At 34.7% G+C, this 72,089-nt stretch overlaps 3 protein-coding genes across 3 annotated transcripts; all 3 read right to left on the bottom strand.

Moving 5' to 3' along the window:
- Nucleotides 1-31,681: 31,681 nt before the first annotated feature.
- On the bottom strand, nt 31,682-36,974 carry LOC131620692 (uncharacterized). The gene is made up of 9 exons (XM_058891836.1): nt 36,758-36,974; nt 35,852-36,663; nt 35,027-35,103; nt 34,737-34,902; nt 33,734-33,822; nt 33,485-33,649; nt 33,309-33,386; nt 32,266-32,369; nt 31,682-32,182 (listed from the first exon to the last, which is right to left on the bottom strand). Exons 2-9 carry the CDS (start codon nt 36,525-36,527, stop codon nt 32,077-32,079), a joined length of 1,461 nt encoding a protein of 486 aa, XP_058747819.1. The 5' UTR covers nt 36,528-36,663; nt 36,758-36,974; the 3' UTR covers nt 31,682-32,076.
- Nucleotides 36,975-40,719: 3,745 nt separating this feature from the next.
- Nucleotides 40,720-45,892, bottom strand: LOC131620691 (hydroxyacylglutathione hydrolase cytoplasmic). Its single transcript, XM_058891834.1, has 7 exons — nt 45,734-45,892; nt 45,523-45,645; nt 44,372-44,533; nt 43,426-43,504; nt 43,083-43,196; nt 41,178-41,354; nt 40,720-40,999 (listed from the first exon to the last, which is right to left on the bottom strand). Exons 1-7 carry the CDS (start codon nt 45,778-45,780, stop codon nt 40,925-40,927), a joined length of 777 nt encoding a protein of 258 aa, XP_058747817.1. The 5' UTR covers nt 45,781-45,892; the 3' UTR covers nt 40,720-40,924.
- Nucleotides 45,893-46,748: 856 nt separating this feature from the next.
- Nucleotides 46,749-48,847, bottom strand: LOC131619268 (uncharacterized). The gene is made up of 2 exons (XM_058890381.1): nt 47,677-48,847; nt 46,749-47,569 (listed from the first exon to the last, which is right to left on the bottom strand). Exons 1-2 carry the CDS (start codon nt 48,845-48,847, stop codon nt 46,749-46,751), a joined length of 1,992 nt encoding a protein of 663 aa, XP_058746364.1.
- Nucleotides 48,848-72,089: the final 23,242 nt, after the last annotated feature.

The raw sequence follows: 72,089 nt of genomic DNA, 5'->3' as shown, positions 1-72,089 counted from the left end.
GGGTAATTTTTGAATATCAAAATGCGTGGGGGTGGCATGTATAAAAAAATGGGTGGCATGTAGATTCCTCTAGATAGTCTTATGTTTAATCGGATCTCATGATTAAGTCACATTTAACATTTCATTAATGGACTAGCTATTCTAGGGACTTTATTATTTTGAAAAAACAAACATAATAAAGAAATGTCTTTATTATTAATAAATAATTCGATACAAGTACCACAAACATTGGCCTCTAGGATTTACACCAACAATATCCTACTAGCGCTAGAGCCAATCAGAAATATCTCTAATACCCATACATCGAGTATGGCCATCATACTTCTGCTGCGCAAGAGGCTTTGTTAGTGGGTCAACAACATTGTCAAGTATGTATAAAATATTTGTTGGGATCAAAATATGTCATGTTTTAAAAGAGACTAAAAAAAATTGAGATATTTCTAAGGACCACAAACATATTTAACTCTTATATTAAATCACGTATTTAACATAATAAATAGTGAACGGTATATAGCAACACATCACTTCTAACCAAGCACAAAAATGTCATGTGATATGACAAAACCTTTTATGTGATAATACTTGTGTGTACAATTATCCTTTTGTCCTTATGCCTATATTGAACACATGGCATAGACTGTGTCACCCTTTTCCAATTTAATATTGGGCCCGTAGACATTTATCCTCTTACGTATGATGGACAAACTCCATCTAGGTCACTCATGACCCTCAACATGCTTTGTGGAGTACCCATCGACTGTCTTTATGGTCATCTAGTTACGAACAACATTTGATCAACAATAAAGTACTCAAATCTACATCTAGGGTCCATAGTGGTTTTAGGTCGAAGGGTGGTATACACCACTATCACCATGAGAATAACTTATGACACTTTGCATAACATTCTATGTAGTACTCTCATAGCGGATCAATCCAGTATAAATTTTACTCATAATATACATACTTATGTTAAGACTTGATAACTCCTTATCCTTGATCCATGAGATGTAATCACCAGTCTATCTACATAATAGTCTTAATGCTTTAATGTTATCCCGCTTCACAATAAAGCTCGACTACAGATACTTTAAGAATAATGTCCTTCTGTTTAATTGGATCTCATGATTAAGCCACACTTAACATTTCATTAAACGGGCTTGCTATTATAGGAACTTTATTATTTTGGAAAAACAAACATAATAAAGAAATGCCTTTTATTATTAATAAATAATTCGATATAAGTACCAAAAGTATTGGCCTCTAGGACTTATACCAATAATAACATAAACACGTAGTCAGTTGGGGTTTTAATATCCTTAGCATCACTACACCATCTCGAGTCGGTGTAAACCACTAACTTGCATTTTTTCTTTCATCAACTGTAGAAATTAAAATTCCATAGTCGAGAGTTCCTTTGAGATACCTTAGTATCCCCTTTGTCGCTGCTAGATGCAATACATTTGGCTTCTGCATGAATCTACTCACCGTACCTACACTGTATGCTAGATCAGACGTTGTGTGACAAAGGTGTCTTAATGACCCAATAAGTATTATGTATTGTGTTGGATCGACATCATCTTCATCTCATTCTTTTGAAAGTTGCAATCTTGGTTTAATAGGTGTCGAAGTCGCATTGCAATCTTCCATCTCAAATCTCTTGAGTATTTCCTTTGCATATCTTCTTCGATGCATCATTAAGCCTCTACTAATCTTGTAGAATTCAATACCAAGGAAATATGAAAAATTTCCCAGATCTGACATATCAAATTCCTTGCTAAAATCACCTTTGAAGTCTTTGATCTCTTTCTTGAAGCTATCTGTTATTAACAAGTCATCGACATAGAGACATAGTATAAGAAATTCACTCTTGTTTCTTCTTACATATACTCCATGTTCAATCGTGTACTTCACAAATTCCTTCTCCTTTAGGAAACTATCTATCTGCTTATTCCAAGCTCTTGGAGTTTGTTTGAGTCCATACATGGCATTATGCAGCCTGTATACCTTGCTTTCTTCACCTTTTTTAAAGAACCCAATAAATTGTGCAACATAAACTTCTTCATCTAAGGGGCCATCAAGAATGCACATTTCACATCCATTTGATACACATGCCAATTATTCATGTTTGCTAGACCAAAAACCAACCTGATTGTTTCAATCCTAGCAATTGTTGCAAAAACTTCATCGAATTCAATTCCTTCTTTCTAAATAAATCCTTTCGCCACAAGTCTTACCTTGTGTCGAGTTACTTCTACTTTGGGATTCAGCTTCATCTTGTATACCCAGTTCACATGAATTTCCTTCTTTCCTTGAGGCAAATTCAACAACAACATACATTTTGACTTTAATGGGCTTCAATTCCTCATTCATATCTTTCTTCCACTTCGAATCTTGTAATGCCTCAGCTGCATTGACGGGTACGACATCGACATAGAAAGCATAGTGTACTAGCTCACTTTCATCATCGACCATATCATCTGATGTAATCAAACACTCCTACAACCTTGCAGGAATGTGTCTTGTTCTTTGAGGTATGCTTGGGATTGCTTGACCTCTGACTTCTTCTTGTCGAACTTTTCTTTCCACTTCACTAGTTGATTTTTCACATAAAATTCTCGCTGAATCCTTCTTGATATTTTCACTCCAATGCCAATCCTTAAGCTCATCTATGATCATGTCCCTGCTGATCACAACTTGCTTGTTCACTGGGTTGAACAACTTGTATCAACCGGTTTAATGATATCATATTAGGATAATTTGACTTGACTTGTCATCAAGATTTCTTCTCAACTAATCAGACACATGTCTATGTGCTATAGATCCAAATACTTTTAGATGACTTAAGTTAGGCTTAACACCAGACCTATATTCTTCTGGCATGATTCCTTCTAGCTTCTTTGTTGGATATCTGTTCAAAATGTATGTTGCAGTCGACACAACTTATCCCCAAAACTCTTTAGGTAAGTGTTTGCGTTTCAACATACTTCTCACCATGTTCATGGTGGTTCTATTCTTTTTTTTTTCCAGCAATTACATTTTTTTGTGGAGTGTAGGGTGACACCACCTCATGCACAATCCCTTCCTTTTCACACAATACATCAAAATCTCAACACATATTCTCCACCACCATCATCAATCCTCAAAGTCTTGAGCTTTCGACCTTTTTGTCTTTTGACCATAGATTTAAACTTGGCAAATACCTCGACCACTTCACTTTTCTTCTAGATCAGAGAAATCCACAGTTTTCGACTAAAATCATCTATAAATGTGATAAAGTATCTATTACCTCCAATCGAATCCATATTTTCCTTCAAATTGCTTCTTGCATCCTTGCTAAAGTTATTCTTGTTTTGCTTTTCCTTCACACATTTCTCACACACTTCATTTGGAATGTCGATTTATGATAACACTGAACCATATTTCTCCTCTTCAGATCTCAAATGTCTTTAAAGTTGAGATGACCAAGTCTATAGTGCCATATCCATTTATCCCTGCTAGCTCTAGTTGCTAGACACTTATGCTCCATCACATTAAGCTCAATCTTGAAGGTTCTATTCTAAGACATAGGAGCCTTCAAGATTAACCTTCCACCTTAGTCGAGAACTCTCATCATATTGCCTTCAATTGACACTTTGTAGTTTTTTTTACCAATTTCCCTATGCTAAGCAAATTACTTTTCATGCCTGGTATATATATAATAGATTGGAAATTACTGACCTTTTTACATCTTTCCTCATAATCAAAACATCACCAATACCTTCAACTACTAGAGTATTGTCATTTACAAATTTTACCATATTCTTCATCGAGGGTTTTATGTTGACAAACAAATATTTCCTACCCGTCATGTATAATGAGAATCCTGAATCCAAGTATCATCAGTCCTTGAGGTTTTCTTCATCTCTTGTTGTGACCATCAACAATATCTCTTCTTCTTCATGATTTGCAAGCTTTGCATCATTTTCTTGATTCGTTTGTTTTTCAGGATAATCACTAGAGTAGTGACCATACTTCTGACAATTAAAACATTGAATGTGACTTTTGTCAAGTTTTCGACCAACACATGTTCCTCTACCTGCATCACCATCTCTTTGGCTGCTTTGATATGGAGATTTTCTTTGATTCGATGAATTTCCATCTTGCTGGTTTCTTCTACTAGTCAAATTGTTGTAGCCTCCTCTAATTTTGTTGTCGAACCATTTTCCTTTTCCTTTCTTTGCTATTGCTGATTGCGTATGCAGAGCCACATCAATATTTGAATTTCTTGCAGCATTTTCATCCATTATTTGTTCATGAGATTCAAGCGTGCTATTCCTTTGTAAATATGGACAAATCTTTCGGCTCTTCTATGGCTACTACCATGTGGTCGAACTTTGGAGCAAATGACTTTAAGATCTTTGCAACAATTGATCTTGATGTCAACACTTCTCCATATACCTTGATTTGATTCACCAATTTCGTAACCTTAATGAAGAAATCAATTATGCTTTCAATTTCTTCCCTATGAAGCAATTCATGGGTTATTTTGTGAGTTTGTAACCTCACTTATTTCACCTTCTCATCGCCTCCAAATGATTTTTCCATAATTTTCCATGCTTCTTTTACTGATTCAACATCACTCAGCTTCTCAAAAGTATCTGGATCAACCCATTGATGAATTATAAAGAGGGATTTATAATCTTTCTTCTTCAATTTATTACGTGCAGCCTTTTGTTCATCCGTCACGTTTTCTGCAAGCAACGTTACTCCTTCCTTCTCAAGGTCCCAAAGATCTTGATAACATAAAACAATCTTCATTTTCTTACACGAATTCTCACAAAATGCCTATTCGAATGATTTATCGGATGATTCACTGTGCTATTCTTCTCAAGAATCACTCATCTAGTGCTCTAGATACCAAATGTTGCAATTACACCAAAATCTATGGAGAATTCTGAATAAATCACTACTAAGGAAAATACCTTTTGCAAAACAATATTACAATGGCCTTCTTGTTAGCTGTGGTGGTATCTCATTTTGGACCTTTTTTTTTTGTTTTTACTAAAAGGTATTTCACTACAGTCATTGTTAAAATCCATTGTGAAATGTACCAGGAGTTACAGGGTTCGAAATCCAGCTTCCTCAATTTCCAATTTTAACGTCACAAAAAGGGAATGTCCTTGTATAACACAACGATTCATTTAGTCAACCGTGGTGTAAAGTCCAATCTTCATCACGGTTCTTCTTATCAACCGTGATGAAAAGTGATATTTATTTATATATAAGTGAAATTATCTTTCGCTCAGTACATAACAATTTTTTCTCTCAAAAAGAAAACCCTAAAATATTTCACTCTTCTCTTTCAAAACATAACCCTAACATCCATGTTACTCATCACCCATACGACAACCTTCAGATTCGTTTTCACCAATGACTACCTTTAGGTTCGTTCATTAAACTTATGCTCTGATTTCGTTTATATTTATGTTTTTCTATTATTGTTTAGTTTTCGTTTCTGCTTATGATTTTTGTTTCAAACCCTAAGATTTAATGTTCTGACTTATTTATTTTTCTGTGTATGTTTATGCTTATTCTTAATTGTAGGTATGGTTGGATGAATGAAAAACTTAACGAGGATGAAGCTAAAGTGAGCGCTGCAAACACATGTTTGCCGCTCTCACTTCAGATTCACCCTCATTTCATTTTAGGTTCCATTATAAGACATGTATATTTTATGTTGTTTAATAGCCTGTTGTTGATGCATGTCGTTACTATTTGTTTTAGATGAGTTTATTATATCTTATTTGGTTTGCTTGTTTTTCCAAAACCTTACCGAATATATAACTTTTCAGATTGCATTAGAAAATTATAATATGATAGGTAAAGTTCTATTTGAAAACAAGTTACACATTTAATTCTAGATAAGAATCCTTTAGTCCATTATCTGCAATTTGTTTTTTAATAATGAGAACTTGGTTTAATGCTTCTTATTTTTCAAACTCCCATTCCTTCGCCTCTAATTTAGTTTACATTGCAAGAATATGTTGCAAAAAGAACTTGAGGTGAAGGAAGGGGGTTGAAAAACTAGGAGCATCAAAACCAAGTTCTTACAATTAGAGAACAAAATGCAGAGAAGGAGCTGGAGAATTTTTGTCTAGCATTAAACGTGTAATTTGTTCTTCTAATATAACTTTATTTGTCATATTATAATGTTCTAGATCAGAATGAAAGACGATATATTTAGTGAGCATGACAGTTGTTTAGAAAATTCGTTGTTAAATATTTTTCTTTAAATTATATTGCAACGGTTCTTTGGAAACACCGTTGTGGCAGGTAGCGTGCTACTTGACATATCATTAGGGTCGCGCGCCCATGGGAAAAACATATCATACATACAATCACCCATTATCTTACAACAGTTGATAAACCGTTATGGTATTCCTTTTGCAACATTGATGGTAGCCTTTTTCATAGCAGTGAATCTTGAAGAACAAGAATCAATCAACCGATCAATTTCGCCTCTTGTTCTTCACTCTTCACTAGAGTGATTCAACCAACCTTGGCTACAAGATGATCCTACTGCACAATCGATAATGAAAGAAGAAAGAAATGGTGAATTGGAAAAGAAAGAGAATTAGGGTTTTTAGCGAAAGGGGAAGAAGAAGTGATTTCAAACTAAAGTTTTTTCGCAATTATATGCAAATGCATTATATTTACAACAATGGGGTAACTCTCTATTTATAGGTTGAGTTTGCTTGCTCCCTAAACAAACTCACAAATAACCTAATTTTGCTAACATTACAAAATAAGACTAAGTCAAAAATCTTTGTCATACCTCCTATTTCGGCAACTACACAACTTCGACACACTAAACTATTTCAACATACAACATAGTTTTTGACACAAACAATTCCATTCTCAATAAAAATGAGACCCTAAACACATATCAAAGTGTCTATATTTAACTATTCCCGATTTGGAAGAGAATCATCTAGGTGTAATATATAAATTTATTCATCTATAAAGTGTAATATATAAATTTCTTCATCTATAAAAAAAAAAAAAGTTTAGCCTAAACAAATTAGCATTTATGATAAGATACTTATAAGAAAAGTTATTATTTGAATACTTGAAAATCCTACAATTGTAAGAAAGTACTAAGTGGGGTCATGAAGCTATTAAATTCATAGTTATTTGAATACTTGAAAATCCAGCAATTGTAAGAAACTGTTGAGATATACGTTTCCTGAATCTAGGTAGCAATAGTAAAAGAGTTAGTACTTACAAGGAGCTAGAAGACGATATGTAACATCAGCTACAGTATACTTGTACCTTTTCATGCTAAAGCATATATAGATTAAGCTGAGACATGCATAAAGCTGTTTCAAACAATGATATACAATTGGAGGCAACAGAAAGAAAGAAGGAGCTCCCTTCAGTCCAACCAACCACCACAGTGAAAATGTTTAGCAACATTTTCTCATATAATATCCATGGTTGTGCTGTAGGAACCTCCTTCACTCTTTTTCCTTGCCATTATGATTAACTTGTGCTGAATCCAACCTCCATGCATATATGTCTGTGTACATTTCACTTTTCTGAAAATCAGACAAGAAAAGAAGTTGTGATTAATTCATACTGCGACAACTGCATAAGTATTCAAACATTTCTACCGACCGAAATTGCAAAAGTTTTATGCGAAATTGCGAAATCTTGCATCTAATAATAAGTTATAATAGCAAAAATAAAAGGTAATAGCCTGAAAAAGTAACCTGCCTTGGCTCAAACTTTCACAAGGTAAGCTTTAAACAAGAGAAATAAGAAGACATATATACTTGAAAGGGAAAAAAGTAATCACAGCAGCAGAATAGCATGCAAGTATATAAAGAGATCAATTACTAGTTTTTACTTGAAAAATTAAGGAACAAAACATCTTTAATGGAAACTGAAACCTATAGTTATAGGCTGATGATTCCTATTAAATAGCTTAACATATCACTAAGAAAAGGAAACCCTACTTTTAAAAACAAGAGGATAATGAAGAGAATTAGACAAATCCAACATCTTAAAATATCTTGAAAAAGAAAATATCTATGCATGATAGAAGAACTATTTTATCTTGGATGTATGATAGAAGAGAGAGAAAAGGAAGTTGAAGTTGAAGACCAACCTTAGCTTAGACCTAGCTAGTGCTCAAAAGTAGATGCTGCCAGAAAACCCTAAATCTGGTACTAGTATGTTTTTATTGATACATGAGCTTAACAGTAGCAAAGACAATGAGAGTTATAAAGAAATGAAAACTGTAAAGACTAAAAAGGACTTGTAGTTGGGCAAGAAAGACAGACAGAGAGTGTCAAGTAGTTTTTGATATATATATATATATATATATATATATATATATATATATATATATATATATATATATATATATATATATATATATATATATATATATATATATATATATATATATATATATATATATATATATATATAGATGATGGGTCATTGTTTTCATGAGTCACATATATAGAAAAGTGAATCCAATATTTGAAGATCAAAATATTCGACTGGAAAAATATTCATGCAAATGGGATAGTGTGATCATGAAGGTTACCAAATTTCACTTTATATACATGTTTGAATAGGAGTGAATCACTATATCTCAATGCACTAATTAAGTTACCTATACTACTATAAATAATAGTACTGTTTAACTTGCTTGTCTCTTAAAAATACATTTTAAATTATTTAATGTGAATATGTGTGCTTGAAGCAAGCAATTGTTAAATGATCTTATTTGTTTTCATGGTGACAACATCTTATGTTAAATAACATTTTGTGAATTCTTTATCAATGGTCAAATTTTTTTCTGTGGGATCATATGTCAAACCACCTTAATGATGACAACACCTAAGGTCAAACATGGTTCGGTAAAGTCTTTGTTAACAATTATTCAATAATCTCCCATAAAGACATATGATCAAAGAAATTATCTCATGCCCCATAATTAGAATAGTCAAGTTTTAGTGGAAGTGCTAAGTAATCAAGGAATATAACAAATGAATGTGAACTTCCAAATTTGTGAAAGATAGGAAGTGTAAAAGTTCATCAAGTCTTGTGCTTAGCGTGTGTTCGAGTGATCAGTTTAATATAAGGGTAGGAGTAATTCTCGAGATATAAGACAACTCATACACACACATCAAAGACTTTTATTTGTTAAAACACATTAGTATATTTTTATACGCATCCTTAACTGATTACTAACTTGTTTAATCAATTAGAAGGACTTTTTACACGGGTTTAGAACTAATCGATTAACAATTTTGTAACGCCTTCAATCGATTAAAGAAACCTTTAATAGATTAATGATGGCGTTATTTGGCTTGTCTAATCAATTAACATTAGGTTTAATTGATTAGAACATTAAAAATGTCCATGGAACACTTCTTTTTAAAGCTAAATCCTTTCTATTTAAAAATAGCTTCTCTTCATTTTATTTTATGACACAATTTGAATTTAAAATCTCTCTCAAACACTTTCTACTATTTTCTTCTACTTTTTCATTTTTTTTAATGATTTAAAATATCTATATATATATATATATATATATATATATATATATATATATATATATATATATATATATATATATATATATATAGAGAGTATATCTAGTGAGAATTTATAAGTTATATAAGAATGTGAGAATGAATAAGAACTATTATATTTAAAAGAAAAGGTTTAGATTAAGTCGTAGCTTTTACCGCATGTGTCAAAAATCCAAAAAAAGAAAATGGACGCTTTTAAGAGGAATGAAAAATCACTAATTAAAATTTAAAAATATGTTTTAATCACAACCTTTAATTTAAATCCAATGATTATTATTAAATTTTCAAATTCTCAAATAACTTACTTATTCTCATTTGATATATATATATATATATATATATATATATATATATATATATATATATATATATATATATATATATATATATATATATATATATATATATATATATATAATATTGTACGAGTGTTGTGCTAATATTATATTTTTACTCAAGAGAGTATTTTCCCTTGTGTATTATCGTTGTAAGAGTTGTTGTTTAGTAGTTGAGTTTAACTTATTAAAAGCTCAGTTTGGTTCTTGAGATTTGCCTGTCATATTGAGTTTAGCCTGTGAAAAATTTTGTTTGATTTTTGAGTTCAGCCTGGTAAAAGCCTTGTTTGGTTTGTGAGATTAACTCGTTAAAATCTATGATTGATTGTATAAAGGTATGTGAAGATATCTCGTGAAAAACTCAAAATCATTTTAGTGAAAACTCTTAAGAGGAAACTCTGGGGAACAGGAGTAGATCAAAATTTTGAACTTGTATAAACATCTCGTGAATTTCTCTCTTCCCTTATCTCTCTATCTTTCTGTTCTTTATTTGTTTCTGCTGCATTTCTTTCTCTCCACTTCTCAGATATTCTTATATTTAATTATTCTATTGCTTAATCTCTGCTTGTTTTATAAAATTAACTTAACATTTTATAATTGGACCTCAATTTTTAACAATCACAATCCATCCCCTCCTTGTGTTTGGAGTCACTTGGTTAAGAGTAGTAATGGATTAAACGTCTAGAGGATCTATAAGAGGTTTGGATATCACATCTTAATCCAATACTTTAAGACAATGAGGATATAAGTTACCTCTTATATATATATATATATATATATATATATATGTATATTGAATTCCAACAATTTATTCCTGAAGTGTGATCCACTCATATCATGAGAAACAATGAGAGTAGCAACGAGCTAACTGTTAAAATTCATATGACACTTTGAATCCACGTCTTATCTCAAAACTTTAATTATGTAAGTATATGGGTCAAATGAGAATGAGTAAGTTATATGAAAATGTGAGAATTTAATAAAAATCAGGGAATTTATATTTAATGATTGAGATTAAAATATATTTTTAAATTTTGATTAATGATTTTTCTTTCCTCTTAATGACACACGATTTAGTAAAAACAACAATCTAATCTCAACCTTTTCTATGATTGATTGTATAAAGGTATGTGAAGATATCTCGTGAAAAACTCAAAATCATTTTAGTGAAAACTCTTAAGAGGAAACTCTGGGGAACAGGAGTAGATCAAAATTTTGAACTTGTATAAACATCTCGTGAATTTCTCTCTTCCCTTATCTCTCTATCTTTCTGTTCTTTATTTGTTTCTGCTGCATTTCTTTCTCTCCACTTCTCAGATATTCTTATATTTAATTATTCTATTGCTTAATCTCTGCTTGTTTTATAAAATTAACTTAACATTTTATAATTGGACCTCAATTTTTAACAATCACAATCCATCCCCTCCTTGTGTTCACACACACAAGCAAAATTCATTTATTTCTAGTCAATATGGGATTAACTACTCACACTTAATTTCAACAATCTCCTCAAATGTGAGTCACCCGCATAACTATACTTGATTAAGATTTTGGGTGAATATGCAATGACAAGATTTATTAGGGGTCGGTGTTCAACTCATTGCTACTTTTGGCGCCCTCTAGACTCCTCATTAAGTAGTATTAGAGCCTTGGTTCATCTTTGTGGGGAACACAAGTGATATTCTATTGCGTATCAAGTCTTGTATTATTGGTGACTCACACTTGTGAAGGAGATTTTTGGAATTCAATTTTGAGTGGTTAGTTTTACATCGACTAAAAATAGAGGAAATATTAGATATGTAAGAGAGGTGACTCATATACTTAACTTTTTAAGATTTTGGATAGAGATGTTATGACAAGGTCTTTTACTGATTAATATTTAGTCAATTGCTACTTTCCACGCTTTCAGATTCTCCAACAAGTGGTATATGAGTCATAGTTTGATTTAGTGGGGGAGAAAAAGTGAGATTTTAGTATGAACCAAAACCTAATATACAATATAAGTGACTCGCACTTGAGAAGGATATTGTTGAAATTCAAGTGTCAGTTATTTACTCTCACACTTATTAAAAATGAAGAAAATATTTTATATATAAAAGAAGTGAATCATATACCTAACGCTTTAAGATTTTGTGAAGATATAATATACTCGGTTACAATATACTCTCACATTTATCCAAATATGTTACAAGACTTAGGGTTGAGTCTATTTCCTAACTTAAAGTTGAGCCGACTTTGTAAAACAATGATCTCGCCTACATGGCGAGCTCATACTAGTTATGCGAGATGTCTTCCTCTATCCTTTGTGCCCCATATGTGGTTATTTACCAAGTGGTTTGATTTATTCTATGTAATATGTACGTGGTACATTATGTTTATAGTAATACAATATCAAAATGGCCTTAGATTAAGTCATGATGACTCACAGTCTATGACGCATGTAAAGGAAAAATGGTTTTAAGATTAATTCATGATAGTTCATAGTCCGTCAATCATGAGGGTTGTAAGGGAGAAGTAGTTTCAAAGGCGAAGACATGATGATTTACAGTCCCTCAAGCACAAGGCATGTAAAAGCAAAATGGTTTTAATAAGAAGTCATGACTGTTCACATTCCCCCAAACATGATGCCTATAAGGGTGAAATGGTTGATGACGAAGTATTTGAAGGTTGAGACATGTGTGATGATGATTTTACCTACAAGTTTAAGATTTATTTTGATTGTGCCGTCCAAGTAGGTAAATGATTAATTTCCTAATCAATGCAAATAATTATAAAACTAGGTGGGTCATTAATGATGGAATTGATTAAAAATTATCTTGGGAAGGATCGGTCAATCTGAGTCCTCCATCATCTTGTATACCCGTGAGTAGTGCCATTTGTACTTTGTCACACTAATGATGACTATATATCATGCTTACGAATACTTGGGATAAAGGTGGTCGATTATCTATAAGTACCAAAGTGTTTTCTTTCCATTTTTATTGTATATTTCCCAAGTAATTGTTTCTTACAACAATTATTTAACTACCATTTTGCCTACTTTTACGAACTCAACTGTCATTTCACTCAAATTTTCAAACCTTCACACAGAGTTTTATCATAGATATTTTCTTCTCCTCCATTTATTACAGTGTTATGTTTTCCACTCAGTGCGGTATTCCTTTAGGGATTACAATGCTAGTAGTAGTGTAGTTGACATAACACCTATGAGGATAAGGGTGCAATGATGCCATTGTGTTGATAGTTCGAGGCGAGATGACAATGAAGTTAATTGGAAATTTGGTGAAACTAAAATATTAGGAAGTATTATTATTAATATCTCTAATGGTGACAAGAGTAGTGTTAATGATATTGCTTTGGTGTCTCTTTACTCAGGATCGGCAAGACTACCAATGGCGACCTCAACTAAAAAAGAGACCCACTTCATTGGTGACATTGTGAACATCGACTCTTTGTTTCATACCAACGCTATGGTGAGTTCAATTTTGGGAGGTTTATACATATTGCATACCTAGAGCAAAGATAATGTTATGGTAGAACATTGTCTCGAGGGCAAGAAAGCATATCTGAGGCATTCTTGAGGAGCAAGGGATGGGTACTTCTATGTACACATGCATTAAAACATATATGGGTTGGGTATTTCTATCACTTCGAGGCTGACGTCGTGAAGACAATTAAAGTCAGCATGTACAACTCTACCTAAATAGTTGGGCTTGCATCACATGGTTCGAAATCCTATGTGGTACCCTCGGGATCATGCCCACTATAGATGTTTTCTTTTCATTTTATGGTGATAAAGGGGTTGACCAAGGTAGTTGAGTTTCTATAAGCTCCATTTTCAATAGGCAGGGACGAACCCATAAATTTTATTCTATAGGGGCAAATTTTATATGAAAATTTATCACATTAAAAGCACAATACATCATTTATAAAAGGATATCATAATTATTTTTAAAGTTTCTAATATAATGGAATTTAAAGGTCATTAATTCTTTTTTAATTCCAATTACACTACCATAAAAATGAGATAAAAAATCTCCCAACACGTCACTCATTGGTCTTTATCGTGTAACAGAAAGTAGAGCATTAGACATTGAAATGTAAACTAATAAAATAGTAATTAATTAACACATCAGATAATATTACTAACAATGTTTCAGAAGTACTGGGGGAGCATGCCCACATTCTTCAATACTTAGGTCTGTCTCTGCCAATAGGGATTTACTTTACTTTCGACGAACTATAAAATCTAGAAAGAATAGTTTGTTCGAGTGAGGGGCGAGATAAATTGTTTTATGGTTATCTTTGAAGATGATATAGCCCAACAGATTATTTTTTTATTGGACAAACTTGATTATGATATCAAATTTTTAGAACTGTTTTACGATCTAAATTTTAGGAAGTTGATGAAGTCTGAGGAGGATGAGAAAGTGAGGGTGATTAATTGTGTAAGTGTGCTTTGTTCGTTTGTGACCACATTTATTTATGTGTTTTACTTATTTTTCTCTAAACTCTTGCCTTTTGTGCAAAAAGAATGGCTCTTTTGTTCGTGTCAGAGAGGAATTCACTCTTAGAGAATAAAAAGGCATAAAGAGGTGAAGCACATATCACTATTCAGAAAAATGATTTGTATGGCTTATTGGCTCGTGTTTCAAATAAGAAGACGCCACTAGGTGAGACCAAAGTTATCAATATGGTGCCCATTTCTATAGTAAAACCTGTTCCGCTTGGTAAAACTGGTTCCTCCCCAAGGCAAAAAGGCACAAGGTTTACTTGGAGAAATTTCATATTGATTTAGAAGTGGATGCCTATATCAACCTGAAGGAGGAGGTTCCCCTAGGCGGTTGCGTAGAGGGTCCTCATCAAGGAACTTTGACTTTAGTGTCTTCCGAAATTCAAAAAGTTTCATCTTTAAGGGATGAGAATTTTAACGATTTCAACTTTATATATGATCATCTTGACATGTCGGATGACTTGCAGAGGGTGAGATACAAATTTTCCAAATGGAGGGGACCTAGATATGGAGAAACACATTTCTAGGGAGATCTATGTTCAAGGAATATGATCAGGTGAAGAATAATGAAGTGAAATTAAAAACCGATTTAGGGAAGATGAAGGAAATGTTTTTACTAGAACAAAATTTTATTGGATTTGGAAAATGAGAGGCTCTCTTCCTTGGAGACAAAGCTCAAAGAATCTCAATACTCAATCTCAAATATGGAGACAGAGAATAAGAAGAAGGATAATATATATCAAAAGCATGGAAATGAACTGATGTAGGTGAAAGAAGAGATACATGCTCTTAAGCAAATGACTGGGGCATGTGTTGTTGTCTATATGGTTAGCTGCAGGCCAATTGGGAAGAAACTTGTGCAAAAAGCCTTGTTGCCTCATATCAGGCCTTTGCAAGGGTAGAGAAGCAAATTATGTTCATGGATCCTATATTTGATTTGAGTGAGTTGGATATATTCAAGGTATTTCGAGATGAGAAACTATATGAAGATATATTTTATGAGAGTGCTTTACTTTCTGAAAGGGGATTCCAAATGCAGATCAACTAAAAATACTTATTTTTGATGAGGGGGCAAGGCCTAAGTCAGATCAATCCATCCCTAAAAAAGAATCGAGGCCCATTTCAGACAAAGCTATGAATAGTATAGAGAGAATAATGCCTCGTTCGAGATAGAGGATTAATTGTAAACATTATTCGTGACTCAATTTGTTGTACCTATTTTTAATGACTTTTATACTCTCTTTTTTTGTGACTTGCTATTGGATGTTTTCATCAGTCCCTTTTTTTAGGGTTTTAAATGTTATTTTACTTATGAGTGATATGACCTTTAGAATTATGACGTATTTGATATCTTTATTTATTTATGTTTATGGTGAGCCTTGGCCACCATAGCCTGCTTTTTTGGCCGTTCAATTTGCGACAAAATCTATGATATAATGGGGCCTATGAGGGCATAATGATATCCCATAAGGCACAATGATACCAAAAGGGGATAATGACAATCTGTGGGGAACATTGTTACCTCAAATACCTCAATGATACCCCCCGAAGGGTGAAATATTAATCCAAATGTCGCAATGATTCCGAGTTGAAGAAAAGATACTTTCAGTAAGAAGCATGCCTCATTAAATGCCCATTTCCTTGAAAAGGAAAATAATGTCATACTATTCTTTTATTGATAATTGGAGTCAGAAGTTCATAAAATATTGTGGTTTATAACTCGCCTTATGATCATGGAAATAAAAATAATAAACTCTAATAATGTCTCGTGTTAACTCAGATCTAGGACCTGGGGGTGGCCTCGCCATTCAATTCTTCCAACTTATACGCACCATGGGAAAGATTCTTGTGTACTCTATAGGAACCTTCCCAATTGGAAAATTATTTTCCAATTTTTGTAGGTTCCACCACTTGTTTTAACACTGAGACACCTTTTTTAATTTCTCGCAGTATTACCCAAGAGTTGTATCTAATTGTCGTTCTTTGTTTTTTCCACGAACTCCTGAATATGGTCCATTTCTTGTTTTTTGTCAAGCAAGTATTTGTTTGATATGTGACTCCATATAAAATAAGGGGTGAATTGTGGAGGTTTGAAAAACTTTGATTTAAAATAAGATCATTTGAGAAATTAGAGTTTGAAAACATTTCCTAAAAATTGGTTGAATAAATATGCAGCGGAAAATCAAAGAAGAGTAAATAACTGAAAATAAAAAAGATCAGGGAAGAGATATAACACCAGAGAATTATGCAGGTTCAATCAAGAATACCTAATCATGTCCCCGAGAATTATTCTTTAGAGTATACACTAGTCTTGAGAGATTTTAGAAGGTTATGCCCACGAACTCCATTATACAAGAAATAGAGTTTTCAGGATAACTACAAACCAAACAACAAACATGGCTTCAAACGGTTAGTCTCCAAACCAAACAAAGACTTTGCATAACTGATATCGAACCAAGACGGAATTTTAAGCTAGTTATCTTCCAAACCGAATCGGGGTTTTATACAGGCTGACCAAGAGCCGAATCAAGATTTTTATCGGGTTGATCTCGAGCCTACTGATCTTTTACATAGGCTAAACTAAAAAACTAAGATAAATTTTAATTAGGTTGAACTCGAATGGGTAGATATTTTAACTGAGCTGGGCTTAAGAACTTCTGCAGATATTTTCCCTGGTTGATCTTTACAAATCAAAAAAGAGCTTTTCTTCAATGGAGAAACTCATGAATCAACCATAGACTTCCTAAAACAACTCCCTAATACAAAAAGAGCTTTTAACATGTTTAGCTTAACAACCAAAACAACAACTTCCTATGTAAGAATTATTTACTCAAGATAAATTTCGGTAAATTTATGATTTTACCCTCATCAAGAACAATTGTCCCCACTGAGACTCAAGAACACTCTCGAAGCACTATGGCTAAAGTATGTGAGAAAATATAAGAGATTTAGACAGGTGGTGAGAGGAATGAAAAGTGATATTTTTCACGTTTTCTAGATGTGAGAAAGTGGTAGAAAAGTTCTCTATTTATAGGCCAACACATGACATAAATTTGGAAACAATCCATGGGCCCAATGGATGCTTTAATTGATTTGGCTAATCGATTAGGCACTTCAAATAATCGAATGTTGTGGCCTAAAATGGAAGGTTTTTATATAGAGTCTCTACGAATCATTTATACATTGTTCCAATCAATTATATATTCAATTAAGCATCATCTAATCAATTAAGAAAAAAATCCAATTGATTAGACAGTTACAAAAAGTCTCCTAGTCATGTAACTAGGCCTTAAAAACATTTTTTTGATGATTTTATTCAAACATAATAGGCTTATCAAGAGTTTTAGTGTGGCTGATTAGTCATAATGTTTCCATAAATGCCCTCCTGTCTTTACAATATATTGATCACTCAAACGGACACGAAACAAACTTTCACACTTCCTCTCTTTCACAAACTCTGAAGCTTCAATTCTTGGCATCATTATCTTTGACTTTAGCATCACACAAGAACCTTAAGTCTTCTTGATGAGGCTTGAGATATCTCTATGTTTATTAATATCATTTGAGAGTTTGAACGATTAAACCAATGGTGTTCCTTGAGACCTAAGTCTTCACTTAAAAGTCATTAGAATATAGTGTTGGCTTTAAACATATGTCTTGATCTCTAAGAGCATAGCTTTATTCATGAGGATAACTTGATCAACCATCTTATACATCTTTGACCAATTGAGCTATCTTTAGGAGTTTCTTGACTTAAAGTTTTGTCATCATTAAAACTAAGTACCTACTAGTTAACTTATTATCCATAAGTTTTACCATCTTGGATATCTTCTTTCCTATACTTTCAAGCACATAGATCCATAGCCTATATTAGAGTACTCATGTCGCTAGGTTGGTTTGTCGATGTCTACAGGCACCGTGGGGTATGAACCATATACTATCTTATACAACGTCTCTTTGGTGAATGAATGAGGTGTTGTTTGATATGGCCATAATACCTATAGTGCTCAAAGTTGAGATCTTTAAATAAACATGAGGAATTCAAACACGATGTAAAGTATATGATATTTTGAAAAACTAAGGGGCACTAGTATCAAAATGAGAACATATGTACCTCGTGTAGCTGCTCCAACCATAAATTTGTTGGCAAATTCAACTTTACCATTGGCTTGTGAATGTTCAGCCTCTTTGTAGACTTTTCTTACAAAATAAAATGATTTCTGATTACCATCTAGTTTCTGCACCAACATGGCGCTCATGGCATCATTAATTATTGATAAATAAAGAAACAATGAAATTGATTCCCTCGAGAGGGTTAATATTTAGGGCATCGCTAGAAAGTTTTTAATCTGATGAAGGCTTCTTTGCATTTAATCAACCACTCAAACTATGTCTTTTTAGTCTTTATACTTTCTTAATGGTGGTTGGGCTCCTCGTGTTGATTTTGTTTTTGGAACTTATTTGCGTTGACCTCTATTCCCCTTCTAGTTAACATAAAGCCTAGAAATGTTTCTACTTGAATCTTGAACGAACATTTAATCAAATTTAGGCGCTTATTATACCCAAGTATATACTTTTTTAAGGTCATTAATGGAAACCATCATATCTTCAACGTACTCATCTCTAGATTCAAGATCCACGAAATTCACACAATTGGGGTTGGCCCTCGGTGGTGGACCGGAGTTCATTGCCTCCCTTTTTACTCTGAGGCTATCTTGGTAATATTTTACGGCTAGTTCATGCTCTTCATATACCACACCTACACACCAATCATTCAAAGGATACTTAATTGTAACATAGAGAGTGGATATCATTACCTTTAGGAAGTTGCATGTGGGACGGCTATTGAGTAGGTTGTATGGAGAAGGCACACTCACGATGAGGTATATTACTTTTACGGATTTGAAATTCTTGCCCTTTTTGAAAAACAATTCAAATGGGGATATAGTATCATGCTTGTACTTATTCTCTTGAGAAATCCACCAGGGAGTCTTTAAACAATTGTAGGTGCTCTAAATTCATATACAACTTTTCGAATGTGTCCTTATAAAGGACATCAATCGAGTTATCAGGATCCATGGGAACATCATTGAGATCGTCTTTATGGGATATGATTTCAATGATGTTCCCATGTGAAAAGGTGACTTTCGATTCTGAAATAGAGAGAATCTTCAGAGGTGGTTTCACAATGTGCATAACTTGGCAAACGTGTATCTTGTGAGAGGAGTTTGATTTTACTCATCTTGAAAATCCTTGTGCAATGGTGTTAAGCATATGGTGAGTCAATTAATTTGTGTTTAAGATCAGCATCTGGTTTTTAATGGCGGTATCGTAATCCTTTGGCATTTGGGTCACTATTTCTTGTGGCATCCTTTACCATTTTGAAATTCTAATTGGGCTACCAAAGTTTTTTAAGAGAGAGTGTAAGCTATAACAATTTTAGTAGAGCCCCATGGTGGGTGCCAAATGTAGTTGCAAATGGTGGGCCAGTCCATACAGAACTTTGTTCAGGCTTTAAACGGGGCCCCCGCTAGTGGACGGTGGGATTGGTCCCTATTGGATTAGTCGGTCGCAAGGCCGGATACCAAGATTTCAAAAAAAAAATACAATAGAAGAAACTCTATCTACAATATGTGAAACTAGTGTTTAATCTAGGGTTGATGATTCTGAGTGAGTGACCATTATTTATAATTCCTTTTACGATGTATTTAAAGCTATTTTGGATTTAACTTGACTTTTATGCCGAAGAATGTACATGACTTCCTCACTTAAAGTTGAGTCAACCTCATAATACAATGATATCACCCATATGGTGAGCTCATGCTAGTTATGCTAGTTGTCGCCCTCTACCATCTGTGTCTCGTACATGGTTATTGATCAAGTGGTCATATTTCTCCTATGCAATATGGTTGCAGATATCATATTTATAGTAATACAATATAAAAATGAGCTTATATTAAGTTATGAGTGTTTATAGTAACTCAAAAACAAAACTTAAAAAGAAAAAATAGTTTTAAAGAGAAATCACGACAATTCAAATAGAGATATATATTATTTTAAATATAAGAGTACTTTCTTAAATTCATTATTGTTTTTTATAAGAAAATATTATATTTAGTGAGTACAAGTGGTACTCAAACCCCGTTACAAAGCCATTAGTTATCTCTTAGGATACTAAATCAAGATGAGTGTTTCATTCCGAAAAAATACATTCACACTTCCCTCTATATCTAGATGCAAACCATGCCTAAGAGTCTAACTTGATATGTTCAAAAACGTCCTCCATTCCCTTTGCACTCCCTTGAGTAATACCTAATTCCTCCTAAGCCATATGGACCAACAAACTGACAACCAAAAGAGGCACCTTAAATTCTTTATGATTTTGTCATTCTACTGATTACAAAACTGCATAAAGTTTTCTGCAACTGACTATGCCTCAACCTGGTATGCCAATCCACGTGTATCCCTTCCTCTACACCTGAACTACAAAGAGGAAAGATATAAATAAATTACTACAAATTTCTTTTTCTCACAAACATAATTGACATAATACATTGTGTTTTTTACTAATACATTGCCGTCCACATTTGTACCTGCATTAAAACATTTAGACAATCGCACATAACTCACCTCTACGATAGGAAATCCTTCTTGCCATTTTCTTGGGTTATTATAACTTCAAGATTTTTTTATTTGATGTCACCGTATATGTGGGATAACAGTCCATCCCAAATAGCACCATGGTCGTTTATGATTCTCCATTTTCACATGCTCAATAGCGCTAGGTTGAATAGTTCATTGTATTTGACTCCAAGCCTTCCTTCTTTTTTTGGCTTACAAACTTTAATCCAACTAGCCCAATTAATTTTTTTTCCTTTCTTTCTCTCATCCCCATAAAATGCCAACTGAATTTCGATAATCTCTTAAACGACTTTCTTCGAGGCTTTATAGAGTGAAAAATAGTAAATTGATATACAATTCAAGACATAATTCAACATTATATCTCTTCTCCAATTGACAAGTGTCTTCCCTTCCCAATTAAAAGTCTACCTCGAAGTTTTGCTATGATAAAACTTCATGTTGCTCCTTTCTTTGAATTAGCGCCCACAGAAATGCCTAAGAAACATAATGGTATCGAACCCACAGATAGGCATGGCAAATAAATATGTCCCCGCCCTAAAATTAACGGGAAAAACCCTATTTAATTGGAGATGGATGCTGGTGAGGGGAAAACTCGATTTTCATTTACTAGGGCGGATGCGGGGGCGGCGGATGCTAGTATCTGCCTCGCACTCATCGTTGTCCCGCCCCCGCTTATTAAATTTAATTTATTTCCTTTATTTTTAATAATTTTATTACTCATTTACACTTCTTAATCTTACAATATCATGTTTATTAGAATTATTATTTAGTTTTTAAAATTACAATTAAATAAAAATATCAAGCATTACGATTATTCTTAAAATAATCAATTATTTAATTTAATTATTAATTTTATGTTTATTGAGAAAAATATACATTTTTCTTATTAAAATAATATATATATATATATATATATATATATATATATATATATATATATATATATATATATATATATATATATATATATATATATATATATATATATATATATATATATATATATATATATATGGGCGAGGTAGGTGCGAAAAAACTCGTTCCTTGTGAGGGCAAGGACGGGTGACCAATTATTAACTCTGACCGAATTTGAGAATAGAGACAAGTTTGAATCTGGGAGGCGGGAGCAGATCCGGGTCTCCTTAAATTCGCCCCGCTCCGCCAAGTAGTCATGCCTACCCACAAAACACAATAAAAATGTAGAAGCAACTTGTATTTCATTATTAAAATCTAAAAAAAAGCCCATAATTTTTATTCAATTTATAAAACTCAAAATCACACATGACATAAAAAATATATATTTTGTTCATATCTGAATAGCTCTAAGATTTACTAATCTTTGTCTTTTACATTTAGTGTTAATTAGTTATATAATACTGATATTATTATTAGATTGAATATCATTACTTAAGGAATTTGAATCCAGTTTTATTAGTAGTATAACGACTCATGTCACTTTGTCACAATTTCTGATCTAACTTGATTAGAATGGATCGTCACGGCGGCTGGATCTGGCTGGATGGATAGAATAGGGGTACCTGCATGTTAAGAGGTGTGGTTGGGCCTAACTCAACCCTACAAAACCGGCTTGTAGGGTGAGGATTTCCCCCCACTTATAAGGACATGTTCAAGCCATATATTGTCCGATGTGGGACTCTTAACGCACCCCCTCACGCCCAGGACTAGACAACTGGAGCGTGGAAATAAATGGTGGGTGGCCCGATAGCGGAAACCATAGAAGGTTGTTAAGAAGTGTGGTTAGGCCTAACTCAACCCTACAAAACCGGCTTGTAGGGGGTGAGGATTGCCCCCACTTATAAGGACATGTTCAGGCCATATATTGTCCGATATATTGTCCGATGTGGGACTCTTAACACACCCCCTCACGCCCAGGACTAGACAACTGGAGCGTGGAAATAAATGGTGGGTGGCCCGATAGCGGAAACCATAGAAGGTGGCCCACCGGATCTTAAACGAGGCTCTGATACCATGTTAAGAGGTGTGGTTGGGCCTAACCCAACCCTACAAAACCGGCTTGTAGGGTGAGGATTTCCCCCCACTTATAAGGACATGTTCAAGCCCTATATTGTCCGATGTGGGACTCTTAACACTGCAAGGTTTTCCGATGCCAAAGTAAATAGCAATCAGAGATAGAGAGCTAGTACAAGTTTAGGAAGAATGAATGAATACCGGACACTCTAGTAAAAGAGGGTATTTATAGCTCCCAGCGCTGGGTCAAGGTTTCCTAATTGGGCCAAATCCAATTGGAGACCCACGTCGTGCTAGGAAACTGCCATAACTCCCTCTGCTACGGCTGAGTCAGCAGATGGCTCACGTTCTGGATGAGCATGACGTAGAGTTCTGAAGTGGTTGACTGAATCCTTCGCTGTTGTTTTGACCACGTAATCTTTGCGCGTGGCTACTTCGTAACGGTTACTGGGAGTTGTTGGACCTAAGCAGATTGGACCTGCTCGGTCTAAAAGTAAGCGTTTGGGCCTGCTCGGCCCAGTCCAAAACAAGTTCTATGCTATTATATGTATGTTATTGATTACACTTATGCTATTATATAGCTTGAGCATGCATTGAGTCAACAAATTAGCATGCGAACAAAATAAAGGTAATTATTAAAACTACTGTTCAAACGTAACAATAATGGATGTACTTCTAACCACACATGTAATTTTTTTCAAATCTCCTCAAACAATGGCAATAATTGAGGTTTCACAACAAGGTAAGAATGTGTCACATGTGTCGTGCAAAATTTAAGGAATCAAATAACATTTTTAATTAAGGAAACAAACTATCAAGAAAAATAAAGGAGCTACTGAAATAAGTCAAATATTGTTAGCTGTAGATAGAGATAACTTTTTTTAAATTTATTAAAACTATTTTAGAAAATCCCGTGCATCTTTTAAAAAGTCCAAAATGTCAATAGCTTATATTTTTCTATAATAACTTATATTTTTTAGAATTTTTTTACTTTAAATAAATTAAGGTAATCAAAATTACATCGGTTATTAAACTAATATATTTATGAATTTAAAATTTTAAAATTCGATGAAAGTTGAAGCCTGATTGAGTCGATTATATATAAACAAATACTTTTTTTTTAATTTATAAAGATAATAATTATATTTAAAATGATATAAAAAAAATTTATTGATAATTTTATTTTATAATAATTAGTATTTAATAGTTTTTGTATTTTTAATAGATTAGATAGATAGGTTCAAAAATTAATAATAATAATAATAATAATAATAATAATAATAATAATAATAATAATAATAATAATAATAATAATAATAATAATAATAATAATAACAATAATAATAATAATAATAATAAATTAATAATCTAATGCTCTTATCTAGCGATGGAAAGCAGACCCAAACCCACGGGCCCACTCGCACCCGAATCTGAGTCAACGGTTGAAAACCCAAATTAATTATGTTTGGGTTCGAATTGAGGTGCCACCTGATATTTCTGGTGCAGGTTTGGGTAATGTGAAACCTGCGCCTGAAACTCAAAATCACATCCTGCTTTTATATATATATATATATATATATATATATATATATATATATATATATATATATATATATATATATATATATATATATATATATATATATATATATATATGAAAGTTGTAGTAAAATTTATTTTATGTATTTTGCTGCGGGTTCGGGTTTGGGTAAAAAAATTCGAACCTAACAGATGTGAGCGTGGGTGTTATTTTGTCATCCGAATTGTCTTTCAATTTGAATTCGAATTCGGGTGGTGATTTCGAGTGCGAATTTGAGTAGTGTAAAATTCACACCCGACCTGACTCATTATCATCCCTACTCTTATCAAATGTTTTGTCCACAATATTGTCTTGTCATTTCTTCTTCTCATATTTGTTACACTATATTCTATTTTATTGTGTCTATCTATTATGAATTATTATACAAAATTCACTTCATTCCTCAAATAAATAGATAACAATAAATGAATTGAAAAGAGTTTTTACGTTTTTCTACTACCAGAGGATTGGAGAAGAAAAAAGGAAATTAAATTAAACATTATATTAATTTAAAACGAAACTCTTTATCATAGTTTTATAAATTAAAAGTAAAATCTAGTCCAATTTAGAAATCGCGTATATCGCCAATTTTCTGATTTTTAACCAATTTATGAACGGTTTTTCAATTAAAATTCTGATTTCTTTGCATGTCAATTTTTAAATTTAAACAGATCAATTAGAATTCTTATTCTCAATACAATTGATTAAACACATTGATTCGATTCAATTTTGATTACCATGAATAAAACCGAATAACTAAAAGGTAAGAATGCTTTGTTTAAGAAATTTAAACTAATTATCTCGAAACCGCGATAAACACGTTTTAAAAATAAATATGTATCAAAACCAATTTGTACTAAAAACAGATTTTAAATCAAATACCTACTATAGTTTTACGATAAAAATGGTTTGGTTATAAACCAAAATCAAAAAGTGATCACATGATATGGTTGACAATATCAATCTTATTAGAAGATACACTTTAGTTCGTAAATATACTAATTAAAAAATGTTTTGTATATATAAAAGATGTATCAAATAAAACTAAAAGGGTAGTAATAAGGTCGAGTCCAACAACCATTTGATCTATTTACCTAGCTATTCATCTGGAATGAATTGAAGATTTGAACTCGACATCTAAAGGTTGTCTTGTCTTATTTAACCCATTTAAAACATTAGACCAGGCTAGCCCATCAAGCTAATTTAAAACTGGGCATTACTTTATACATTCAATAAGCTGCTAGGTCACCATATTAAAGTTATAAATATTATTGAATTTTAGAGACGAATTTATATTACATACTTTTAACATCTTCGTGACTGAGTCATTTCATGTTGCCTACAAAAATATTTGGAGATGCATATCTGGATTTATATTAGAGTAAATTTGGAGGTGCATCTCTGTCATAACTCTTATTTCAAAGCCCAATAAAATTTACTGAAATGCATCTCCGAAATACACTCTGTAGCTCAAACTACAAACCAATAACAAATGTAGAAATATAAAGAAAACATAAATTAACATCAAAATATGTAACATTGTATAAATAACCGTTAATATATATTTAACATTACATTTCATTTCATCAAGACGTTGCAACATTATTAGAATATCTTCGGTCGATCGTTGACACATTTTGAGGTCTTTTCAGTTTCAAGAATGTTTTTGGACGACACCATATTCAATGTCATGTGAGAAACAAGTTTCTTCTCCTCAAGATTATGACAACATACAATGGGATGATCGGCTAACTTGTGACACATGTAATGATTATGTATACGAGAAACCACGTTAAATTTTCATATATTATTCACTTTACGGTATCCACGCACCTTAAAAGGCACTGACACTTTCTTGATCCGGTGTCATCTTGTTTCAACTTCCTAATAGATTGTTGGTACGTGTCACTTCTATCACATATCATTATTACAGATGTTTGTCTTCTAATAGAACTATTACCAGACCTCTCGATTACAACACATAATCAAAGTTTGGTGGCTTCCGTGCAGATTCGTTGGAGCATATGTTCACGCTCAACAAACTCCTATTTAGTTGTAAATTATTCATGAACATCTACCTCGACAACAATTAGTTTAACATCCACCTTGACATCATTCAGTTTAACATCATCTTCGACATCACTCTGTTTAACATCATCATCCACTTCACTCAATTTAACATCCACATACACAATAGCTTTATGGAAAGTATTAGGGTGGACCATATATACAACCAAGAATAACAAAAAAATAAATTTAATATTCAAATTTAACTTTAGAACAATCTAGAACTACATATCTAAAACATATGTAACCTAATCTGGAGATGCATCTTTGGACTCAAGATTCATTTTTACACAAAAAAAAAAATAGATTATTGCAAGCAATGTGGAAGGAAATACATGTTCTTCACCTAAAATTGCAGTTTCTTTTGCTTCTTTTGATATGATAAAACACAAAAAAAGTTGTTTTAGAGTGTGAAAATTGATTGGGAACGGGAGGAGGTTGTTTAAGGGTTTTGATAGAAACATATTGTTTGACTATGAAGAAGAAGAATATGTAAGGGTGGTATTTTTAAATTTTTCGCTTGACATTTTTGGAGATGCATCTCTGAAATTCTGACTAAGTTGAATAAACTAGCTTAATCAACTCAAAACACCATCAATCACATTCAGTGGTGATTCTTGAGATGAATCTCCGGATTAATTTTTACCATAAATGGGGTGTGGCTCACTTGCAATATCTTTTTTGTGTGTATTGGGTGCATCAAAAAATGTATCTTTGAAATATGAGAAGGGTAAAATTAAATTTTCAGTGTGTTCACTCCTACTCCATGGGATAGATAAAGTAATGCTCTTTAAAATAAAAATGTTATAATGTATTATATTTTTACATGATCAATTTTTTATTTTTTGTATTGATTTTATTGTTTTATGTCAGTCGACAAGTTATATTTTTAATTTAATTTGCGGGTACTTTTGGATCCGTTTATAACCTTATAATTTCTATCTATATAGAAATCAAGAACAAATTTCTAAATTAATCCTGATGAGTGATACATGTCATCAAGTCACATCCTTTAAACCCATACCAGAATTCAATAGGAGAATGAAGGCGGAAGCTTATCTGAGTTTTCCATTGAAATTGTTGAAGATTATGGGTATATAATCTTCCAATTTGTAGAGTTCCTTAAGGTTCCTTAAATCTCTTCTGATAGGGATGAAAAGAGAAAACCTCATAAACCCTATTTTTTATCGTACTTTACAAATGGGGACCATAACTAATATAAATAACCGTATGTTATTTCTTTAGTTGTTAATATTTTAATTTGGCCCCTCATCAAATTAGATATTGACTTATGGTATCTACACAATAATCTGATCTTTCATGACATTTACGCTTTTAGCCATAAAATTAATATTATATTAATTAGACCCCTTTAAGTCTTGACTAATTAATATAATGGCACTAACACCTTAAATGTTACATTTGTGACCCAAAATTCTAACAATCTCTCACTGGTCACATATGTAACTTTACATGCATGTTAGACTTTATGAGCTAAAAAAATTCCATTTATATACTTCAAGCATATCCAAATTATCTTGCCCATTAATCATGTCATTATACAGAACCAGAGTGATTTTTTGTTATATCAATCATAACTAAAACCATCAGTGATCACTAAGAGTGACATAACTAAATGACATAGATTCATCATGAAATGTGTAGCATGAAAATCACATGTAGTTGGTCTGTACATGTCAATTTTCAACTGATCCTATTTTACTTTAATAAGATCATTCAACAACTTTATTGTACAACGTATAAATAGCTTAATGTCAAGTTTTATAAACCAAAATATTCAAAACCACAGTATGCATACATAATATCAAACATAGAACATAAATTTTATAATTGACTAACTCCCACTAAACTAAAGATTCCTTTAACTGTAAAACTGACATGTTAGCAGTGTGCTCATAAAAGACCTTGGGTGGAAGTTCTTTTGTTAGAGGATATGCTATCATGAAGTTTTTTTTTTAAGTGCTCTATGAAAATTTGTCCACTTTGTACATTTTCCTTAACAACTAGGAACTTGATGTCAATATGTTTTAACTTAGACGAGTACCTATTATTGTTGGAGTATAGGACAACTACTTATTGTCATAGTATAACATAAGTGGTCTTTCAATTCCTTCCACAATTTGCGCCCAATGACAAGGTTCCTCAGCCAAATCCCATGGTTAGATGCCTCAAAATATGCTTTAAATTTCGCTGACAAGGTGGATGAAGCTATAAGAGTTTGCTTGGTACTGCGCCAAGAAATTGCACCACCAGCCAACAGGTAGATATAGCCTATAAGTTAGCATATAATCTTTTGTTCTATTTAAATACCTCATAATCTTTTTGGCTGCTTTCAAATGATCCAATCCTAGATTTCTCAACTATTTGCCTAACATCTCGACTATGAAAGCAATATTCATACGCGTACCTACTTGGGCATAGATTAAACTCCCTACTGTTGACGCATAAGGAATCTTTTGCATTTCTTGAATTGATGAATTTCCTTTTAGACACTTATTATGACTAAAGTTGTCTCCCTTAGCGATTGAAGTATCCCCTGGTTTACATTCCTCCATGCCAAACCTTTTAAGCATATTTTTGATAAAGCTCCTTTGTGATAATTCTAGCATACCACGAGATCGGTATCGATGTATTTGAATTCCTAATACAAAGGAGGTGTCACCAAGATCTTTCATTTCAAAAGTTATTGATAGAAATTTCTTACTTTCGGGCATCATGCCTATATCATTTATCGTAAGCAGTGTGTCACCAACATACAAGACCAGGAAATATAATTGCTCCCACTGAATTTGTAATACACACAATCTTCAACAACATTCACCTCAAAACGAAATGAGAGAATTACTTCATGAAACTTATGGTACCACTGACGAGACACGTGCTTTAGTCCATAAATGGATTTAGTTAATTTGCAAACCATATTCTTCGAGTCTCCTGACACAAAATTTTGTGGTTACACCATATAGATTATTTCATCAACTTTTTCATTGAGGAATGTCTTCTTGACATCCATTTGATGGAGTTCCAAATCAATGTGCAACAAGAGTCATGATTGTCCTAAAAGACTATTTCGATGAAATCATAGAAAAAGTCTCTTTAAAGTCAATTCCCTTTCTTCTGGGTATAACCCTTAGCCACAAGACGAGCCTTATACCTTTCCACATTACTGTTAGAAGTTTGTTTGGTCTTAAAAAAATTCATATGCAATCAATGAGTTTCACACCTTCTGGTAATAGGACAAGTTCCCAAACTTTATTGTCTTGTAGGGACTCATACTCCTCCTTCATTTCTTTAATCCACTTTCCTAGTTGGAATCATGCATGGCTTGGTGGAAGTTGATTGGATCATCTTTCGTCATACCATTATTTTTCCTCATGTTCTTAAAGAAAGACTATGTAATCATCTGGAATAGCATTTCTCCGCAAAGGTATTGGTTCTTGTAACACTTGTTCTTGAGGATTTTGAGTTTGTTTTTCATGAATTACTAAATCATCTTGAGTAGGAGGAAAATCTACAATGTTTAGTGAAGGTTCCATACTTGCTTGATCAAAATCAACTGTATGAATCAGTTTTGAAATTGTTACCGACTCTTGAGTATGAGAAAAACTAGGTCATAAGTCCTTATTAGTTGGTCTAACATATTCCTACTCCAATAATACTTAATGATAGTCACACTTCTATCTATTCCCTCTTGTCAAAATCTTTTTTAGGCAATTTTTGAGTAAAAATCTCTCAATTTCTTAAAACAAATGAAGAGCTGTATTACTTTAATTTTGTGCGTATAAAGTCACATAATACTCCCTCAGGCCTTGTTTATATAAGTAATAATTTAAAAAACGGTCTTAATGCCTTTAATCCAAAATTATCTTGCATTAATTACTTTATATTGTTATGAATGATAATTTACGTAAGGATCCATTAGTAATTGTTCTGTCTGTTTCATAAAATAAAATAAAAATATAATTAATTATCATTCTTTTTTTTTAACTCCATTAATTATCATTCTTAAGAAGCGTGAAAGTTTTTTTTACTTATTTTAACACCATTAATTATCATTCTTAAGAAGCGTGAAAATTATTTTTTTTTACTTATTTTTACTTATAAATCAAATCGAAATAGTATTAAATATGTCACAAATTTTCGAAATGTGTATTATTTGAACAAACTATAATAATTGAAAAAATAGAAAAAATGAAAAATGTAGAGGATCTTTAAGGCATAGCAATTAATGATAGAAATTTTAGTGTATGTTTGGTTCACTTCTAGAAGATTCAAAATCAATTTTAAAGATGTAGAATCTGTGTGATTTTGAGGTGTTTAGTTTTTTAAGAGTAGAATTGATTATGCCTCCAGAATTTATTCTACTTGAAGCTAGAATTTGCGTGTGTTTGGATTGGCGGTGGACATAATTGATTCTAGCAAAATTGAGTGTTGTAGAATTGATTTTAACATAATTTAGTTTGACATACTTGATTTATGTTTGGATACACTTATATAAAAGAGAGTCGAATAATAAATTTCAATGTAAAAAATACCTAAAATCAATTTTGTAGGCAAATGCTACAAATTATAACTTCAAATAGAATCAATTCTACTTTTAAAAAACCAAACACCTCAAAATCACCTAGAATCAATTATACATCTCTAAAATTGATGCTGAGTCTTGTAAAAGTGGAACCAAACATAAACTTTGCAGCTTCTACCTTCAGAATTGATTTTAGGTGATTTTTACACTGAAATTTATTTTTCAACTCACTTGTACATAAATGTATTGAAACATAAATCAATTCTGCTAAACTCAATACTGTTAAATACAATTCTACCAAACTCACTTATAAACTCACTTATGCTAGAATCAATTTTGTGCTCAAGCAATCCAAACATACCTTACTAGCTGAGCAAAAAAAAAGGGAAGAAAAAGAAAACATGACAATCAACAACAGCATTTAAACCCAAATTCCTTATAACAAATGGCAATTGCAGTACTCTTCCAAGTGCAACAACTTAGTTGACATATTTGAATAAATCTTGTGCAAAAACATGTACAAACTTTAAAGAAGGGGGTGAATGTCAAAATAATGCGACATTATGAACAAATATGTGTTCATCTACGATATGAGGAATATATCAGGTTAGCAGGTTCCCCCGATTTTGAGTATCTCACGGCTGAGCAAAGCCTTAATTTGTACATCTCTCATCGTTGCAACAGAACGTGAACTTTTCATCCATATCTGTTCATACCCTTTGATGAAAAATCTTACCAAATCAGAGTAAGAAACATGATACTTTTTCGGTAGAGGTTGGTCCAAAACTATGATCCAACCTGAAGATCTTGGTTTATTAAAACAGCTGGAAAAACAAACTTGTTGATCCATCTCCGAAGGTCCGGAGATCAGCTGCTTTAACCAATGCTCTGCAGAGAGGGCAAGTCCTTTCTCTCTCAAACCTGAAAAGAGAAGTACCTTTGTTGGTTACAACTTTCTGTGTTGAAATAGAAGTTCTAAATGAGGAATTAAGTTATGGACTCACCACTCAGATACACAATCTTCGCAGAAAATGTGTTTGCAACGTAATAAGATAGGTGAATGCATCTTCTCCTGGCATATAGCACATAGGTCACCAGCAGCAGTAACCTGTGTAACAAACATATAGTTTAGAATATGAACAAAAACCTTCTGTTCCTAATTTCTATCTAAGTTTGAGGATAACATTTTCTGAAACTTTCAAGAAATATAAGGGAGGTCAGGACAAATATAACAAGCTACCATAGGTTTTTCCGAAGGTGCCTCTTTTTTATCACCCGTAAAAAAAATGTACACAACCACCATGTGCAAGTATAGAAATACTTGAGAACAAATCAGATTATCTTGATGAATGCCATAAATTAATTGGTACATGAAAGCTACATTTACCATACATTATCCATGACTTTTATAGTAAGAAATCATTTTGAAGGAATTTGATAAAAAAACGGATTACATTAACATAGCTTTGTTCTCAGATTGATGAAACGTAATGCTTGAAGAAGAATGGCCAACTACAATTCATCTCTTCCATTTAACAATTGCATACCTAACGACGTATATGTTATATAGATATGATATGTATGCATTTACAAAATCAGAAAACTACAAGTTTCACAAAACACAGAATCAAAACACTGTAACAAATGAATGAGATTTTCTATTTAAACTGGTAAAATAAAATCCCTGCAACATAGCACGTGTCTGCAGAAAAAGTTCGGCAGCTAATGGAGGGTCTATATATCTGTCACATGTTGTTAGAGGGCCATGGTTGTATATTATTAGTTATAGAATAGATAAATTTAGATACAATCAGTGCTGTTAAATAGCAGCTACAGCGGCACTAAACCACTATAACATAGCAGAATTCGGACAAACAGCTATTGTTCTGTAATACGCTATTTATTACAAAATATTTTCAAACAGTGGCTATAGTGGCGCTATAGCACAGCAAAATTTTAAGAAACTGCTATTTTCCTTTGTCTGCGATTGGTAACATAGAATGTGATGTTAATAAATAAATAACATTAACTAAAACCACATTATTACCTGTTCCGCTGTGGCATAAACCCCATAATGAACTTCCTTTCTTGATAACGCTTTCAAGGCAGAAATGAAGCTTTGGACCTGAGAAGCGCAAATATGTTGACTCAGAATTTTTACACAAATATTTTGAAATACAGATCTACACCTTAATAATGGTAAAAAAAAAAAAAAAAACAAACCTTCTCAACAACAGATGTTAGCTTGAAAGTTAAATACAATCCCGTGGTCAGTGATGAAAAGAGACTTCCATATTCCCTATTCAAGAAAAACCGGTACCAAACTGGAGTAGGCAACAAGGCACGATACAACAGCAGTGTGTACTCAACAAGAGTCAACAGTTGAGCCTACAAAAGTTAGACAGTATCAGCAGTTGTAGTAGTAAACTACGCTTGAAAATTACATACTTTGGTATGGAAAGCATTAATCACCTGCCGACGGAAGTTATGACCTTTCCCCTTTTTGTAATATATAAGCAGAATACACTTGAAAGCCATTGCAACTTGCCGCATCAATATATCTGAGTCAAAATAATGGTGCTTATTAATATTAACAAAAATTAGAATGACTAAAGACCACAAATACAATCTAAACAAATAGATGTAATATAAGCAATCAACCAAGATAAAAATATAGTACACAAATAAATTTAAATGAATTCCAGAAAGATGTTGTTCATATCTACTAAAGGGATTGATTTGATTAACCTTATCAATGTAATCAAGATCGAGTGATGGGTCTTAAGATATTACGAGCTTACATGCTGAAGTTGCCTTTTAATGTTACGATTTGAGAAAAAACTTTTTTCGTGCACTTTGTGGTCAAGATCGAGTGCTGGGTCTTAAGATCTTACTATGTTACGTGCTGAAGTTGCCTATTATATGACTATCATGATATGAGAATACATAATATCTTAGATGATTAGACTTGTTTGTTAGACGTATTTTCAGCTACTTATTTTGAACGAAGTCTTTTGAACTTGTTAAATTATGGAATGATGGTTATGAGTTATTAATTGAATTGGTTGAATTTTGTGATTTATAGGTTATTTTGTCCAAGTATTATAATTTTCATGTTTGTGTGTGTGTATATGTTAAACTACCATTTTGCCCTTCGGTAAGATCTTAAGTGCCGTGCTACGATCCTAGTTTTACGATCTTTCACAGGCCGTCCAATCCTACTTAAGATCCCGTGCTTGACTACCTTGAACCTTATGCATAAATGTTGTACATATTCATGATTTAATACATAAAGACCATCATTACTCACAAGATCGCCGAGTCTATCAAGATCTCAAAATCATACAATCCTCCGAGTGGGATCGCGATTTTGACTACCATGCTTATGTCACCATGTAAATTAGAACAACTACAAAGTCTAATATATATCCATTGCAACAACGGAATATCAAACAGTGCATGAATAAATCCTTACCATTGACCAAGATGGTGAATATTGCATGCCAAAAAGGTGTTGGGTTTGGAGGTAACATAACCAATGGATATAAAATATCATCATTTCGATACCACCAGTATATGCCTATCACATGAAGAATGAAAGCAACAGAGATGCCAGCAAGCAAAGAAACTTTCCTGTCTCCCTGCAAAATAAAATGTATTTCACTCAATGTTATGGTTGTAGAGTGACGAGATGACAGAATAGAAACCTGATTTAGGAGAGGAAATTTTAAAGGATTTGCATTGATGTGATTGTGAATAAAGTACCTTCAAAGCTGTCTGCTTCTTAACAATTTCATTTGACTTGAACATCACAGCTGCTATCCAAATCGTGACAAAGAAACCTGCAAATTCTCAGAAATGATTACCACGTAATGTGGAAAAAAAATAAGTACACATTTAATTTAAGAGGAGACTCGTTGTGATATAAGTGTGAATTGTGAAGCAATGCACCACGCAACTATTCAGAGGAAGAGGTTGTATATATGCTTCCATGTTACATAAAAGGATCACAACAGAAACGCGTGGCAAGAATATCATCGCCAAGTTAACTCCACAAGATTTTCATTCACCTCACAAATAGAAAAGTTGGAATTTTCTTACTAAGGTAGGAGATATCTGAGAGGGAGAACCGGTAAATAAAACAAAGGTGAGAGAGACACTTGTGATCCTCAAAAAAACTTATCATTTGATATTTTCTTTTTGTCTAAACCCCTTCACTCAAAACAAAATGCAGTTGTATTGTATGCCGTACGCAACACTTTTCTATTGGAATTGGAATCAATAGAAAATATTTAACAAGGTAGCAAAAGTGAAAGACCAACCAACCACTATTCTACAAAAACATTACCTCAGAACAAGCAAGTCGGTGCTCTTAACACAACCAGTTACCAAGTTATGAGAAACAACTTCGAGTTTTCCCAATATTTGCATAATGAATGGACTAATAATAATGAAAAAGAATATAAAGAGAAATGCAAAATGGCAAATAATGGTTATATTGCAGTAACACAAATGTGAAGCCAAAATTAACATCACATACACAATATAGCAACAACACAACCAATGAATAAGAACATAAGTTTATTATACCTTGCAAATGCTGTCGGATGAAAACAACCAATAACAAGAGTGAGAAAGGAAGAATCTGCTCAATCCACTTAGCAACAAGCTGAATATCATATCTCTGGTAAGAAGACGAATCTCTGCTATTATTTTCCGATCCATTCACAGAAGCATCACCATCAACCCGTCCACTTCCAGCCAACGACGACGAAGATGAAGAAGACACAAGAGGAACCCCCTCACTAGCCTCAATCCCCCCACGACTCCCCACACCATCACCACCATCCAATGCAGAAACTCCACTTCTCTCACCAATCAAATCCTCCCCACAATCATCATAACCCAACTCTCCAACCTGATTTTGAACACTCTCTCCAGCTCCAATAATCCTTATTGCAACTTCCCCTGCACTACTCCCAGCAACCGAAGCCGCAGAATCAGTATCAACACGAGACCTTAATTCCGAACCCAAACCAGAACCAGAAACTCCATTATTAACAATCACAGCCTCGGAATCATTATTAGCACGCAGAACCCCAGAATAATCCAATAGAAATGTAAGTGGTGACAAAAAGGGGTTAACAGAAGGTAACCTCATCCCATACCAAGTTACACTACCATTGTTATCATCACTATTAAAAGACGATGATATTGATGATGGTGACAACGATGATGATGATGAATTAGCATCCAAAGTTTCCATCTTTAGCACAAATTAAACAAAACCCTAATCTTCAATTCTTCACTATACCTCTATTTATTTAATCCTTCTTCTTTCTCAACTATTTCCTAATTTGGGGCTAATCAAAAAAACAATTTTTAGGGTTTTAATTTATACCCTGTAAGGAAAATAAACGAAATTATCAAGGGTGAATATGGATGATGACAATAGAATGAAGAAAAGTGAAGGAAGTGATTAGCTTTATAGCTTACCTGAAAGCTTATGGATTAAGCGAAAAAGGAATGAACTTTGGGATTTGAGAAGAATTAGGGTTTGCAAATAGAACAGAATTAGCAATGGTGATGATGAAGATGAAGAAGGTTAGATAGAATAGAGGAGAAAAGTCAGAGTCAGGGAGCTGAAATCTTCGTTTTCGTTTTTCTTTTCAGTGTGTTGAGAGCGTGTGAATGCGATAAAGAACAATGCAATAAATTTTTATTTTTATATTTATATTTAATACAAATATCTTGTGTGCCAAGTTTTTTATTGATCTGTTAAAAGAAAATGTATTGATCCATAATTTTGTCTTGAGTATCTTTGATTTTATTTAGGTGCGTTGATTTAGATGCTTTCTTGACTTGAAATATTCGTATTATTTATTTTTTTAAATTATTTTTTTGAAGTTTATTAGAATTTCTAAATACTATATTTTAACTTAAAAACAGCCTAAAAAAGTCGATTTTCAGTTTTTAAAAAAATAGAGGAATCATTCCATCTTATGGGTGCGCTTATTAGTATCAGAAGATGCATCGCCAAAAACTTTTCTGAGTGTATTTTAGGCAGCATTTTTACTTTTCAAAAATAGGCGGGCAAGTCCATCGCTCGCCATCCCGCCACTATGGCGGAGCGGGCTAGATTTTTATGCCCATTTTCACTTGGCGGGCTTAGCCGCCGCGCTCTTTTTTTGACGGACTTAAGGCATGGCAGACGACCCGTTTTGTCACCCCTAGATTTTAAGGGCGATTGTGACTTTTCACTCTGGTGGGTAAGCACACCTAAGAGTGGGAAAAGTAATTTCCAAAAAATAAGTCTTAATATCCTTTTTTCGTCCCGTATCTTTTGGTCGAAGTTCATATTAGTTCCTTAATTATTCAACTAGAGTTACATTTGTCCTTGACCTCAAACGTTTTAGTCAAAGTCAATGGAAGAGGTCATATATCGCTTAGGTGGATTAGTATTTGCTAAGGTGGATAAATATTGTTGAGATAGAATACTTAATGGGATTTAGGGTTTGATTGATTTCATTTTTTATTTTCTCTCAAAGTGAAACGAAGGAAGAATGTTGGAGAGGTGTTGTGAATGCGAACAATTTAGAAGGAAGGAACGAAGTACGAGAGCAAGGAAACAAAATTACTGGACCATGGAAGGCTTAATATCCGCTACTTTGGGATTGTTGGTTTATGTGTTGCTTTGTACAAGACCATAAACCATAACGTCTAGGCGGCATTTGCATAGAGATGATATTTAGATACGTCATCTTTCCACCATCCTTTTGGCGAGATGACCATCTCTTTGGATGACGTCTCATGCCTTATACATCTTCCCATTAGAGGAAAATTACTGGACCATAGAAGGCCCGGACGAGAGGAAGCCGGTGAGATGCATGTTACATATTTGGGGGTTGACTCAACTAAGGTCGCAAATGATTGACACCAAAGGTGTTCATGTTAGATTTAAATTCTTTGAAGAGATTTATATCAACCAGTTGCATATGATTGTGGATGTCGTATGTGATCATATGCGGGTTGAGTATTACTAGAGTGTGCATTGAGGTGTTATCTTTAGGTCCTAGTTGACGCGTTCATATTTGTAGACAAAAATGCAACCCACATCGATGTAGTCTACCTTAAATGCTTTATCAACTTAACGACAATTCACAAGTACAACTTTGGTCTTCCTAAACTCAAAGCTGGGCGAAGGTTGTCTTTGAAAGACTAGGTAGTTGACAGGAAGCTACATGTTGTTTATGGTAATTTACTATTACTAATATTTTCATAACTCTTTTGTAACACTTGTTACTAATATTTTCTTTCAACCATTTTTAATGATAGACCATCTCTCACTTTCCTCGCATCTCTGGGCAGGAACTTGTGCATGACTACTGAGGATTAGCCACATATTGTTGCCTTTGCCTCGTTTAAAGGAAATCGGGCGATCGAGCCCTTCTTGGTGTATCTTGATTGTCATGTAGCAGACGACACCGCCTTCTTCTCATATGGCGGTCACCACCAGACGTGTCAATTGGAAGTTATTTCATAATACTCCGGATGCATGGCTTATGGGTCAGGTCTGATGTATGTGTATCTTCCCGAACGAGTGATGCGCTAGTTTGAGTATTTGCAGGTTATTCCGAGACATGCCTTATAGCCAGCTCCCCCACCATCTTTCGCAGAGATCTTGATGTCATACTTAAGGATCTCGAAAGTCATTTTGTACTAGAAAACTATTAGAGGGTGCCAACTCTTGTACAATGAGCTTATGCACACGACTACATTGCATGAATCTATAGGGTGTCATATCTTATCATGACATCAGACGCTCTTGGAAGACCACCTAGGTCATTTAATTAGGAGGTACTAGAGGTTAAGGATGACAACACCCGGGACGTACGCAGTGCCTGTCGACATATTGTGGATATAGCGAGATTGGGCATATAAGCAAGACTTTTTGCGGACGACATATCCCATTTGAGCTTTGTAGATGGCATTATTGTCGAGACATGGAATGCCTTGCAGTACAAGCAGAGAAACTAGAGGGTTGTGCACATAGTAGTTTATGTTTGGTTGTATTATTTTTTGTATTTTCAGAACAAGTTATGTATTATCGATATATTATGAATTTATTTTAATTTTGTATGAATTTTTAATGTATGTGTAGTATGTTTGAATCAGTCAATGTATATGTTTTCTAATTACGCCATAAAGTGACTTAAAATGTAAGTGGGCCTCAAGAAATGACAAAGTTAGAACAATGTTGCAGCCTATACAACCTATACAACATTAAGGGGGATTTCGAAAAATGCATCTTTGATATATCTCATATTATGTGTAATAAACACGTTTTCAATAACTTAAAATGAATTCGTGAAATTTTACAAAAATGCATCTTCGAATCTACCCAAAAAAATTATGAAGATACATATGTTGTATCATATTTTAACAAAATGAGACATGTAGCTAAATTTTAAGAATTGATTTAATTTTAAGTGCACTCGAATATCTATCTTCGAACATCAATAAAAACATTTTTAAATTTTCAAATGCGTGAGATGCACCCTAAAATGGAATTAACATTTCTCATAAAAGCATAGCTTGAGTTACTTATTACATGGCTTCTTTGTTACATCGCATATGCTACAGAACTTAAAAGATATTCAACACTTTGATCGCATGCTGACATAGCCTATACATGACTTAAATTTTATTTACATCTTTTATTACTTTGATATCTGTGTATTTGCAAACAGGAGTGACATTTGGACCTCAAAATATCATCACCGTATAGCTGACACTTCAATAAATTTTAAGAACAGACAAGAACAACATCCAAACTATATTCTACTATGCACCTGAAAGCTAACATTAGAAACTTATAAAAATCATATCCAAATGCGATAGCATATCCAAACACACATTCAATGTTATAATCTTTATCAATAGAAAATCCTAAAATATTAAGAGCCTGGAAATTATACTACAATTTTCTGTTTCCAATAAAAATTGATTTGTTGTTAATTAAGAAATCACAGTCTAAATTTGTAAAATTTTAAAATTCGTGATTTTACATAAACTGTCACCAAATCATAAAAATACTTTACAAAAAAAGGAGTTACGAAAAATTCTAAATTTATTAAAAATAAAACTATCCAATATTAAATTTTTTTAAAAATCAAATAAAATTGGTTAAACTTGAATAAAATCACCTAAAACTATTATTGAATGTTCAGCTCCAATTTTACTCAAATTCGATTTTTAAAGCGATATCAGGGTTAACCATATTTAATAAAGCCAGTCTATTATCCTTCAGTTTATACATCCAAAAACCATACAAATACTAAGATTCAATAAGTATGCCATAATTTTCTATCCTTTTCATACATAGATTTTTGGTTATATTTGGAGGGAGAAAGTTACTTTCCAAGTAAACAACATGAATGTAATGGGACATCTTAGTATTTTGACAAGCCAACATTAACATACATGTAACCAACAGTGCAAATCACAATCCATGTCCCTAACATGACAAGCCTATCACACTGTCATTTTAATTTCAGGCAAACCAAACTCTTGTTACAGTGTATATACATTAAGGCCTTATTAATATGGATGCAAGAAGAGGAAAACGAAATATGAGTGAATTAGAAGGCTAGTTTAATTTCCTTAGCCTCTCCAATTGTCTTTCCATTTCCTTAACTCTCCTAAAGCTTCTACCGGTGAACTGCGCCCCACCTTCGCCTGCAAATGTTAACATTTACATTTAAGTCATTAATCCTCCCGTAAACGCGATTAACCACGATTTCATCGTTGTTCAAATATACATAATATATTTATTAAACCTAAAAATTGTGGTTAATCGCATTCACACTTGTAGTTTATGACATTCAGTAGAAGAGGAGTTGAAAAGGTTACAAACCTGGATCGCAGGTAGATCAGCCCTCATGAATGGATTGGTTTCCAACTCTTCCTCAATGGTAGAGGGAATTGTCGGTTGACCAGCTTGCCGCTGATTCTGAGCCCAGTTTAATTTTTGCTGTATCCTTAAATTGTCTGGCTCAACTGTCAGAGCAAATAGCAAGTTCTTCACTGTGTACTGGAAAACAAAAACAAACAAGTCTTACTATGATTAATGATATAAGTCTCTAATGAATACAAGCCTTTGCAGCAAATAGTTAGTAAACTATAGAACAACAATATAAAATTTCTCTTCCCCTCGAAGATACATTATTGATTTAATCAGTGAAACTTTTTGTATTTTAAGCATGAGTGCACAACCAGTTTTGCACAAATGAGCTTCTTGTGAACACACCAAGGAGTAATAAACTTCTGCCAAATCAGAACTTTGGATCAGCCAAATGGTAGATAGCTCTTAAATATCTAAAAACCAAATACATATATTCAACCCAAAAAAGTGTATCATAAAGAAAACTTAAATATGCAGTCCCCAAAAATAGGGTAATTATTGCTTTTAGTCCCTCATAAAAAACTTGTCAAATTATGATCTCATTCACAAAATGATCAGACAATTGGTCTCTGCATATGAAGCGCAGACACCTATAGAATAGGCGTGTCGCAGTATTCGACACTTGTATGACACCCGTACGACACGTGTCGTAAAAGTCAGACATGTGTTGGAAAATTTAGACAAGTGTCCTCAAATAATGGTTTTTTTCCTTGCTTCAACAATCTTTGAATCGGTGTCCGACACTCGGATGACACTCATATCACACATGTTAGAAAACTCAGACAAGTGTTTCAAAAAATTTTGTTTTTTTCTTTCCTCCAACATACTTTTTACAATTTTTTTTGGACAAATCTCAAACATCTAAAAAGTTTAAACATGTATTGAAACAATGTTTTCAATAAAGAGTTAAAGACATTACTTTTGATTAGAATATTTTTAACATGTCTGTGTCGTGTTCTGGTTTCTGTGTCGGATTCTGTGGTTTATAGGTCTCTGTGCTCTTTTAGTCAGGTGTTGGTCCTTTTATGAATGAGGGGGGGCCAATTGTAATCATTTCCAGAAAAGAGAGATCAAAAGCTAACCAAAAATTTGAGGCTCCATAAGAAATCATTATCCTATTTTGAGGTACTAAAAATATACTATTTAAGCCAATTAAGAATAACAGGTTTTGGATTTTCTTGATCAGGATTGCTGTAAGAAAATCAAAGTTCTTGACAGCAAATTTTTTACATGAAATTCTAGGCACAGTGATAGACAAACTCCAGCAAAGGTAAGGAAACAGTATCCATGAACACATAATGACCCCGACCTCAGCACTCAATTTGTTATAGGACTTGAGTGTCAATCGGCTCCATCTTTTTGTATGTTATATTACTATCAAGCTGACGACTCTATGCAAAAGGAATTAGAAAATAAAAACCTCACATTTCTCAGTTTTTACATGAATTTTGGGTGCATGGACTGACCCAAGGTGTTCAGTGTAAACTGTTCACAACTTTAGTAACAACCATCAATTCCTTGTGTAGAATAATGCCACCGCTAACATCTCAAGAAGTTTATAATATTTTGTAGATAGACCAAGATAAGAATTAGGGGAGCAAAAACGGAATCTTTGCAATCAAACTACATATTATCCTAACCAATTGTTGAATGAATGATAGCTCAAATAAATTGTCGTCACTTTCCAATCATCCGATCTCCATTAATTGAATTTGAAACTTCAGTAAAATCATGCATGAACAGTGGAAAAAAGTTTTGTGGATCAATCACATTCATCATTTAAAATCATAAGACCAGTCATCAACACGTTCCCGATAACATTTTCCATTTCAATGATGGGAAGTTGGGTTTCTTTACCTCATGGCCACAGTAAACTAGAGTTGGCTTTGGTAATGAACTTAATGTTACACTGAGCGACTGATACATTTGTTCTGCAGTTCCTTCAAAAAATTTCCCACAACCAGCAATAAACTGTATAGAAGAAACACAACAAATAAATAAGATTTAAAAGTAATAGCTCTTCAAAATTCATATACATGAAAACTTTCATATATAGAGAATATATGCCAAAAATCAAACTCATATACTCGACATAAAGCACTTAGCCTATCGTTAAGTTTATTACATGCATTCAAAAGAACTACTTATTTCCAGACATGTTTCAAAAAGCTCATTAAAATGAACAATATTGAGAACTTACCAGTGTATCTCCAGTAAAAACAGTCGGGACCTCATTCTCTCTCCCAGTAACATAATAACTTATGTGACCGTTGGTGTGGCTAAAAAAGACAGAAAAATGGTTTATGTTCAAAGGGTCTAGAGAAAAGGCAAAACAGAAACTTGGGTTGAATCACTATATAAAAGAGACAATATCAAACAATACTAGAGGAATGATAAGTATTTATAATTAATAATACACGGAAAAAATTATCAACAACCACCGAAAAGGCCAAAGAAGTACGACAATGTGTTCAAGTTATCTTATAACAAAAGTATGTAATACCACATAAGTAGGGCATAAACTCCAAACAGAGGCCAAGAACAATAGGCACAACAAGTTGATCAAGCAGTACATAGTTAACTCTTTAGCTCAAAGCTTCACGGCAAGAGAAACACAATACAAAAGTTATAGTTTCCCTGGTAAAAGAATTATGTAACATTTACCTTACCTAATTACTTACAATATCAGCAATCAATTATTATGTGGGGCAGTTAACACTTAGGAAGTTGATAATCTCTTTAAAAATCCCCCTTTATTTCACTATCATTGATATACAAACACGAGCTAGACTGTTTCTTTCTTTCATTATTCTTGAATCTTGATAATGGAGATTACACTATTTTGTTATTTCACTATGCTCATAAAATTACTTCAGTTATTAAGAAATATCTCAAGATTACGATTTGGATAGAAGCATGGACTTAGATAGAACATTATGACACAAGTTGATCCATGTAGCCGAGCCCACTTAGTGGGATAAGGCTTGATTGTTGTTGTATTTGAAATGAAGCAAAACCATAGGCAAACAACTATGCCTCGGTTTATATGTAATAAAGTGCAGTAATTACAAACCCTCCACTTTTTGGACATCGGAAAAAGAAAGGGTGTCAAACAGAATATAAATTGACAAATTGAACTACCATACCAAGGTGTGTGAAGCGCCAAAACAGTAATATCAGCTCCAAGATGCACCTTATCACCATTTTCAACTGCATTAGTACAACCCTTGACATTATCAATTGAACCACCGTAGACCTTTATTCCAGGCACCAATTCCTTTATCTTCTCATTTCCACCAGCATGATCCCTGTCACAATTTTACACAAAAAATTACAATATTTGATCTCCCCCTCCTCAAAACTCAAAAGAACCGACAGTTGCACCAAATAAAATATTCGAGAAAATGATTTAAAACTTATAGTTAGTCAATTAAATAAATTAATAAGTTAATAATCAAGGCAAATTATCAAAAGCATGATAATACTAACTTTTTGCTCTGGAGCTATCTATCCTATCACGAGGGCTTTGATTTGTAATTCTTTACTTAGCATTGGTGTTATTTGGTTCAAAACACTTTGTAACATTGGTTTCTTTCTCAGCCTACTTGTAGTATAACTTATGCTTCATTTCAGTGCTTTAATAAATTTTACTTCTTCAAAAAGAATGATACCTAGATTATGATTAGCAAACGGGCATACTTGTCCCGTTTAGGCCCGCTCTACAAAAGCTCACAAAAAAACGGAGTGGGGAGGACGTACTTGAGGGTGTGGACCTAAAACCTTGGTCAGCCCCTCCCGGAAAAATATGAAGGCGGGGCAGGGAAGGCCCGCGAGCACTACACCTCTAAAGCCTAAAAATTTATGTTAATGCCACGCCTGCAAAAACCCGCAAGAAAACGGGGCGGACGCATTAGAGGATGCGGGCCTAAAACCTAGGTCCGCTCTGCGAAAAAATGCAGGCAAAACAGGCATGCCCGGCAGGTTGAGTCCGTTTTGCCAACCCTAATTACGACTTCATTTTGAAAGAACTTATTTTCAGTTTACTTGAGTTCATCTTATATTATAAGCACTTATTTAAGTGTTTGAGAACTTATCATATGTACATAAACTATTTTTAACTTATTTTCAATAAGCTTTTCAGGATAACTTATACATAAACACTTATTGAATAAGCACTTAATTAAACAGTTCATCCAAAGAAACCACATGTATACTTTATTCCGAAACCAAAAAAACAATTTTTATAAAATTATTTTCAAATTCAAACTGTTTAGCAACTAAAGGAAGAGAGAGTAACCAGTGATGATGAGTAGTGAGGACGAATTTGAGATTAAGACCGAGTGAATTGGAAACTTGGAGAACCTTCTCCGGTTCAACAGGATCCACCGCTGCAGCTTCTTTGGTACTCTCATCCACGATTCTGCAAATAAAATAACCGACGTAGAATCATTCAAAAGCGATTAAAAAAAAGCATAATAATAATCGGAATGAAGAGAATGAAAAGTTACAAATAGGAATAGTTGTCTTCGAGGCAATGAATGTGAAAGATTTTCATTTTGTGTTTTTGGTTTCTGATTCAACACACTCGCCGAAGCAATCGGTGCTACACTTTGGAAGTAGTACCGATAAATATAGATTTAATACATTTGTCAACAGCCAAAAAAAATAGTGAAGCCTATTCTTTGAAAAATATAAAAACAATTTTAGAGTCTAAAACAAAATGTGAATTTTTTTTTTAAATAACCATGTATTAAAAAAAAATTACGCAAATAACCACGTTTCGGGAAAAATTACGCAAATAACTAGGTTTCAGAATATGTAGACACGAAGGCGCCATCTCACATGGCGTGACACCTTTTTTTTACATCTAGGCGCCAATTGACATGGCACACTAAGTCCAACAAGCCATGTCAAATGGCGCCTCCCTTCATCTTTTAGGAGGAGGAGCCATCTCATATGGCTCCTCATTGTATCTGTCTCTTCTATAAATAATACCCCCTTTCTCCACCATTCTTCACACTTTCTCACTAAATCTTCTCATTTTCTCCCAAATTTTATCATCATGGCTTCTGAGATTTTCACAAGAGATGGGTATGTATTTTTCTCGGTCGTTAAACCGCCGACTAAAATGAAATTTTGGAACATCCATTCCATGGAGCGTCTAAAGAGAGAGTTGAAACGCTGGTTAGATGACGACATCCCAACAGGCGAAGAAATTAGAAGAATTCAGAGAAGAAGAACTGTCATGTCACTTGCGACTGAAACGTCTCGCACTTGGTTGGAGGAAGTTGAAAGAGACAGAGACGTAATGATGATGATGCACGGTTCTGATGACATTGTTTTGGTGCTTGTTATTTCTTAGATAAGTTGTCGTATTATTGGCGTTTTTTTATCCGTTGTATGTGTTGTTTTTAAGTCGTTATGTCATTTAATTTCTAACAATAATATGTGTTGTAACAAATGTTCTGAATGAAAAGAAGACATGTCTAGATCTTAAATGAAGTGTGCATACAAAATTCAATTCTAAGAACCACTAGCACGATTAGGACAATTTTTTTTATTGTGTCCGACTTGGCGACATAAACCACACTTTCTTTCTAGCTTATCGAGATCGTCCATTTCAGTTGTGATACGCTTGCTTTTGGGACGACCCTTTTTATTTCTCCGCATTTGGTCGTTGTGCCAAACAATTTCCCCCTCGTACGCAGGCCAATAATCCTCTTTTGCTACCACTGCAAAGTCATTGTTGTATACGTGGAGCAAGGTCTCAGACTTGTAAATGGGAGACAGGAGTGCTAATGCATCTAAGTGAGAATGGGCACATGCTGCAATGACATGGGAGCAAGGCATACAAAATGCCTGAAACTTGCCGCAATCACACCAACGTTCTTCTAGTAGAACCCTATACTCTTGTCTTGGTAGCCCTTCGCCGTGGTCGATTGTCTCTCTGGCCATGAAATTATGGTTATGTCGGTCAAACCTTGTAACCATATGTGTGTTGGCCTTCGCGCCTTCTGCCTTGATAAATCTTGTGCAACATTCACTCCACAATTGTCCATCTCGTAACACAGCGTCCCACCTTTCACCTCTTTGTGCAAACAATGAAGCCATCCTAAAATATGTTGATTTTACCAAAGCGGTTCCAGGGAGGTGTCGTATGCCTTTGAAGACATCGTTCATTGATTCAACAAGATTTGTTGTCATGTGTCCCCATCGATGTCCATTGTCATGTGACCTAGTCCATTTCTCCATTGGAATATTATCAATCCAAGTACCTGCATCTGGATTTGACAGTCTGATCTCTCTACGGTAATGTTTGAATGATGGTTGAGTTAATGCATACCCTGCGTTCATAACCAATTTTCGAAGAGCCTGTCTTTAATTTCTCGCGTGAAATTTTGTACAATATGTCTAATGCAGAAGACATGCGTAGAAGGGGGGTCATGCCAACCATTAGCCGGGTTATTGTATGCACTCACAATAGAAGCATGTCTATCAGAGATCAAACAGAGACCAGCTTGCGGAGCCACGTGTGTTCTGAGATTTTTGAGAAAGAAACTCCAACCTCCACCGGTCTCTCCCTCGACTAGAGAGAATGCAATTGGGAAGACGTTGTTGTTTCCGTCTTGTGCGACTGCCATCAGTAGGGTGCCTTTGTATTTTCCGTACAACCACGTTCCATCTATTTGAATAATAGGTTTGCAGAACGCAAACCCTCTGATGCAAGGTTGGAAGGCCCAGAATAGACGATGAAATATTCCATTTCCGCTGACAAGAGTACCATTTGGGTCATATGCGGGCAATGTTTCCATCTCATAAACAGTACCAGGCGCATAAGTGCAGAGTGCATTTAAGTAGCGGGGTAACTCTTTGTATGATTCCTCCCAATTACCGTATACTTGTTCAATCGCCTTGGTTTTTGCTAACCATGCTTTCCTGTACGAGGGCGTATAGTTGCATACTTTAATGATGTGAGAAATTATTGTTCTCACCTTCAATGATGGATCATTGTTGATGAGAGGTAAGATTTCTTGACATATCAGATCGTAACTTAACTTACGATAATCTTGTGAGCGAGAAAAGTTGATGCAAATGTGAGGTTGAGAAATTTTGCCTATCACCCATGAATCACTTCTCAACCTGTATGAAGCAGTGAGCTTGAACAAACACTCAGTATTGGTACATTTGATTTTGTACCGTTCTGCATTTGTTCGGTCCATTTTAAAATCCACAAAGTTTAACATGTGGAACTTTTTTATTGCTCGCATGCACTCATCCTTCGAACGAAAACTATCTTTCTCTTTTAAAGTTGCATCTGACTGCATGCAGACGTTGTGGAATATGTCTGATGAGGGTTCATCACCGGCCATGTCAATGTTCGACATGTGAGACGGCGGTGTGTATGTTGAAATTGGAGGTATTACACCTTCAACATCGTCTTCAGAATCATCGTTCACCATGTCATCAAATGCTAACTCTGGATCTTCTTCGTCTTCATCAATTACATCGACCTCAGCTTGTTCTACTTCGATGGGATCAACGACCTGTCTCTCGTTTGGTTGTTGGAGCAGAACATACAACTCAATCGAGTCGTATCCAGAAAATTCATGATTACAAAACATGTTTTGTAGATCTTCATCATCCTTAACCTCCACCTGGTAAAATTTTGTTTGATCTCCAAAAAAGACCGGATGTTGATAGAAGATCTGTAAAACTGTACCTCGGGATAGCTTGATCTCCAATCAATTTTTGAAATGTACGAAGTTCGATTTCCGACTTAAACAAAATTGGGTAACTTCAGTGTTTCGAAATAAAAAACCGGATGCATCACATTGGTAAGTCTCACCATTGATGTGTGCATTAATAATATATTGAGGTGCAGAGGCCATCTTGTTGTTTTAGTGTTTGAGAGTTTAAGAGTTGTGTTTGAGTACAGAGCTCTTCATTTCATCTGATATATATAGGTGTACAGAAAAAAATAAGAATCACGAGAAAGCCATATGAGATGACGCCTTTGTACAAAAAAAACACTAAGGCGCCATATGAGATGGCGCCTTCTCACCTTTTTGGTCAAGATTCCGAGCTCAGCCTACTCTTACACACTCATACACACTCTGCCACCTATTCTTACACATGCTACACCTAGTCTAGATAGCATAGCCTGCACTAAGCCATCTTGAATGGCGCCTTAGTGTATTTTGGGGAAGGGAGGCGCCATCTCATATGGCTTGCTCGTGACAAGTGCATGTCATGCATGCAACTCCACCCACCTCATTAAATTGGCCATGCAAACTATCTCCTATAAATACACTTGTATGATTTTATTTTTCATCATCACTTCTAACAATCTCTACTACACACTCATATAATTTAGATCAAACTTTCCATTATGGCTCCTCTCACTATGGGCGAGAAACACAGAGGCACAATAGCAAACATTGCCGAATTTGTGAGTTTTACATATTAATTCGTATATTTTACGTTTTCGCATATTTTACACGTTCGTATATTTTACATATTATTATTTTGTTGTTTAGGATGCCGAAAGATTTCGATGTCGTCGACACGGTTTTCCGTCTCCCGATCCTATTATCATACCATATTTAATACAAGCGGGTTTTGGACATGTGATAAACATTTCAAACACAACAATTGACACGAGGTTCATACTTGCACTGTTAGAAAGATGGAGACCAGAAACACACATGTTTCATCTCCCCACTGGTGAATGCACCGTCACCTTAGAAGATGTTTACATGTTGTTGGGTCTTCCCATTGACGGTAACGAGGTGAATGGTCCTGTTCAACTACCCAATACTCTATGTGAGGAATTGTTGGGCAGAGATATGTTAGGTCAAGGTGATGCGAGGGGACAAGGTATTTTTCTTACTCAACTTAAGGGGACAATACTCTTTGTTTTAGGTTTTGCGTAACGGGCATGAATTACACGAAGAATCCTCGACGACATCTAGCCACGTATCGAAATCTTTTGGATCACCTTGGGGAAGGTGATGTATGTATTACCTATACAATTTTCTTATTTTACTTTATTTATCTTTAATCGTTATCATTAATTTAACTTTATATGCAGTTTATTTGGAGATCATATTTGGGTTTGGAGCATCAACCCAACCAAGAGGATATGGAAATTTAGACTGCAAAAACCGCAATCATACGGTTCAACATTGTGGAGATGCACCAGAGCGACCGAGTTAAAATGCAGTTCGACATGCTTCAAGATATTTCGTCTGACCCAACTTGTTTGGATCCTTGGCATCAAAAAAGGGTCGACGGTCAGTGGGATATTGTTAACTGGCAAAATTTTGCACCGGAATGCTGTAGGATGTGGAGGAGACGTGCCCGACATGTGTTATTGTATCCTATTTTCCCCGATGAGCATCCTATGCAACACACACGTCAATATATGTCATGGTACAGAAGGGTTACTAACCCTGAGATGTTTGTGGCTGAGCCGAGGTATTTGGTCGACCCACGCACACGTTGGGCATCAACATCAAATCAACAACAACAATACCAACCAACATACACCACCCAACAAGTAAACCAACCAGAATACCAACAACCGTTCACCACCCAACAACAATACCAACACCATACCTCCCATCAAACACAACAGCGACGTAGATCCACAAGCACCCAACCCCAATACACTGACATGCCCCACACACAACCACAATACCAAAAACAAAGACAATACTTTCGAAGCGACGGTGCGGGCCCTTCATCATACCCTAGCCCAGACATGGGCATGCATGAACAATATTCCCCAACCGACCCCACCTACAGCCAACCATCACACCATACTGGCCAACAAACTTATACGTACCAAACTCCACAAAATCCAATTCCAACTTACCCAACTTTTTCGGATGAGCAATGTTATCGAGTTCGCATTGATCCCACCCCCCACCGATGCGATAAAATTTTGGCAATATGGGTCAACGATTATTTGCAAGCGGGACTTCGGAAGATTTTGATCTGACGGATTACATGGATGCTTAACGCATTGATTTCACGGGGCCCTCAACCCAACCACAACATGAAGGTCCTAGAGTGTAACAACGAACTAGGCGATCTCGCAATAGTCGTTTTCAAAATCCGAACGATAATTAAATTTTATGTAATTCTATTCCTATTATGTAATCGTTTTATCTTAATGGAAATCTTTGTCGTCTTTGTTCAAGTGTCAATTTTCAGTTATTTAAGGAAACAAAAAAAAAACAAAAAAGCACCAAGGCGCCATCTGAGATGGCTTGTTGCAGAAAAGCTGCACATAGGAGCCATCTCAAATGGCGCCTCTCTTAGTAGGAGCTATCTCAAATGGCGCCTCCCTTCATCTGGTACAATGGTGGCGCCATCTCACATGGCGCCTTGGTATCAACGTATTCTGAAACCTGGTTATTTGCGTAATTTTTTCCAAAACGTGGTTATTTGCGTAAATTTTTTTTAATACATGGTTATTTAAAAAAAAAAATTCACAAAATGTCATATGTTTGTAAATACTAAGATAAATAAATAGTTTAAATACTTTTTTTTTCTTCTCTTCTTTAGATAGTTTTTAAATTTTAGTCACCTATTTTAAAAATTAGTGTCATCCCATTTTAAAAACTAGTAGTTTTTTGTTCTCAAGCCTACCTGTTTCTGCCCCGCCCTAATTTTTTTAAGTGGTGGGCCTAGGTTTTAGGCCCACAGATTTTCTCCACCCCGCCTTTACTTTTTATATGGTGGGCTTAAGTTTTAAGCCCGCATCCTCTACTATATTTATCCTTTTCTGCCTCAATTTTTATGGGTTTTTGCAAGATGGACCTAAATGGAGCGGACATCCCCGTTTGTCATTCCTAATCCCTCCTAAGTGTATGTGAATTTTATATAAACACTTAACATAGTAGTTTGAAAAACAACCTAGGACTTGATTTCTCAATCTTGAAGAATCAATGGTTTCATCACTACAATCATCACTGCAACATCAACCAAGTAGAATCAATGGTTTCTTATTGACATTTTCAAGCAATTTGAGAGACTCAATTTCAATCTCCATGCAACTTCTTCCAATAACAATATCAGCTCCAAGAAATGTCTCTTGCATCCGAAATGCTCGATTTCTTTTGCTTTATGGTTAGAAATCCAAAAAAATATATATTCTAAATCCATTCAAAATTGAAAACTACATGTCAGCTTGAATGTTAAATCTCAATTTCACATTTGAAAATTCACTTCATTTGTAATAAATTTTCATTCATTGGGTCAACTCAACTACACAAAGTACCCAATTTTTTCAAACTTTTCATCTTTTTTTGAAAACATTAACTCTTTATAAATAATATGTCAAACTATGTATATTTTTTGTTCAAAATTTTTTTGTGACAGGTCATACAAAATTTTCAACCATTGCTACTTCACACTATCTACATCCTTTCCTCAACTGTAGCCTGCAAATCTAAAAATGCAACATTTTTTCAATTGCTATCCATGTAACACCCTAAATTCCCCGGCATAATTTACAATAAAATCAGAATAAGTTAAATCCAATTTAAACATTTAGGATGTCACCTTCATTCAAAATCATACCCATACAATACGATACGTAACACATATTGAAACATAAATCATATATTTTTCATGTCTCAATTTCATAAACTTTATTAACACCGGAATCCATCAATAACAATCATTTAACTCTTCAACATGAACTAATATTATAAATATTCAAAACTAACGTCAACCACCGAAATTTATCCAACAAAGGGAGTTATACATAATATTACTCCAAAACATAAATAAAAGAAAAGTCGCCCCCTAGTGTTACGTATCAGAGCATGACTCGACTCGACATAAACAACAGAAAGAACAACATCTTCCAAGCTACTCTAAAAGCGTATTAATCTTTATTACCTGCACATTACCCACATAGAGACAACATTCAAACAGTAAGGGTGAGATATCATAATTATATAATGGAATGTATAATAACAAGTGAAGAACAGGTTATTACAAGCACAACATACATCCCAATAACATATTGTACCCATACAATTGCCACAACACTACATCAATAGCATATCCAAATAATAGCATGCTAACACATATAGCATACACAATTCACCATTCATATTGGCATATAATTCACACTTCAACCTTACAAGACAACATCATATCAATTCTTCAATGTCATGTTATGCAACTGACACTAAATCAATGCATATGGTACCAACAGAGCATAAGCTCTCTCCATAGTACCAATTTGGGCAGCAATAGGGCATAAGCCCTCATCGATTCGCCAATCCAGGCCAACAACAGGGCATAAGCCCTCATCAATGTATGCATGCAACTCCAACATACAACATCACAATTATGCAACTACAAGGCGTAATCCCTCAATAATGTGTCATTTCAGGCCAACAATATCATCATCATCATAACGACATCAATTCATCATAGAAAGCATACATCATATTACATCAACGCATAATCACATCATTCATCTTAGCAAAATTACTGAAATATACATCATATGGTTCATTTTATTTTACCAAAGTGTAGTTCATCGCGTTAGCTCTCTAACGCTTCTAACGGCATATCAAACAGACTTACGGTTCAAAAATTATGGCCAAACGATTTTGCACTACAAAATCCAGGGAGCTCGTGTCAAGTGACATGGCCCGTGTCACTCCCAGCCCAAAATTCCATTTTTTTCACTTTTCTGAAACCATAATCCTGTGGACTGACACGACCACCCATGTCAGGTGTAACGCCCGTAGTTTAATTAATTATTTAATTAAATTATTTTCGGATTATTTAGTTGATTAGTCGATCGATTACTAATAGTATTACTTAGTATTATTAATATTAGTAATAATATGCATATAAATATTTCTGAATTATTTTTGATTAAATTGTCGAGTTGTGAATTGTCGATTTAAGTTGTGTTGTTGTTAATTTACTTAATTAATCGATTAAGTTGTAGAAATAGTATTATAATAATACTATATTAATTATTATAGGCTTATAATGGTTAGAAGTGGTAATAGTAGGGGTGTAGAAATTAGGCCCAATAAGAATGATAGAACAATAATGTCATACCCCAAAATTTGCCCACACATTTTCTCCTATTCAAATTCAAATCAAAACACAAAGCTTCAAGACACACCCTCCTAAGCAAAGATCAGAGAATTAGGGTTTGACTTATTCAAAGGAAAACCAGTAAATCAATGGCTCCAAGGCATCTCATATGATTCAATATATCTCACATCATCTCCATGACAAGTATCTAGTCTCATCTCAAAGAATTGGTCACTCAATTGTTCAGAAAGTCAACAGTCGACTAGGTTAACCTAAAAGTCAACGGTGGTCAAAGTAAAGTCAAAACTGCTGATTTTTTGTCAAGATCCTCATATTGAAGTATCATTCACCATTTGATCAAGAATTGATCATGGTTCATCAAGGAAAGATCAAAAATCAACAAATCAAAAAGTTTCTAAATTAGGGTTTGTATAGGAGAAAGTCAACTGAACTTTGACCAGCCATAACTCTCACATGGAACATCAGAAATTTTCCATCCAAAGCTTATTTTGAAGGAAATTTGATTCTCTACAATTTTGTCTAAGTCTAAAAATTTGATTCTCTACAATTTTGTCTAAGTCTCTCACATGCCAAGTCTAAAAATGCTTCATTTGAGGGATATGGACCAAAACATTATAGGTCCTTTTCAAAAGTCAACAAAAAGTCACTTTTTTTAAAAGGACACACAAAGAGCATGGGAAAGAATTTTGATATGAGACCAAAGACACTGGTTAGAGGACTCTCTAAGGTTTCTAAAAAGTCCTAGAACACTTCCATACCTCAAAAATTGAGAGAGATAGGCCTTGTCAAAGTTGGGTTATTTTGGAGGGAAAAATGTGAAAGAATTTGAATATTTTTGCAAATGGGCCCAAGTTATTTTGAATTTTGATTCAATCTTGATCCACAAGTCATCTAAAGCCTCAAACCTAATTCCCACGAAATTTTGACTTTTATTTGATTTTATATAAATTTTTTTATCATTTAAATATGATAATTAACTTATATAAATCATGAAAATCAAATATTCAATTAAAGATCCAATTCCAACTAATTCCAATCTTCATTTAAACCATATATTCAGTTCAATTTCGTGCATAATACTACTAGTTGGAAAAGATTGAAATTGAGTCAATTTTGGAAGGAAAAAATCAAATCTCAATCAAAATTCAAGTCTTGATTCAATAAGAGATTCATCCATATTTTAGTAACCTAATTACCCACTCTATATATTCCAACATGTGCCAAACATTAGGAGGGTTTTTGGGGGGACGAAAATCTGCAGCCAAGAACTTTCTTCAAGCCTTCAAAATTCAAGAATAAAGCTAAGATCGTTTTTGGCGATTAAGGAAGATTCAAGGAGATTTAAAGATTCTGACGCGTTCTCTGGACCATTCTGAAGCGGTACCGACCCTCACCTTCATTCACAGAGCCAAGAATCATCCTTCATAACTCACGGTTTGTTCAACTTTTTCTTAACTCGATTCTGTAATTGTACGCATCATGCACGAATTTGAGTTGCATATCTGTGTTTGGTACGTTGTTTTGAAAGATTCTGGAAATTGAATTGCGTTTACGTGTTGATTTGAGTGAAGTACCATTACTAGGGTTTTGAGTTTCGTTTTAGGGCTTTTAGGTACAGGACAAATTAGTCCAAGATTATACCGCTATTGTGATCAGGGTGATGAAACGAATTCATCTATGGTTTTAGAATTGATTTTTGTTGCATGTATGAGGATTTGTGTGCTTGCAGGCTTGTAGCGACGGAAGATTGTCTGTAGGTACAACCCAGGTCAAAGACGACGGCTGGGTGAGGAAGATGAAGACGTGTCTTCATACTCTTAGCTGGTTTGAATTTCGCGCGTCTCTTTTTCCTTTTAATCATATTACCGTGTATTTGTTTTGTTGAAACCATGTGATAGACAAGCAAGGAGCGTGGACGAGTTGGTAGCGAGAGATATACACGAAACCAATGTTGGGGGTTCGAACCCTCACGCCAACATTATTTTTGTGAAAGACCAAGCCCTCTGATCTGGTGCATGCTGTCCACATCAATGCGCTGCATCCCCATCGTCCTATCCATCAGATCAATGCTCCAAGCTAACCCAACGCATTCTGAAGCGCAGGCTCACCATGCACCTCCATCAGCGAGCTACGCAGGATTGCCAGCTGAGTCCCTTTCTACCTTTCCCTTCTTTTTATTATTTATTTTGTATTTATGTATATTACTTTTTATCTTTTAACTATTATATATTTTTTACAAAAATGTTTCTTAATTCCTTTTCTCTTTATTTTTTTTTCTTCATAAAAAATATATGATAAAATTAAAATGTTTATTTTTAATTAATGGTTTATTTGATTTAAAATATTTTAGATTGTTTAAATCACTTAATTGATTATAAATATTTCCAGATCAGGGTTAAAGATTTAATCGAACCCTATTCTCACCGATTGAATTGATTAGTTGAAAAATTAATTAATTCGATTTTCAGTTATCATATTAAACTTAGTCAATTTGTACCCTAATCAGGGTTACGAAGATCGTACCTACACTGAAATATTGTTTTTTTCTTGTGTATTCTCTTCAGGGTTAACCCCGAGGCTTCCTCCGACTGTCAACCATATCAGATCAAATTCGAAGCTAAGTACCTATTTGTTTATCTATTTATTTTAAATTTCTTTATCCTTTTATTTTTAGGGTTAGCAAGGTTTGCCTCCGAACTGATAATGCACTCACCCTATTTTGCTTTCTATTTTTTCCACTTCTTTCAGGGTTTGCCAATTGCCAAAGCTTCGAATAGTCGGTAACCCTAAACCCTGATCTCAATTATTACTTGTGTTAGACTTATTAATCTGTTTATCCCGCTGGTTTCAATTCCCCTTTCCTCCGCTGGTTTCATCTTCCCTTTTCCCGTGTTTGCTTTAATTATATTTGTTTATCAATTGTCGTGGTTAGTAATTTAGGGAGTGCAACTATGAATCGAATTAGAGTCACTTAATTACAAGATAATATATTCTGAACTGATCACATGATTGGTGCACACACGCACACTTTTGGGGTAACCTCTCTGTTGCCTGTTGCCTGTTGCCTTGTTGCCTGTTGCCTTGTGTTTTTGCAGAATAGCCAGTCCCTCGAATACGAGGATACCTCAGCCACGTTGGCTCGATTAAGATCATGGTCCCTAATGATGTTGCCTTCGATACACTAAACATGATCTCGACCCTCGGAAGTTGCCTACGAAAAGGCTGAGATATCCTTTGGCTGCCTACGGAAAGGCTATTCTGGTTCTTCCCTCAGACTACCTGCCTCTCTATGGCATGGGACAGTCTTATGGCGAACGAACTCTCGATGACCCTTTAACCTCAAAATGAATGGCTTCCTGCCCTCTTATGGCAAGGATAGACCCTTTCACCCCGAAAGGCTGAAAGAACTTCTTTTTTCAAATTATAAGGTAATTTGCCCTTAATTGCTTTGCCTTGCTCTAAAAAGACTTTTTCATATTCTTTCTCATAAATCTTCAATAAGGCTACGCTCATTTACGAGCTAAAGTCCTTATTTCTCTTTTTCTACATTTTCTAAAACTTTTGGCTTCAAAACTAAAGAGCAAAGCAATTAAGAGCCCATGGAAAACCATGGATGCAAAGGGTGCCTTACACCTTCCCTTTGCATAATTACCCCCCGAACCCTATTTTATTTAAAAGTTTTTCCTGTTCTTTTAGCCTTTCCGATATTTGGATATAATAAAAGTCGGTGGCGACTCTTGCTTACCGCGACATTTTCGATATAAAAGTCAGTTCACCGTATTACAGAACTGGCGACTCTGCTGGGGAGAATTTTCTTATAAAAGAGGGGTTACCTTAAAAGTTTAGGAATCACTTAAATGTTTTCTATTGTTTGCTTTGCTTGTTTTATTTTTCAGGGCTGTTTTGGGAAAATTGAAGGACGAATCATATTCCCGGATTCAAGAACACTTAAGATTAGGAGCGGCATAGTCATGGAGACCCCCTTGTGCATGCTTGGGGTTGGTCAAAATGAAGTTCGCGCTTGAGTTAGGCCTCCACTGGTTATTGTGTACCTCTTTTGCATGAGAGAGGTTTATGCATGTATCTTTGGGTGCGTCGGAGCTCAGGGACCTTTAGTCACCTTTAACCCATCTTATCTTTTAGGAACGTAGTGGGGGGCTATTCTTGGTGCATGCCAAGTTATGGTCGCTACCCGATATTACAGCTCAGATAGGTTTCTTCCTAAAGTATCATTGTGTGGTATGCATGTACCATGTTCGAGGGTGCTTTAGAGGGGGCTGACAATTCTGAGTCACTTGGTAGAACCCGTTGCTGAAATCTCCTTATCCATAGAAATACCCTTGGGAAGGACACCTGATCAGACTCCATGCAAGCCTTAAGCCAAAAATTGTGTGACTTGTGTGACTTGCGTGACTTGTTCGTGTTTTCTACTAACCTTCATTTCCTCGCAGGTTTCGTTGAAAGGGCTTGTTTGTCCTTACTATCTCACACTAAGTCTAATAAACTGCATTCACATAACATCATGGCATCATGACATCATAAGCATAACATAATTAACTAATCCTTTCAAGGATCTTAGGAATTTAGGGTGCACAATTTCAGAAACTACTATCAAGGACTGATGTCCTAAATCAAGGGGCAAGAGGATTTATTTTCCTCTAGCCACATGCCTTCCAATTCAGAGACTCAGTACCTATCAAGGGGCAAGAGGATTTATTTTCCTCTAGCCATATACTTTCAAATTCATAAGTATCCCGAATCGGAGGCGATGACCCACTCGATATGGTGAGCTTGATTTCTCGAAGAAGGACGTTCAAAGACAAAATTCAGAATTCTTCAGACAAAGACGCGACCAAATCATTTTCTAAATATTGCTAACTAAATTCCTAAAGATCCTTGAAAAAATTGCATTTCTATCCATAACATCGCATAATAGGTTTCTTACAATAGGTCTCTCATCCTTCCTCGCTGTTTATTTCAGCATCATGAATCTCGAACAATCAGTTAAGGATCTCCAAGCTCAAAACACTGAGTTCCAAGCCTTGATTCTGAATTTGTCCAAGGGGTGAGAAGAGCTGAAAGCCATGCTAACTAAAAAGAAGAAGAAGGAGGGTAAGAAGACTATGGGGAAAAAGCTTAGACCGATCTTGCAACTCAAGGATGCCGAAGCCTCTGAAGACAGTGATGAGGATGAGCAAGATGATGATGCTAGTGTCAAAACGGATGCAAAAAGTAACCACGATTCTGCCAAACTCTCTGAAGAAGAAGAGGACTATTACCATGAGGAAGAATATCCCGATGACAACTACAAGATGTTAGAAGAGCGTCTGAGAAGCGTGGAAATTCAGAAGGTACCTGGGCTGGATTTTGAAGAGCTTGGACTCGTTCCTGGGGTCGTTATTCCTCCAAAATTCAAAACTCCCGCCTTTGCTAAGTATGATGGAGTCTCCTGTCCTAAACTACACTTGAGATCTTATGTAAGGAAGATTCAACCTCATACTGCTGATAAGAAGCTCTGGATCCACTTTTTCCAAGAGAGCTTATCTGGAACTCAACTCGAATGGTACTATCAACTGGAGAGTACCCACATCCGTACCTGGGAAGATTTGGTTGTTGCTTTCTATAACCAATATCAATATAATTCTGACCTCGCACCGACTCGCATGCAACTGCAAAGCATGTCTATGGGACCCAAGGAAAGTTTCAAGGAATATGCTCAAAAATGGAGAGATCTAGCTGGAAGAGTCCAACCTTCCTTGGCTGACAGAGAGATGGTAGATATGTTCATGAATACACTGACTGGCCCTTTCTATAGTCATTTGCTGGGAAGTTCATCATCTGGATTCATTGAGCTTATACTGACTGGAGAGCATGTTGAAAGTGGTATCCGAAGCGGAAAAATTCAGGTGGCTACTTCTTCCGGTACTGTAAAAAAGTCATACAATGGGAGGAATGAATCCGACGGTGTTGGGGCAATTTGGTCTCTAATCAAGCATCGATACAACAACAAAACAACCAACGTAAACAAAGCGCATCCAAAAGACAATTCACAAAGATCAACATGTCTCTGACTCAAGCACTGCAACACTTGTTGAAAGTAGAGCTACTTATACAGATAGCTCCTCATCCAAATCCCAACACTTCCTCCCCTCGCTATAATCCCAACGCGAGATGTGCATATCACTCCAATAGTCCGGGACATGACACTGACAATTGCTGGACATTGAAGAATAAGATCCAAGACATGATCGATGCCGGAGAAATCAAGTTCGATCCTCCTGCAACTCCTAACGGGATCACTGCTCCCATGCCTAATCACAACAAGAGTGCTAATACGGTGGATGGCTAGAAGGATAGACTTTAAGATCATTAGTTTTACTTTCAACTGCAATTTCTTTTTCTGTTTGTTTAAACACTCGACTTATGATAGACATTATCTGTTTTAATAATCATCATCAGTGCATTGCATATGTTTGTCTTGAATAATTTATTTCGCTATCACTCATTTTAAATTGTGTCTTCACTTTGCATATGCTTTATTCAACTCCTGTTAAGCTGTAAGCCTTTCAAGGGAGGATGACGAAAACGATACCGCAACCTCATACAGTATGCTTTTGGGCAGACTATGCTGACGATGTACATGCATTGTTTCAATTCCTAAACAGTGGAGATATAAGGATGTTAATCCCTCGTCAACCCCTTTGAGCCTAAGAAGTAGAAGTTTCTTTCTTGTACTAATTAAAACCCTTGATCATAACCTGGGGCAGGGTAGTTCTCAGTTAATTTGGATGTGCATTCTATTTTAAGAGAATCATTCAGTACACCTTTCAATAAAGGCTTCAATCACAAGCGTTCATCCGTACACATCAAGAGAGTGTTGGAGATGTCAATCAAAAGCCAATGATGGTTCATCAATCATTAAGCAAGACAGTCAATATCTTTCAAAAAAAAGAAAAAATGAAAAAACATATATACAAAGAAAAGCCTGCTTAGTCAAAAATCAAAAAGAAGACTTAGGCAAAAATCAAGGCATCCCGCTGACTGTAAGCTCCAAAATATGCAGTTCAGGCAAAATTTAGGGATATCAAAAAGATGAAAAAAGAGAAGTCAATAAATTCCTGAACAACACAATGTTGTGACTACCAAAAGGAAGAAGTGACTGCCATCTCAAAGATTCTCTTTGCTTGTCAACCATCATCATTATCAAAGGTACGAATCCAAAAGTGTCTTGGAACCTGAATGCATAAGTTGAATTAACTGAGCTTAAGAGTGAAGATCATCACGAAGAGGGGTGGGTACAATCAAATTTTGAGCCTTTATCCTTTGTTTCTTAAACCGTGAATCAAGCCACGTTACAACCCTTGAAAGTCCTAACTAATGCATGGTTAGTTCGAAAGCATATTGTCACAGCAAAGGTATCCCGACTCCTTAAGGTTTACCACAAATGCCGAGTTGATACCCTGTTCTTTACAAACATCACGTTTTATAAATATCACGCTTTTACATCTCTTGTTTTAATGTCTTTCAAAAACTCAAGACAAACGTATGCATTACATCTCATGAAGTCATTATTAAACAAATTCTGCTACATAATTTCAAATGTTAGCAACAGAAAGAATTTGCACAGGGTACAACTAATGACTGAAAGTTATCCCGACAGACAATATTACTCCAAGAAGCAATGTCTCCTACGTATACAAGGGGCATGACGCAGTCTATCCAGTCAATCTGGGGCAATCAAGTCAAGATTCCGAGAATCTCTCAAAAGCAAAATCAGTCAGGGGCGTCGTCCTAAGATTATGATTACTAGGTGCATGTTGCCCATAGTGCACATCTCATAAAGTCCTCGCGAGGCGAATCTTTCCAAAGTTCCTACTAACAGGGGCAAATCTATGCAAGTCCGGTCTGACATCTTGATCAATACTCAGTGGTATGATCCAGGAATGGTAGTTACTATAATACTGGGAGCAACTTTCAAGACATCCATGTCTCCCCACAAAGCCGGTTTCACAAAATCACATCCCCACAGAGTAATCATTAAGAAGATATCTTCAAATGTTCTAGTCCCGACAAAGACATGGCTCCAACAGAGTTAACATCTTCAACACTACCAGTTTCTCCAACACTTCGCTCTTCTCCAACATGGCTTACTAATATCTTTCACCCCCAATCAGGGTACATCAAGTTACTGATCATCCCCAAGCAAGAATTATAAATTCCCAGCTGAGCATCTCCAAGACAAGATCAAACATCAAAATCACTATGATACAGAGATTTATTTTCTCAAAAAACTCTAAATAGCATAAGTCATACATCATATATTCATACATCGCATACATTACCTCATAATAAATTCATACATAACATACAAGTTTCTCATTTATTTTGAGAGACTCGTCACATAAATACATGCATCATGGCGTTTCATGCTGCTAACTTTGTCTTCCAGGTAAGTTCCCAAGCAGACGAATATCATCAACAAATCAATTTTATCAGATATACATTCCGGAAGCTCGAACCCCGGACATTATGAAAATTCCAAACAGATGCACATTCTGGAAGCATGACCCCCAGACTTCTGAAACATTCTTATCAGATATACATTCCGGAAGCTCGAACCCCGGACATCCTGAAAATTCCAAACAGATGCACATTCTGGAAGCATGACCCCCAGACTTCTGAAACATTCTTATCAGATATACATTCTGGAAGCTCGAACCCCGGACATTCTGAAAATTCCAAACAGATGCACATTCTGGAAGCTTGATCCCCAGACTTCTGAAACATTCTTACAACTCTCATCTTTTGACACTCATTCAAGACACAATTTAGAAACAATCTAAGATCTAATTCAGTTACTACGAACGGTGCTGACACGATCGACATTCGAAGATCTAATTCTATCATCACGAACGGTGCTGACACGACCAATCTCCAACAATTACTTCTCAATACCGTGGATTCAGTCTAACGTACGACTCATCCTAATTATATCCTTCAGATACAGTCTAACGTACGACGTATTCTGACTCTCAAGTCTATCAAGTCCATCTCAATCATACATCTTCTCCAAGCACCAGGATGGCATCTTTAAGCCCATCTCCAATAGACTTTTTCTCAAGGCCTGGATGGCATCTTTAAGCCCATCTCCGACAAAGGTTCATACTTCAACAAGGGAAAATTTCTGGGCATTCTAGTGTTCAATCCTCTTCTACCCTCAGATTCCGACTGGCATACAAACCACTCTACATCTTCAGGTTTAAGAAAATTGAACAGGGGCAGCTGTCATACCCCAAAATTTTCCCACACATTTTCTCCTATTCAAATTCAAATCAAAACACAAAGCTTCAAGACACACCCTCCTAAGCAAAGATCAGAGAATTAGGGTTTGGCTTATTCAAAGGAAAACCAGTAAACCAATGGCTCCAAGGCATCTCATATGATTCAATATATCTCACATCATCTCCATGACAAGTATCTAGTCTCATCTCAAAGAATTGGTCACTCAATTGTTCAGAAAGTCAACAGTCGACTAGGTTAACCTAAAAGTCAACGGTGGTCAAAGTAAAGTCAAAACTCCTGATTTTTTGTCAAGATCCTCATATTGAAGTATCATTCACCATTTGATCAAGAATTGATCATGGTTCATCAAGGAAAGATCAAAAATCAACAAATCAAAAAGTTTCTAAATTAGGGTTTGTATAGGAGAAAGTCAACTGAACTTTAACCAGCCATAACTCTCACATGGAACATCAGAAATTTTCCATCCAAAGCTTATTTTGAAGGAAATTTGATTCTCTACAATTTTGTCTCTCACATGCCAAGTCTAAAAATGCTTCATTTGAGGGATATGGACCAAAACATTATAGGTCCTTTTTAAAAGTCAACAAAAAGTCACTTTTTTTAAAAGGACACACAAAGAGCATGGGAAAGAATTTTGATATGAGACCAAAGACACTGGTTAGAGGACTCTCTAAGGTTTCTAAAAAGTCCTAGAACACTTCCATACCTCAAAAATTGAGAGAGATAGGCCTTGTCAAAGTTGGGTTATTTTGGAGGGAAAAATGTGAAAGAATTTGAATATTTTTGCAAATGGGCCCAAGTTATTTTGATTCAATCTTGATCCACAAGTCATCTAAAGCCTCAAACCTAATTCCCACGAAATTTTGACTTTTATTTGATTTTATATAAATTTTTTGATCATTTAAATATGATAATTAACTTATATAAATCATGAAAATCAAATATTCAATTAAAGATCCAATTCCAACTAATTCCAATCTTCATTTAAACCATATATTCAGTTCAATTTCGTGCATAATACTACTAGTCGGAAAAGATTGAAATTGAGTCAATTTTGGAAGGAAAAAATCAAATCTCAATCAAAATTCAAGTCTTGATTCAATAAGAGATTCATCCATATTTTAGTAACCTAATTACCCACTCCACTCTATATATTCCAACATGTGCCAAACATTAGGAGGGTTTTTGGGGGGACGAAAATCTGCAGCCAAGAACTTTCTTCAAGCCTTCAAAATTTAAGAATAAAGCCAAGATCGTTTTTGGCAATTAAGGAAGATTCAAGGAGATTTAAAGATTCTGACGCGTTCTCTGGACCATTTTGAAGCGGTACCGACCCTCACCTTCATTCACAGAGCCAAGAATCATCCTTCATAACTCACGGTTTGTTCAACTTTTTCTTAACTCGATTCTGTAATTGTACGCATCATGCACGAATTTGAGTTGCATATCTGTGTTTGGTACGTTGTTTTGAAAGATTCTGGAAATCGAATTGCGTTTACGTGTTGATTTGAGTGAAGTACCATTACTAGGGTTTTGAGTTTCGTTTTAGGGCTTTTAGGTACATGACAAATTAGTCCAAGATTATACCGTTGTTGTGATCAGGGTGATGAAACGAATTCATCTATGGTTTTAGAATTGATTTTTGTTGCATGTATGAGGATTTGTGTGCTTGCAGGCTTGTAGCGACGGAAGTTTGTCTATAGGTACAACCCAGGTCTAAGACGACAGCTGGGTGAGGAAGATGAAGACGTGTCTTCATACTCTTAGCTGGTTTGAATTTCGCGCGTCTCTTTTTCCTTTTAATCATATTACCGTGTATTTGTTTTGTTGAAACCATGTGATAGACAAGCAAGGAGCGTGGACGAGTTGGTAGCGAGAGATATACACGAAACCAATGTTGGGGGTTCGAACCCTCACGCCAACATTATTTTTGTGAAAGACCAAGCCCTCTGATCTGGTGCATGCTGTCCACATCAATGCGCTGCATCCCCATCGTCCTATCCATCAGATCAATGCTCCAAGCTAACCCAACGCATTCTGAAGCGCAGGCTCACCATGCACCTCCATCAGCGAGCTACGCAGGATTGCCAGCTGAGTCCCTTTCTACCTTTCCCTTCTTTTTATTATTTATTTTGTATTTATGTATATTACTTTTTATCTTTTAACTATTATATATTTTTTACAAAAATGTTTCTTAATTCCTTTTCTCTTTATTTTTTTTTCTTCATAAAAAATATATGATAAAATTAAAATGTTTATTTTTAATTAATGGTTTATTTGATTTAAAATATTTTAGATTGTTTAAATCACTTAATTGATTATAAATATTTCCAGATCAGGGTTAGAGATTTAATCGAACCCTATTCTCACCGATTGAATTGATTAGTTGAAAAATTAATTAATTCGATTTTCAGTTATCATATTAAACTTAGTCAATTCGTACCCTAATCAGGGTTACGAAGATCGTACCTACACTGAAATATTGTTTTTTTCTTGTGTTTTCTCTTCAGGGTTAACCCCGAGGCTTCCTCCAACTGTCAACCATATCAGATCAAATTCGAAGCTAAGTACCTATTTGTTTATCTATTTATTTTAAATTTCTTTATCCTTTTATTTTTAGGGTTAGCAAGGTTTGCCTCCGAAATGATAATGCACTCACCCTATTTTGCTTTCTATTTTTTCCACTTCTTTCAGGGTTTGCCAATTGTCAAAGCTTCGAATAGTCGGTAACCCTAAACCCTGATCTCAATTATTACTTGTGTTAGACTTATTAATCTGTTTATCCCGCTGGTTTCAATTCCCCTTTCCTCCGCTGGTTTCATCTTCCCCTTTCCCGTGTTTGCTTTAATTATATTTGTTTATCAATTGTCGTGGTTAGTAATTTAGGGAGTGCAACTATGAATCGAATTAGAGTCACTTAATTACAAGATAATATATTCTGAACTGATCACATGATTGGTGCACACACACACACTTTTGGGGTAACCTCTCTGTTGCCTGTTGCCTGTTGCCTTGTTGCCTGTTGCCTTGTGTTTTTGCAGAATAGCCAGTCCCTCGAATACGAGGATACCTTAGCCACGTTGCCTCGATTAAGATCATGGTCCCTAATGATGCTGCCTTCGATACACTAAACATGATCTCGACCCTTGGAAGTTGCCTACGAAAAGGCTGAGGTATCCTCTGGCTGCCTACGGAAAGGCTATTCTGGTTCTTCCCTCAGACTACCTGCCTCTCTATGGCATGGGACAGTCTTATGGCGAACGAACTCTCGATGACCCTTTAACCTCCAAATGAAAGGCTTCCTGCCCTCTTATGGCAAGGATAGACCCTTTCACCCCGAAAGGCTGAAAGAACTTCTTTTTTCAAATTATAAGATAATTTGCCCTTAATTGCTTTGCCTTGCTCTAAAAAGACTTTTTCATATTCTTTCTCATAAATCTTCAATAAGGCTACGCTCATTTACGAGCTAAAGTCCTTATTTCTCTTTTTCTACATTTTCTAAAACTTTTGGCTTCAAAACTAAAGAGCAAAGCAATTAAGAGCCCATGGAAAACCATGGATGCAAAGGGCGCCTTACACCTTCCCTTTGCATAATTACCCCCCGAACCCTATTTTATTTAAAAGTTTTTCCTGTTCTTTTAGCCTTTCCGATATTTGGATAAAATAAAAGTCGGTGGTGACTCTTGCTTACCGCGACATTTTCGATATAAAAGTCAGTTCACCGTATTACAAATAGTATTATTATTTTAATGATTAAGTGAATATAAGTGAATTAGAGATAGCAATAGAAGAAAAATAGGTTTTCAGTAAAATAAAAATAATAAGGATTTTGGAGAAATAGGAATACGTAGAAGTTGTAGAGAGGAACAAAGGAAGAGAGCCAAAGCTAGGGTTCGATCGGAGAAAAATTATAAAACGGTCTCCAATCCAAGGTAAGGGTGGGGTTCTGACTCTATAATAGGGTATATGATGAATAGTATGTGGAATTGAGTTTGTAAAATTGCTTTTGTTTGTGTTTGATTGTGTGGTTGATCCTGAAAAATAATTATTATCGATGAATTAGTTGTTGAATATTGTATATGTTGATGTGGTATAAATGTTGTGTTGCAGTGATTGTGATTAATCGTTGTTTTCTGGAAATTGTTTGACTCTCATGAATTATTGGAAATTGAAAATTTGTTGTTGTATTGCTGTTGTTACTATTATATATATATATATATATATACAACCGATTACGAGTTCTAGTTGAATTTGTGAGTGGGGAATAATTGGAATTAAGTTAAATTGAGGTTATGAATAGTCCGGTGAATTTCTGAGAGTATAGGAAGAACTGGAGAATTGTTAGACGTCTGCATGAAGAAAAAGAAAAAAGAAAAAATAAAAAACAAGACAGGGGGCGCCCATCCCCAGGTGAAGGAAGGGAGGGGCGGTCACTCCCATGAACAAGAGAAGGGAGCGCTTGCTCCCTGATGATGGTAGGTAGGGGTGGCCACTCCTTTAATTAGGTGGGGGCCACCATTATTTCATTTTGTGTAGTGCTTCTAATTGGATTCTAATTGGATAATTCAGTAACGTTTATGTAACAAGTAGTATTAGCATAATTGTCCTAATTGAACTCTAAAATTTTAATTAGTAAGTATGCTAAATAGTATTAGCATATCAAGTTGGAGCTGATGCTCAGTAAGTTGGCCTGAATTGGAAAATATTAAGTTGAAGACTTATGCATTGTTTTAAAGTTGAAGGCTTATGTCTTGTTGACGCCTTTATTAACTGGCAATTTCTAAGTTGGAAGTTTTGCTCCATTGGTACCACATGCATGTGCATTGTATGAGTCGCATTCCGAGTTGCATTTTGAGTTGTTGTTGAGATGATAAATTAGTCGTCATATTATGTTGATAATTTTATGGCGATGACTATTGTTTGAAAGTTGTTGAAGTGGTGATTTTATATAATTTGATATAATATATTGTTTATCATACACTCAATTATATGGTTCAATATCTCACCCCTTCTGTTTGAATGTTACCCCTTGTCATACCCCAAAATTTGCCCTCATATATCTACAAACGCCATTTTATTTCGAATAAATGAATTGGCACAGTTGATCAAAATTTGAGCGTGAGATCTACAATAGCGCGAGGTTCCATGTCCGAGCCCCACTACTGACAATTTTTCTATTATTTGTTACTAACACAATTTTTGTTTTAAAAATTACCTTTTAAAGAAAATCACAAAAAATTGTTTTCTATCAATTTTGACTAATTTTTGTTTTTTTATTAGTTGTCAAAAAAAAAAATAGTTACTTCCACTGTTTCCCATTTTATTCATAAAATACCAAGACTTGAAAAAAAACAAGAAAAAGATTTTTACACCTTTTATATTTTAGGTTTTTTTTACGGATTAAATATAGTCATAAGCCTCAATTGACTTTGGGCTTTTAGATTATTTTAATGAGAAAATGGGTGATGCACTGACAGTGTAAAAAAGTTTTACACTGTCAACCAATCACGACCATGAATCAGGACAAGTCAGACTGTAATTTTAAAAAAACTTATATGACATGGCAAAACGATTTGTTTTTATTGGATGACAGTGTAAAACTTTTTTACACTGTCAGTGCACTACCTTTAACCTCTATTTTAATTAGCTTTAGTCCATACAACATTAACCTAATATTTTGTTATATATACTAATATAAAACTTTCCACCAAGAAAAAAAAGAACACCTAAAGGAACCCTTATTCCAGAGACTTGCTTTCACGTAAAAACAAGAATCCTTATTTTCTAAAGTCAAACAAGGTCAAACTTTTGTTCTTTGCACACAGCCCTTACATACACACAAAAAAACCTCCTTTTGATCGGCCACCATGCTTCATTATCGAGTATACATTAAGCAAACCTACAGCTTTTTCTATGGTGAACAAGTAACAAAGTCGTGGTTCAACATCTCAGCCATACAACCTCTATAGATCGCACTGAATAGGCAACACCGCCGATACAAGGATCAGCAGCCCTATGCAACACGAAAAAAAGCTCAAAAAAAAAATCTCAAGAAAAGGTCGACATCTGTTTGGGAAATTGGAAGGGATTCAGAGACCTTTGAAGGTTCAAACGTATCCTGGAAGCATTTTTGATCTTCTCCCAATCATCTCCAAGGTTCTACGCGTCCAGAAGCACCCCTGTACAACCACGGTTTGTTCTTGCTTTTTCCAAGTTTCGATTTCAATGAATTATGCATCATGAATGAGATTTGATGACATAATGTTGTTTTTCGTGATGTTTGCAAGCTGTTGTTATAGTTTAATTGAAGTTTAGGTTCGAATGTAAGGACTCACCATTGTAGGGTTTTTAAAGCTTTGAATTAGGGTTCTTAAATATAGCCATAATTGGATCAAATTAGAATCATCTTTGAATCCATGATGATGATACGAACACAACCATGTGTTCATTTTTTGATTTTCGTGCCCGGATGGAGTTTTTTACGATTTGCAGGTTTATAACCACATGAGAAAAGCGTTGCCTAAAGTCCATGAGTTTTCTGGAAAAGTAAGGAAGAAGATGACCAAGGCTGGGCACGCGAATTGATTTTAAATTGCAATACGTTTATTACATTATCATTGTTACTCATGTTGTTAACAGCTAGCGCATGCAGCACAGATGGTTCAGCTCGTATGCCTTTAACATTGGGGACGTGGGTTCAACACCCAGCGTCATACAATTGTCTTGTTATTTTTCTGTTCATACTTGCTTCCAGATCCAACGCGCTGAGCCTCATCAAAGATCACGATGCATCCTCGTTTCTCAACCGTTAGATCTGCTGGGGGCATAATCAGAAGGACAATAACGAGTATATATATCATGGTCCTTCCACACAAGATTTCCAGCAGCTAAGTCCTCTAATTTTCCTTTTCTTTTTTTATTTAGTTTTTTAAATGATAAGTTTCCTATTTAATTGTTTATTTATTTTTTTTTTTTCTTTTTCAAATTTCTCTTAATATTTTTTAATTCTTTTCCATAAATCATGATCATTTGTTTTGATCTTTATTAAGAGAATAATTTGATTTAATTGATAATATTTTTTTATTTATTTTATTTTGTTTATTTAAATACCTGTTTAAGTCATTTAATTAAATGATTGATTAAAAACACTTTTACTAATTGTTTGAAAAACACTCATTAAGATTGGGAAATTAAATCAAAACTTTACTTTGCCAATTTAATTAATTGGGTTGAAAACCAACAATTAAATAAATCAATTTACCATTATACTCAATTTGAATCCTAATTAGGGTTTGCCCTACACTGAATACATTTCTTTTTTCTGTGCCTTTCCAGGTTTGTCTTTACAAATACCTTCCGACTACGCGCCACGTCAAAGAACGAAGCTAAGTTCTAATTTCCTCTTATTTAATATTTTTCGCCTATTATTTTGTTTTAATTAGGGTTTGATTGCCCCTGTCAATGAAATCCCTTTACACTCACTTCCTCTTATTTCTCTATTCAATTATCAGATGGTCAGAGTCAATGCTTCAAGCTACCCCCAATTCTCAACCTTCATCGATCGAAGCTAAGTTTCTTTTACCCATTTTTCTATATTATTATATCTATTTTTAGGGTTAACCCTAGTTCCCTCTGAACAAATAATACACTCACTCGCCTAGTTCCCTCTGAACAAATAATACACTCACTCGCTTCTGTTTATTCTTTCCTTTTCAGGGTTTGATGACCGTCGAAGCTACGAGTTTGGTAACCCTAAAACCCTAACCTGGATATTTTTTCTTTGTTTATTATTACTTATGTCAGACCCTATTAAGGGATCCGCTGGTTACAATTTCCCTCCCCCATATTTGTTAATTATTTCTGTTAAACTGCGTGGTTAGTAATCTAGGGAGTGTAACCTCGAATCGAACATAGAATCATTAATTTTACAAGATAATATACTTGAATATAATCACGTGATTGATGCACACACGCACACTCTTGGGTAACCTCTCTGTTGCCTTGTTGCCTGTTGCCTTGTTGCCTTGCATTTTGTGCAGAATAGCCAATCCCTCAAATACGAGGATACCTCAGCCATGTTGCCTCGATTAAAGGTCATGGTCCCTAATGATGCTGCCTTCGATACACTAACATGACCTCGACCCTCGGAAGTTGCCTACGAAAAAGGCTGAGGTATCTTCTGGTTGCCTACGAAAAAGGCTATTCTGATCCTTCCTCTTAGACTACCTGCCTCTCTATGGCATGGGTTAGTCTTTGGGCGAACGATAATTCGATGACCCTTCTACCTCCAAACGAAAGGCTTCCTGCCCTCTTATGGCAAGGATAGACCCTTTCATTCTGAAAGGCTAAAAAGAGACCTATCATCTGAGTTTAAGGTAATTGCCCCTAATTGCCTTGCCATGCTCTATTTTCTATATTCTTTCTCAAAATTCTTCAAAAACTGGCTACGCTCATTTTACG

The sequence above is a fragment of the Vicia villosa genome, linkage group LG7 (genome assembly GCF_029867415.1).
Source record: "Vicia villosa cultivar HV-30 ecotype Madison, WI linkage group LG7, Vvil1.0, whole genome shotgun sequence".
NCBI classification, from domain to species: Eukaryota; Viridiplantae; Streptophyta; class Magnoliopsida; order Fabales; family Fabaceae; genus Vicia; species Vicia villosa.
This window is presented reverse-complemented; position numbering and strand designations above follow the sequence as displayed.

What these genes read in the sequence shown, in the direction of transcription:
- LOC131620692 (XM_058891836.1), bottom strand. Translation starts at nt 36,527, where the DNA reads ATGGAAACTTTGGATGCTAATTCATCATCATCATCGTTGTCACCATCA. An exon ending in CATCCGACAGCATTTGCAAG is followed by an intron (nt 35,104 to 35,851) that starts GTATAATAAACT and finishes GAGAATTTGCAG; the next exon opens with GTTTCTTTGTCACGATTTGG. An exon ending in GAAGATTGTGTATCTGAGTG is followed by an intron (nt 32,183 to 32,265) that starts GTGAGTCCATAA and finishes TTCTCTTTTCAG; the next exon opens with GTTTGAGAGAGAAAGGACTT.
- LOC131620691 (XM_058891834.1), bottom strand. Translation starts at nt 45,780, where the DNA reads ATGAAAATCTTTCACATTCATTGCCTCGAAGACAACTATTCCTATTT. An exon ending in GAAGACAACTATTCCTATTT is followed by an intron (nt 45,646 to 45,733) that starts GTAACTTTTCAT and finishes TTTTATTTGCAG; the next exon opens with AATCGTGGATGAGAGTACCA. An exon ending in CTCACTACTCATCATCACTG is followed by an intron (nt 44,534 to 45,522) that starts GTTACTCTCTCT and finishes AAATTGTGACAG; the next exon opens with GGATCATGCTGGTGGAAATG.
- LOC131619268 (XM_058890381.1), bottom strand. Translation starts at nt 48,847, where the DNA reads ATGTTTTGTAATCATGAATTTTCTGGATACGACTCGATTGAGTTGTAT. An exon ending in ATACAATAACCCGGCTAATG is followed by an intron (nt 47,570 to 47,676) that starts GTTGGCATGACC and finishes TTATGAACGCAG; the next exon opens with GGTATGCATTAACTCAACCA.